At 45.5% G+C, this 71,289-nt stretch overlaps 2 protein-coding genes and 2 long non-coding RNA genes across 5 annotated transcripts in view; 2 read left to right on the top strand and 2 right to left on the bottom strand.

Moving 5' to 3' along the window:
• The window catches only part of MRPL4 (mitochondrial ribosomal protein L4), a 14,772-nt gene extending 6,630 nt beyond the window's left edge, over nt 1-8,142 (top strand). For both annotated transcript variants that reach the window (XM_083719710.1, XM_083719711.1), the window contains exons 6-9: nt 2,705-2,811; nt 4,950-5,059; nt 7,117-7,187; nt 7,882-8,142. In XM_083719710.1, the coding sequence (XP_083575836.1) occupies nt 2,705-2,811; nt 4,950-5,059; nt 7,117-7,187; nt 7,882-8,027 (434 nt within the window). In that variant the 3' untranslated portion in view covers nt 8,028-8,142. The remainder of the gene's footprint in view (nt 1-2,704; nt 2,812-4,949; nt 5,060-7,116; nt 7,188-7,881) is intronic.
• A 5,383-nt stretch (nt 8,143-13,525) lies between these two features.
• Nucleotides 13,526-20,922, bottom strand: LOC310834480. The gene is made up of 2 exons (XR_014559253.1): nt 20,862-20,922; nt 13,526-14,264 (listed from the first exon to the last, which is right to left on the bottom strand). It is a non-coding gene; the product is annotated as an uncharacterized lncRNA (long non-coding RNA).
• Nucleotides 20,923-22,416: 1,494 nt separating this feature from the next.
• LOC310835002 (vascular cell adhesion protein 1-like) lies at nt 22,417-47,119 on the top strand. The gene is made up of 5 exons (XM_083719647.1): nt 22,417-22,612; nt 36,209-36,478; nt 37,834-38,124; nt 39,515-39,775; nt 46,213-47,119. The coding sequence occupies exons 1-5, from the start codon at nt 22,555-22,557 to the stop codon at nt 46,305-46,307; spliced, it is 975 nt and encodes a 324-aa protein (XP_083575773.1). The 5' UTR covers nt 22,417-22,554; the 3' UTR covers nt 46,308-47,119.
• A 13,689-nt stretch (nt 47,120-60,808) lies between these two features.
• LOC310835424 lies at nt 60,809-63,106 on the bottom strand. The gene is made up of 2 exons (XR_014559663.1): nt 62,585-63,106; nt 60,809-61,992 (listed from the first exon to the last, which is right to left on the bottom strand). It is a non-coding gene; the product is annotated as an uncharacterized lncRNA (long non-coding RNA).
• Nucleotides 63,107-71,289: the final 8,183 nt, after the last annotated feature.

The following is a 71,289-nucleotide window of genomic DNA, read 5'->3' as shown; positions in this document are numbered from 1 at the left end:
GGAAAGGTAAGGGACCAACTGCTTGATGAGGCGAAGGTGGAAAAACGTCGCCTTGGCTGTTGCTGTAATTTGCGCCTCCATGGAAAGGGAGGCGTCAAGGATTACACCCAAAGTCTTAATGGAAGGCAATGGCACTAATTGGGTCCCCGCAAGAGAAGGGAGTTGGTCCCTCATCCCCATGCCATCCCGACCCAGCCATAGGACTGCTGTCTTCGAAGGATTTAGTTTCTATCGGCTCCCACGAAACCGTCCAGCCACAGCTTCCAAGCGTCTGGTCACTGTGTCCAGGGCCGAGTCGGTGTGGCCATCCATCAGCAGATAGAGCTGAGTGTCATCAGCATATTGGTGACAGCCCAGCCCAAAGCTCCGGGCAAGGGGGCACATAAAGATGTTAAAAAGCATCGGGGAGAGGATTGTGCCCTGTGGCACTCTCCACACACCAAGGAGTGGCGCAACGACATTTCCCTCCCTAGTGCCACCCTCTGTCCCCGACCAGGGATAAAAGAGCACAGCCATTTATGGGCTATGCCCTGTATCCCCATGTTGGCGAGGCGGTGGTCCAGAAGAACATGATCGACCATGTCGAAGGCTGCTGAGAAATCTAAAAGGATCAGCAGTCCTGACCCGCCTCGATCCAGTTGTCTACGGAGATCATCTGTTAGAGCAACCAGAGCCGTCTCCGTCCCAAAACCAGGACGGAACCCGGACTGAAATGTATCTAAAGCCGATGTTTCCTCCAGAAACCTACCAAGCTGTTCAGCAACCGCTCTCTCAGTTACCTTACCCAGATATGGAAGATTTGAAACTGGGCGGTAATTGGATAGATTTAAAGGATCTAGTGAAGTTTTCTTTAAGAGCGGACACACCACTGCTTCCTTCAGCTCCCCTGGGAATGTCCCCGTGTCAAGGGACAAATTGATAATTTCAACCAGGGGGGGTCCGCGCAACATCTGGACATGCTCTAATCAGCCAAGACGGGCACGGATCAAGGAGGCAGGTGGTGGGCCTACCAACTTGGAGGAATCTATCCACATCAGTAGGGAGTATCCGATCAAAATGGTCCAACACTGGACCTGAAGTCAGTCGAGGGGCCTCCAGTTCAGTCACTGTATCTAAATTGGCAGGGAGCTCACGGCGGGGCAACAGGACTTTCTCCGCAAAAAAGCTCACGAATGCCTCACAGTTGTGGGTCGAATCTGGGCTTAAATTTGGTTGTCCTCCTAATTATTCTAAAAAGTTGTGCCAGGCGAGAGCTAGCGGATGCAATGGAAGCTGCTAAGTAAGATTTCTTAGCAGCTTTCATAGCTATCTCATAGGCTTTCATAAGTGTCCAAAAGATGTTCTTGAGGCTCCTTCACGAGTCCGTCGCCATATTCGCTCTAGCTGTCTGAGATCCCGCTTCATTTTCCGGAGCTCCTCAGTAAACCAAGGAGCCCGGTTTTGACGGGGTCGCAGAGGGTGCTTAGGCGCGATCTCATCGATGGCTGCCAAGAGCCAGTTATTCCAGTCCTCGACAAGGTCATCTAATGAGTCGTCAGGAGGAGCAGGGTCCTGCAAGGCCTGACGGAATCTATCAGGATCCATCAGCCTTTGGAGCGAGCCCAGATAGGCTCGCCACCCGAGCAGGGGAGGAGCGGGAAGTCAATCTTGGCTTTCAGAGTGTAGTGATCAGACCATGGCACTTCCACAGAGGGGAGCATGATCTCATCTATGCCAGCACCAAAGATCAGATCCAGCGTGTGGCCTGCTTGATGAGTGGGGCCCAAAAGAAACTGGGAGAGCCCTAGTGTTGCCATGGAAGTCACTAGGTCCAGAGCCTGTGAGGAGGGACCGGCATCGGCATGGACGTTGAAATCTCCCAAAACCAGTAGGCTTGGGAACTCCAAGGCCCAGCCCGCCACCACCTCCAGCAGATCTGACAGGGTGGCTGCAGGTGTGCTGGGTGGTCGGTACACCAGCCAGACAGCCAAGCTCTCCTTGGTGCCCCACACGAGACCAACAGATTCAATTCCGGAGATCGCCGGTGCTGGCAGAGTTCTGAAAGAGCAATCCTACCGGATTAACAATGCTACTCCTCCCCCCCGACCCACAGTCCGCGATTGATGGAGGACAGAGAGACCTGGGGGTGTTATCTCATGTAGGGAGACTACTTTGCCTTCCCGTACCCAGGTCTCTGTCACGCAAGCCAGGTCAATCCCCTGTGAAACAAAAAAGTCATGCATGTTGGCGGTTTTGTTACCTATGGACCTGGCATTGCACAGCACCAATGACGGAGGTGGGTAATCCCTGCTCACCCTACCCTCGTCCCTTGGGATGGGGTGTAGATTGGAAGGGAGTCGAGCATCATTGCATCTCAAAACCCTTCGCCGATAGTGATATCTAGCCCCACCGCCATTTCTCCCTAGCCCTTCAATAGTGGAAATCCCAGACCCTATACTAGCTTCCCCAATAGAGGGGTAACATCCCCTCACTAACAAGTCATCCCTGGACCAGGACTCCTGGGTCAAAATGGTATGGGGAAGAGGTGAAATTTTGATAGGGTAAGTATCCCTAGAAGATAAAACCCAACCAACTGCACCCCAAGCGGGGAGGGCAGTCCTCTGATGTTTCATTAACTGTCAATCCCCCTCTCCCTCTTGGATTGATTGGATGATGTGTTTATTCCCACTAACGTCCCATAGACTTCTCTGGCTCTTGCTTTTAGGTGGTGTTGCCTGTGGCCCTCGTGGTCCCACCAGCTACTACTACATGATCCCCATGAAAATGCGTGTCCTGGGACTCAAGGTGGCATTGACAACCAAACTGGCACAGGTATCACACAGCCACAATTCTTTGTGAATTCAAAGAGTTATTACCAGTGTAATATGCTGTGACTGGTCGAAGGGTTGGCTCATGGTTATTTTTTTAAGGTCTGGAACTGGACTCCGTAGTTATGTTTGTATATCTCTGTCTAGCAGTAGTCATATTACTTAGTATTTATATAGTACTTACAGGGTTTCCAAACAACATCATCATAGTATATCCTACAGCAGTTCTGTAACATAGGGAATCTGAAGAACCCATTAGGTCTGTCCACCTGTTGCAGTGAGGGTGCAGGTTGCTTGCAGTCCTTTGCAGACGCAATTGGGGTCACAGTAACGCATTTTTTTTGCACAGAATAATAACAGTCATGAATATGAACAGTTGGGTTGCAAGGATTTCTAACTAGGGAACAAATCAGGTTTGTAAAAGCACTTCATTAACCTGTGGGGGTAATAAAAATAATAATAATAATAATAATAGTAATAAATTTTATTTATATCCCGCCCTCCCCAGCCGAAGCTGTGCTCAGGGCGGCTAACAACAATCAAAATAGTCCAACATTCTAAAAACATTCATTATAAAATTAATTAAAATCAAATTATTGATACATATTGATCCCTGATAGTAGTGAGGCTAATGAAAGTGAATGATTTGTTACTTTGGAAATAGAGAAATATTGTGCTTTTTACCCTCTATGTGCCTTTCTCCTAACATAACAGAACAAGCAGGTTCTGACTAGACACTAAGAAGATCAAAATAATTTAAATAGCATTTCTGAGGTCATTTTAAGCCCTACTACCTTAATTGCATTGGTCCCCCCCTTATTTTTTCATTCATTCCAACAAGTAGAATTAACTAAATTATGTAAAAAAATAAAAACATCAATTTTTGGGACCCATCACAACCCTGCAATGGCAGCTCTCACCTTGTTATGGTTGAGGAATACCTGGAGCATGAAGTTGGGAAAGACTGGCACAAATATATATATATATTTAAAATAGTGTTGCCATGTTATATTTGGCCCTACCTGTTTACATGTGGCTAAAGAAACCCCTGGCTATATGTGGAATGCTCTCTGCTTAATGCACATTTATTTTAATTAGTCCATAATCACAGAGGAGATGTGTGGAAATTTGATTATTTTATTCAGAATCCTTCCAAAAAGCATCCCATGTGCTGGCAAGAAAATATGATGGTCTGTGGAGAAAAGCAGTTGTGGAGTATAGCAGTGTTTAAAAACCAGTGACCTGGCCAACAGCACTAGATTCTGGTATTCCTGGTTCTGGCAGCCTCTCCCCACATTGCCCATGTGAAGCCTGCATGCTGTGCTCTTGCCCTTTTTGTGTGCTCCCATTTCCAGCAGTGACAAGCTGCTGTGGCTTCCCTCCCTGCCAGTGATTCACTGTCAGCCTTCTGTCTCCATGCTTGCTCTTGTGAGCTGCTGCTGAGAACTTCAGCCTGAGTTTGGGTTTTTTGTCTTTTTAAATAGAACCCTTCCCCTTGCCGCTGCTTTTACTGACAAACAAAAATGCCTGTAGGCTAAGGCACCACTGCTCATCTGCTGCAGCAGTAAAATTCTCTCTCCCCTAAAAAGGGCTGCCTGAGTTGGCAGCTGTTATTGTTGCTGCTTTGAAGTTGTTGCTAATGTTTTATACAGAGTGGTCAATGTGCACGTAGCCTTACTGACTAGCGTAAGCAGAAATGACAGATCCCTGCAACTGAGGTTTCATGTAATTGGGCTTTGTTCTAGTTCAGAATGAATAATTTGAAGGGTTAAGCCAAAGGATTTGAGGAAAGCTTTATTTCTGCTGTCTTTTCCTTGAGTCAGACCACTGGTCCATCAAGTTGCTTTTGTCTACTCAAAGTGGCAGTAGCTCTGCACAACTCAGTCAGTGTTTCTTCCAGCTCTGACATCCTTTTAACAGGGTGGGGAAGGGGGTGTGAACCTGCAGCCTTCTGCATGCAAGGCATGTGCTCTGTCACTGAGCTACGAACACTTGTTTGGGATTTTCAGGAAGGGCTTTTGTGACACCTCACAGGTGCCCTGGAAGAGAGCTGCAGACATAAGAAAGACCCTGGGAGAAGTAGCTTAGCAGGCAGGCTTCTCTTCATTTCCTTCGGCTCTTTTCTTCTCTCTTTGCCTGCAGGATAATCTGCGTGTTGTAGACTCTCTAGATATGCCAACTTCTGACCCACAGTATCTGATGGACCTGGCTTGCTGCAGACACTGGGGAGAATCAGTGCTGATTGTCGATGTGTGAGTTTGGCTTCTTCAGGTTCTGTTTGGGGGGTGGCTGAAGATACAGCCTGTCATTGGGGTCAGAGCTTTGGAGACACTCGTGTCTGGTTTTGGAGGATGTTGGTTTGACCAAAGGTTGCTGCTGTCTTGAGCCACGGGAACACTTTCAGAAATGGCCCAAGTGTTTGTGACAACTTTTATCCAGGCCATTGGTTTTCAAACTGAGGAACCCTAGAGTTCGGCAGAACCTTATTCAGGGGTCCAGAATAAAAAGATCAGTAGTGTCCCAACAAGTTGCTTTGAAGTACCCACCACTACTGATCTCTTGAACTGTGCAGTCACATTCAGTGTTTGGTTCACGCAGGGTGAAGGTAAGATCCATCAGGCCCGGCCCCTGGGAACCTGCTTTGTTCTCTGAAGCATGCCTTGGGCTGCTCCGTGGTGCATTCCAGTGACCGTGAGGTTGAGATGGAGAAGGTTTCCAACCAAGGTGGAAGATGGTTTTTTGGTCATGTAAAACAAGAAAAATAGCATTAGCTTCAGTCATGTGACTGGGTACTGGAGCTTTATGGATTTAGGTAGCTTTTATGTGTCAGAATGTGTCTCTACATAAAATGGCTCAAGTTTCAACCACGTCCCTTGTGATTTCATCCAAGTTTGAAATGCCCTTCATCATAAATGTTGCACGCTTGTTTAGGTATGCAAGAACATATCTCTTGTAAAGGTTGGAAATTAGACACTTTGATTGTTGTTGTAGTTGTTTAGTTGTATCCGACTTTTCATGACCCATGGACCTGAGCACCCCTGTCTTCCACTGCCTCTTGCAGTTTGGTCAAACTCATGTTAGGCACTTTTTTATTTGGGCACAATTACCTTGAGTGGGACGCTGGTGGCGTTGTGGTCTAAACCACAGAGCCTAGGGCTTGCCGATTGGAAGGTCAGCGGTTCGAATCCCCGCGACGGGGTGAGCTCACGTTGCTCGGTCCCTGCTTCTGCCAACCAAGCAGTTCAAAAGCATGTCAAAGTGCAAGTAGATAAATTGGTACAGCTCCAGCAGGAAGGTAAACGGTGTTTCCTTGCACTGCTCTGGTTCGCCAGAAGCGGCTTAGTCATGCTGGCCACATGACCCGGAAGGTGCAAGATGAGTGCCGCAACCCCAGAGTCGTTTGCAACGACCTAACGGTCGGGGTCCCTTTACCTTTACCTTAAACTGCTGTGTTAACAGTAGAGGGCCCTGAAACCTGAAGCCCTCATTGAAGTCCATTTGTTGGGCTTGTTTTTCATTGTGCCTCTGGGTTGGATACAGAGTATTCTTCTTTTTTTATAATAAGTTTTTATTGTTAAAATAGTTCATCATTAATATACATATATTACAGATATACAAGCATACAAAGATACATTTCATACAATCCTTAAAAGTGTTCAAACATACTTACACTCAATCCCACAAATAATTCCTATACAGAGTATTCTTCTGACCAAAATTCATGCAAACCACTTTCATATTGAAACAGCAGAGAGACTTGAATGCCTTTAGCAGCCTTTCCCAAGCTGGTGCCCTCCAGATGATGTTGGACTCCCAACTCCCACCAGCCCCAGGCAGCCTAAGCATAGTCAGGGATGATGGGAATTGGAGTCCATAATATCCAGAGGGCAGCCGTTTGGCAAAGGTTGCCTTACAGACTGACTTAAAGACTTAACAGATTTATTGTCTGCAAAGTGCGCTTTAGCCTGCAACAGCTATAAGACATTAATTTCTTAAGGCACTATAGCAATATTTTCTATTTTGTGGCAACACAATTTCATGGCAAACATTTTGGAACAGTTGTAATCTTGGTGAGGCTTCCGAATCTTCAAGCCCCTTTTGCTAATCAAGTTTTTGAGCAATGAGCCTCTAGTGCAGACTCCAGCAGGGACAGGAGATAGGTACGGAGGGAGGCAAATGAGGACCCCCCCTCCCGGTCACTGCATACCGCCCAGCCAAAATGTAAAGGACAATGACTAGTATTTTGTACCCAACAAATCCTGGACCTGAACCTGCAAAACATATATAATTTTCCCTTTCTGGCTTCCAGCAATGACTTACCTGAGAACATCAAAGCTGCAACGAGAGGCCTTAAAACCATCACAGTCCTGCCAGCCGTAGGTGAGTGGGGTTGGGGGGAGTGGGCAGGGCCTTCTGCAGAATGACTCACTGCACACTTAGTCTGGGTGGAGTAGGATGCTTAGGCAGTTGCAGGCAAGCATCCCACCCAGTATCTAATTCTTCATACAGCACAGCAGTTTCAGTGCACAAAACATATCTATCCATATCTGTCTATTGGTGTTATTTACTTCAGCCTTTACTGCTTATGACTATTGGCCTTACACTGTAGTTTTAACAAGAAACAAAGTATAGTAAAGTGCGTGCACACACAGGACAAAGGCATATTCTTAAGCAAGTTCTTAAGGTAATTGGTCAGCTTTATAGTTAACAGTCTGAGGATATTTACTATGACTTGTGCTAACAATGACAGTGAATAATGTCATTCTGCATGCAGCCAATATATCCATATCTGACCGTAGAGCACCAATGCCTGCATAACAAGGCCAGTCCCTATAAGGGGCTCAAATGCAATCAATAAAAAGAAAAACACTCCAGGCTGTCCACCTGGAGATGCTGGGGATGGAACCTCGGATCTTCTGGATGGAAGGCAGGTACTATGACATTTCCCCTTCCTGTCTCCTGCATCCCAGCTAGTCGTCTTGTCATGTCTTGCCATTGCTCCCCTTCCTTCCGCTCTTTGGGGCCAGGTCTCATTACAGATACAGCCTGACTCCTGTGTCTTTTTTCCTCACAGGTCTCAATGTGCACAGTATGCTGAAGTACGAGACCCTTGTGCTGACCCTGGAGACAATTGCCTTCCTGGAAGAGAAGCTGCTCTGGCATGACTCGCGATACAGGCTGCTCTACCCTTTGCAGTTGCCCTATAGCGACTTCCCATAACCTTTATGGCGAAGGTGGACTGAAGAGCTGTGAGCTGGACACCTCTCACTCCTTGCATCCTTGGAAGAGTTTTCCCCCACCTAACATGAACATTAAAGCTAACTTGTCTTCCCAAGTTGCAGCCTGCCTTTATCTTGAGACATAGTTCCTCTTTCAAAAATCTTTAATTTTTTTTAAAACAGTTGATTTTTGGTGCTTACTGTTGAATTTGCACAAGTGAGGAAAGAAAAAAGCCATAATGCTTTTGTGCTATATGTATGGTGAACTTCAGAAGGGGGGGGGATGGAAAAAGAGCCCTGCTGGATCAGACCAAGGGCTCTCCTAGTCAGCATCGTTTCCATATTAATAATTACAGCATATACAAAAACATAATAAAAGATTAAACTTTTAAAACCTCCCAATACAGTCAAACTTTGGTTGTCAAACGTAATCCATTCTGGAAGTCCATTAGGCTTCTGAAATGTTTGACAACCGAGGCGCAGCTTCTGACTGGTTGCAGGAGCTTCCTGCACTCAAGCGGAAGCCATGTTGGACATTCGGCTAACAGAAAAAGTTCAAAAATTGGAACACTTCTGGGTTTTCGGCGTTGGGAGCTGAAATGTTCCAAAACGGAGGCATTTGGGAACTTAGGTTTGACTCTACAGGGCTGCCTTCAGATGTCTTCTAAAGGTTATATAGTTATTCATCTCCTTGACATCTGATGGGAGGGCATTCCACAGGGTGGGTGTCACTACCAAGAAGGCCTTCTTCCTGGTTCCCTGTAGCTTCACGTCTGTGAGGGAACTGCCAGAAGGCCCTCAGTGCTGCATCTCAGTGTCTGGGCTTAATGACACAGTGCTGCATCTCAGTGTGTGGGCTTAATGACACAGTGCTGCATCTCAGTGTGTGGGGGTGGAAACGCTCCTTCAGGTATACAGGGCCGAGGCCGTTTAGGGCTTTAATGGTCATTACCAACACTTTGAATTGTGCTTGGAAACGTACTGGGAGTGTAGATCATACAAGATCACCTGTCTACCTGCTGCTTTCTGGATTAGTTTGTAGCTCCATGTGGAGCGCATTGCCGTAGTCCAGACATGTCCAATACGTTGATCGTGATCGATGAGTCGATTGTGCAATGGATTTTCATCAATCGGGACCCAAGCCTTGGCGTGCCTCCGCCTCACCCATGGTCACCAGGTGCCCTTGGCACACGCTAGGCCACGGGCAGAGTGACTCCGCAGGCGGCATGGGCGTTTGAGGCTCTGCTTAGCCAGGCTTGCTCACTGCGGTGCTGCCGCAGCAAGCATTCTGGCTGGCACTTGCACTGCCTCTGCCTTGTGGCTGCCTCAAGCACCCCACTCCGGCCGCTGGCTTTGCCCGATGCCCAGTCAGCTGGCCAGCCTGGAAAGGTACAAGGCACCTGCCTCTACCCCCTGCAAGCCGCAGCCATGGGGCAGGGAGGCAAAGATGAGGCGCGTGGGCTCTGCATGGGCTGCAGCTGCGGACGTGCCCGGTTAGCCCCTCCTGCTGGTTCCCATGGAAAGAAAATGCCCTCTCCCTTCTAGTTCTGCTGGGTGCTGAACATTCCTCACCTTTCCAGCTCCAGCCTAGCTGTGTTTACACGTAAGTAAGCCGCTGCCCCCCTCTCCACAGAGCTCTTCTTCCAGTAAAGGGGGAATTGGACATTGCGGAGCATGTTGGCTTCCCGTGTGCACCAAGGGCCCTGGAAGGGGGCTGGTGTGGGGGTAATAATTTGTTATTTTTATCATCATTATTATTACAGTTGTACCTCAGGTTAAGAACTTAATTCGTTCCAGAGGTCCGTACTTAACCTGAAACTGTTCTTAACCTGAAGCACCACTTTAGCTAATGGGGCCTCCTGCTGCCGCCGCGCCGCTGGATCACAATTTCTGTTCTCATCCTGAAGCAAAGTTCTTAACCTGAAGCACTATTTCTGGGTTAGCGGAGTATGTAACCTGAGGTACCACTGTATTTATATCCCGCCCATCTGGCTGGGTTTCCCCAGCCAAATATATGTTTAAGCTGTAGAATGACAATGGGAGAGTGTGGTGGATCGCTGCCAGTTTTTGATATTGGATAGTAGATTGCAGCCTAATGCAAGTTGGACATGCCTGCAGTAGTCTAAGCAGGAGATGACCAGGGCACATACCACTCTGGCAAGACAGTGCACAGACATGTCTCAGCCTGTTTACCAGATGGAGCTGGTAGACAGCTGCCCTGGACATAGAATTAATTTGTGCCTCCATGGACAGCTTTAGGGGCACAGTTACTCCATTGAGGACCAGGGAGTCGTACCCCCCCCACCTGCCTGCCCTCTGTCCCCCCAGAAACAATACTACTGTCTTGTTGAAATTAAACTTGAATCCATTAGCTGCTATCCTCCAACCGCCTCCAGACACACAGGACACTCGCTGCCTTCACTGCTTCTGATTTAAAAGGAGGTAGAGCTGGGTATCATCTGCATATTGGTGAACACCCAGCCCAAATCCCCTGATGATCTCTCCCAGCGGCTTCATATAGATGTTGAAAAGCATGGGGGAGAGGACAGAACAGTGAGGCACCCCACAAGTGAGAGCCCAGGGGTCTGAACACTCACCCCTTCCCCCACTTTCTGAACATGGCCTAAAAGAAAGGAGTGGGACCATTATATAACAGTGCCCCCAACTCCCACCCCCCCTAGACAGTCCAGAAGGATACCATGGTCAATGATATCAAAAGCCGTTGAGAACGCTGCAAACCTGCAAGTGAATGTTCCAGTTTGTGAATGTTTTTGGAAGCAGCTTGCACTTGAGTGCAGGAAGCTCCTGCAGCCAATCGGAAGCCGCATCTTGGTTTTCAAATGGTTTCGGGAGTCGAACAGATTTCTGGAATGGATTAAGTTCGAGAACCAAGGTACCACTGTATTTTCTAATATTGTTGCATATTTTAATTACTTTATACCCTACCCTTCCCGCTTGTTCCCAGATACATGTTTTACTGTTGTTTTTAATTCAAATCCTTCTTGCGTTTTTACATGCTTGCAATAGCACTTTAGATATTCTAGAAAACGTTTCCAATCCTTAAAATCTGCTTCTTCTTGATTTCTAATTTCATAGTAAAATTTGCCCATTCAACATATTCTGTGAATTTTAACTGCCACTCTTCTTCTGGGTGGGTAATAATCTAATTAACAACAACAACACTTTAAAAGCAATATGACCACTGCTGCTGCTACTGCCACACTTTAAAAGCAATATTACAGTGAGGGGGGGGGAGTATTTGATCCCCTGCTAAATTTGCCCGATTGCCCACTGACGAAGAAATGACCAGTCAATAATTTTAATGGTAGGTTTATTGTAGCTGTGAGAGAGAATAACAACAGGAAAACCGTCAGAAACCCAGAGGACAAAAGTCAGAGATTGATGTGCATTATAATGAGTGAAATAAGTATTTGATCCCCTATCACCCAACCAGATGCCTGGCTGCCTGGTATCGTCACTGTATGTAACGAGCTGAGATTAGAAGCACCTGCTGTAAGGGAAAGGTCTTGCCTGTAATCCCAGCTCGTTACAGTACCTGTACAAAAGACACCTGTCGACAGAAGCAATCAGTCCTGCAGATTCCAAAGTGGCCACCATGACCAAGACCAAAGAGCTGTCCAAGGATGTCAGGGACAAGATTGTAGACCTGCACAAGGCTGGACTGGGCTACAAGACCATTGCCAAGCAGCATGGTGAGAAGGTGACAACTGTTGGTGCAATAATTTGCAAACGGAAGAATCACAAAATAATTGTCAACCTCCCTCGGTCTGGGGCTCCATGAAAGATCTCATTTCATTGGCATCTATGAATTGCAAGTTAAATTTTGACAGCACAAAGTGAACCTCCATTTTTTTCACCTTGTCTGTTTTTTGCCAATTAATTGAGCCGTTCCATTTTTTCAATTTATTTTACCAATGTGGCTTTAAATTTATTGAAAAATATTACTGCTTGTGGCTGAAGTTCAGGGCTCTCCACCAGAGACTTCTTGTTTTCTTCTTGCACCTCTGCCGCTCGATCCCATCTCACCCCCCCTCCTTTTTTGGTGGGGGAGACACAAGAACCCGCAATTTAGCGCTGCTGAAGCTCCACGCCCAAATTTTCTCTTTGGGCTTCTTTCTGTAGGCACAGCGTCCTTGTGCGCACCCCAAAAGTCTCTTGATGGCAGAGTCTTTCTTGGAGGCTAAGACTCTTACTTCCTCGCCATCTTGCAATCACCCCGGAAGCTTAACACTTTTAACATTTCCAACCAACTATATCAGGGGTGTCAACTTTTTATACCTACTGCCCACTGATGCATCTTTCTTGATGGTAAAATTTCCTTACCGCCCCCCAGTGCTCGATGGAAGGATTCAGCTTGTGCCGTAGAGCCCCCTCCCGCCCACCTAGAATCCTGAAACGCCCACTAGTGGGCAGGAGGGACCAGGTGGACAACCCCTGAACGATACCAAGGTACGAGTTACACTCATTGCCTCACTTGATTTTGCTTCTGCAGTTTTGTCTGGGCAACAGCACAGAAAGTTAATGCACTTTTACACTTTGGCTTCCTTAGTATCAAACTAAGCAGCAAAACAGGAACAGCCTCATGAAAAGGAAGCCCGTTAATCTTGGGGTTTGTGGTTTTGAACTACAGTTGCTGTTTCCTCTTCACAAGATCATTTACCGCACACAACATCTGCATGCTAAGCAGAGGTGCTGGGCAGCTGCCAAGGCTTTTTCAACCCAATAGGATCCTTTTTTAATTGCACAGGTGGGGAGAGAGCCTCATTTCCACACGGGCAAACTTCCTGTTGAAATTAGCCTTTTAGGCCACCAGTGTTTTATGTTTTTGTTTTTGTGTGCCACTCTTCTTGCGCTAGAGTGGAAGAGTGCTTGCCCCCACGGCAATAATGCAGTATACATTGGGGGAGCTTTACAGAACAATTAATAAAGCAGATGGGATATTATTGCATTGATAACAGGTTTCAGAATATAATTGAAAAAAGAAAAAAACCCACCAATCTGGAGAAGCCTCTGGTCCTTTGTCTCTTGCCAACACTCTTTGTTTCAGTTCTTCTGAGAAAGTTCAGACACAGGGACCTGACTTGCACATTTTGGAGTGAAGATAGATGCAAATAATTCAACCAGCTTCTTTAAAATATCCTCTTCTCATATATATATATATATATATATATATATATATATATATATATATATGCAGGTTTTGGTGTCCTCGGGTGTCCTCTCTGCCCAGAACATTGGAGGCTAGACACCACACCCCCTCTACAGTATTTTTATAGGAACTCAAACATTGAGATCCCGCTCTGTTCCAGTAACAAGAAGCCGAAAGCACCAGCCTGAAGATGACGAGTGAGACCTCGTCGAAACGTCGCCTAGACACCCCAACTTTTACACGGGAAGACACCCGAGGACACCAAAACCTGCATTCCTGTACCCGTGAAAATCTACGAAAGCATATATATATATATATATATATATATATATATATATAATATTTGATTGAGTTTTCCAATTTAATAATCCACTAAGAACCACATTAAAACATTCCAAATTACAATACAATAAAAAAGCCAAATATATTGCCAAATTATATATCTTTGGGCGACTTCCCATGCTCTGAATTTCACGGAGTGCTAATCATCTAATATCACATTGCATTTCTTAATTAGTCAATAAACCATTCCAATGTTAATCCTTCATTTAATTTTCATTTATGTTTACAACCACTGGTCTGTTCAAACTTTCATCTTCATAATTCTGTGTGAAATATTTTCCCCTGATATTATCCACATTCCAGCATTTTTGGTTTCTACCAATAGGAGCAAAAACAAAGTAACTCCAATCCATAATTGTTTCCTTCCTTCCACCGAGGGAACAGCAGCAGTGTTCTTTCAAACCCCCTTGCATTCAAACAACATCCCCTTCTCCTTTAGCATATATTTAACTCCCTTGTTGTCCAAAGGCACTACTGCCTTCCCTAACGGGTTTCCTGCTTCCAATGTAGTTAAATATTTTTCTTGTTATTCAGCTGGTGGAAAGTTCCTTGAAATTATTTTGCTTTGTTGCTCTGATGACCTGATTGCATTTATTTTGCTAGACCTTGTGTCCCTTTTTGTTCTCTTTTGGGCAAGACTTCCATTTTCCGAATTAAGTCTTCTTACCTCTAGAAGTTTCCTTGACTCTGTTAACAATGCTGGCATCCTCTTGGACTTAGTGGTACCTGTTGTGACGTGGGGTTTGTGATTTCAGCTCTCTTGACATAATATGCTGGAGACAGTTCTCTAGTAACACTTCTTTATTAAAGCAAACAAGACTGAGACTTGAGGAGGGGAGAGCTACATTTATAGGGACAGGGAACTAGCTAGAAAGGATACATTTTGGAGGGAACAATATCAGGCAATCACAGTCCTGCCTTTTGGAGGCAACCAATAAGACAGAGGATCCAAATACAGCAGCTTAAATGAACCAATAGTAGCTGTACCCTCTGGAACCAAAAGGCAGTTACTTTACCGTAATGCAAATACAGACAATAATAATACAGATATAAAATCCTTTGACTCAATACACAACACCCCTCCCCCCCAGTGAGCACAGCAGACGTAATCTCTCAGGTACTGTGGGGTCCTACAACTTCTACTTGATCTCCTGACAACAGGTGTTGCCGGTTCTGGATTGGGTGTCACCTGTGGTAGGGGGGCTGCTATAGGGGTTTCGTCAGGAACAGATGGAGTCCCAGACATCTCAGGGTCTCCTACCTGTACCTCGTCATCCTGAGGACTAGCAGACCCTGGTTCATTTGCTGAAGCCCCTGGTGATTGCACCTCTGGGCCATTTTCACTCTGGTCTTGCAGCTCTGCGTCGTTAGCCAGGGATGAATTATCAGACTCTTCCCTGCTGAGCGCCCGGCGCCTCAGCTGATCTATATGTCTCTTCCAAACTTGCCCATTTTCCAAGGTCACATAATAGGACACAGGTCCACTAGCCCGGGTGACCACACCAGCCACCCACCGCGAACCTCGTGAATAGTTCCTCACCCAGACCAGATCTTCAGGGGCAAAATACCTTGTTGTGTCATTCTCAGCCTGGGAGTTTGCTCTTGAATTACGGTTTGGCATTTTATCCGGGTGGACATAATCCAGCACCATTACCAATCTTCTACCCAAGAGCAGCTCAGCTGGCGACTTGCCCGTTGCAGTACACGGCGTCACATGCTGCAAAAATAACATTCGCGCGATGCGAGCTGACCAGTTACCCTCCATTAAGCTCGCAATGGATTCTTTGGCTGTTCTTACCATGCGCTCCGCCTGCCCATTGGAGGATGGGTGAAAGGGCGCGGATGTGACCCCTCTTATGAAGTTATCAGCCAAGAATGCCTTGAATTCTTGGGATACAAAAGCTGCCCCATTATCTGATACAATGGTCTCAGGTAACCCGTGGGTTGCAAACAGCTGCCTCAACACCTTGATTACGGCAGCTGATGCCATGCTAGGGACCATCGCCACTTCTAACCATTTGGAATATGCATCGACGATAACCAAAAAGACCTTCCCCTGGAATGGCCCAGCAAAATCTAAGTGCAGCCGGCTCCAGGGAGATCTGGACTGCTCCCACCAGTGAACTGGTGCTCTGGCCACTTCTGGACGCACCTCTTGGCATGCCTTGCACGTTCGTACCCATTGTTCTATGTTTTGGTCCATTCCAGGCCACCACACATAACATCGGGCTAGCGACTTCTTCCTGACCATTCCCGGGTGTCCTATGTGAAGCGTCTCAAGAACCCTGTTTCTCAGTGGTGCTGGGATGATCACCCTATCTCCCCACAGGAGACAACCCTTATGCATGGATAACTCGTGCTGCCTTGTCGCATAAGGCCTGAATTTGTCTTCATGCGGACCACCTGGCCACCCCCTCCCCACCCAAGTGAGCACACGGGAGAGAACAGCATCTTTCCTCGTTTTCTCAGCAATATCAGTAGCCGTTACAGGAGCCCCCGGAAGTGTTTCGAGCATCATTATGTGCTCCGCTGGAGCAGGATCCTCATTGCTCCCGCCAGGAAGGGGCAATCGACTCAGCGCATCAGCGTGGCACAACCGTTTCCCCGGCACATGGGTCAAGGTGTACTGGAACCCGTTCAGGAATATAGACCAACGCAACATTCTGGGGGAGAGAATTTGTGGCGTTTGTTTGTTCGGGTTGAACAACCCCAACAGTGGTTTGTGATCCGTTTCAATGGAGAAATGACGACCGTACACATAATCATGGAACTTTTTGATTCCTGCCACAATTGCAAGCGCCTCTTTGTCAATTTGAGCATAGTTGCGCTCCGTGGGTGACAACGTACGGGAATAGAAAGAGATGGGCTTTTCCGACCCATCCGGTTCCCTATGACTCAGCACCGCCCCCAGGCCGTATTGAGAGGCATCACATGCCAGGACCAGCGGCTTTGATTCATCATAATGAGCCAGGACGCTCTTGCTACTCAGCATTCCTCACAAGGAGTCAAAAGCCTTCTGCTGCTCCTGCCCCCATCGCCACACATTCTTTTTCTGCAACAGTCTATGTAATGGTTCAGCTACTGAAGCTTTCTGGGGTAAGAATGATAAAAGTTAATAAGTCCCAGGAATGACTGCAACTCCATCTTGTTCTGTGGTCGTGGTGCCTCGATGATGGCCTTAACCTTAGCATCTGTGGGGTGGATGCCTGATGCATCAATTTTAAACCCCAAGAATTCCACAGTTGGCACCCCAAAACTGCATTTTTCCTTTTTTAGTTGCAATCCCACCTCCTTGAACTTGAGCAACACTGCACAGACACGTGCAACCAGTTCCTGTGGGTCTTTTCCAGCAATCAAAACGTCATCAAAAAATGGCAAGACCCCCGGCAGACCTCGTAACAGGCGTTCCATGAGCCCTTGAAAAATCCCTGGGGCCACACAAACTCCAAATTGTAATCTGTTAACTCTGAACGCCCCTTTATGTGTGACAATAGTCTGTGCTTCCGCTGATTGTGGGGTTACGGGCAGCTGTTGGTAAGCTTGTGCCAGGTCAATTTTGGCGAACACCTTGCCCCCAGCCAGTTTAGCCAACAGATGTGATACGACTGGAATGGGGTATGAGTTTCCCCTGAGTGCCTTATTGATAGTACATTTGTAATCAGTACAGATCCTGACTTCCCTATTTGCTTTAAGGGGCGTGACGATTGGAGTCTCCCACTTAGCGGAGTCCACGGGTGAGAGAACTCCCTGCTTGACCAATTTATCCAGCTCTGCTTCGATCTTGGGTTGCAGTGCAAATGGCACTCACCTTGGTTTGAGTCGGATTGGGGCCAGCCCAGGGTCCAATTCGAAGTCAACTGGGGGCCCTTTATAACAACCCAGTGTTCCATTAAAGAGACCAGCAAATTCTTTGCATAATGCCTCGCTCATCTCAGGGCAGGTTTGGATTGAATTAAGCCCTGATATACTCAGTCCCAGGGCGGGAAACCAGTCAGTGCCCAGGAGACTGGGGCGACTGTCCTTCGCAATCACCAGTTTGAGTACCGCCTGTTTGTCCCGGAACTGTACTCTCACGGCACACATTCCCATGACATGGATGCGGCCCGCTGAGTATGACTGCAAAGTTGCCGGGAAGGGCTCCAGAGGGGGCAACGTACCCCTGGGGAAGAATGTCCTCGCGGTCTGGTCCGACACGATACTGAATCCAGATCCGGAGTCCACCTCCATGTCGCACAGCTGACTCTCAATCTTCACCTTGATGTGTGCCTTGCCTTGCGCTGGAAACTGCACGACCCTCCCGTTGATCTCCGTTACGTAGTGGCAGTCCTTTAGAACATGGTTCGCTGTGGGCGATCTGCGATGCTCCAGTCTAGGTGCTCCTGTCACTCCCAATGCCGCCGATCTACAGACCCTGGCGATGTGACCTGTCTTTCCGCACGTCCGGCACATAGCATCCCGGAAACGACAACTCTTCCGCTCATGGTTTCCGCCACAACCAGGGCACCTGCCTCGGTGATCTTTGTGCACTGTGCAGGCCTGACGCACTGACTCGACCCCACGGACTGGGCTCTGGCTCGGAGTAGCCTCTAGCTCGTCCATGGCATGCGCAGCTTCTATCTGTGGCTTAGGGGCCCTGCGACTGGCATCAAGCTCCTCTCTTTCATAATTCTCTGTGGCGGTGGCCTCCTTCAAGGCTGAAGCAAGGGTAGGACTTCCGGGTCGGCGCCATCGCCGAATGGCGGGCTCCCTCCGAGCTCCGGAGGGAGCCGGCTTGGCAGGGGCTGGGTCCTACCGCACCGGCGATGCGGGGACCCTTAAAAACCACGGCCAGATTGAGGCCGTGGACATGGAGACTCGGCTGGCACCGTTAGCGCCCTCCCGACTCGTGAAGGAGCCTTTTTAAAGGCTACGGATCGGGTGCCGGGGAGAAGCGTGGTGCTTTGAGTTCTCTGCTATCCCTGCCGAGCGCAGCCGCATGCCATCCGGCGGAGAGCGCTGACTTCTTCTATTGAAAATTCGGCTCTAAAGAAGAACCCGTGAGTAATTGGAATATGGACTAAAAAAAAAGGGGATAAATTTTTAAAATTCGGAGCGAACGGGGGAGGTGGAAAAAAGGAAGTCAGCCTACCCCTAAATTGTAGAAGAGCCAAAACAAAGGACTGGACAACTAAGATCGAGTGTAACCTTATCTTGCCGAATCAGCAACTTCGCGAGGGAAAATTATAAGATTGAGCTGGAGGAGAAAAGTGGAATTGTTTTAAAAAAAGCAACCCCCCCGGAATCCCTGGAGCGATTCGTGAAACTGCCTGGAGAAAAGTGATGGAGGTTTTGACAGCTGTCAAAGAGCTGTCAAAAAGGAAGATTAAAATAGAGACTTTGTTATGAGGACTTTGCCGGTTATATTTGTTACAAATTGAATACAAACTGTTTTAAATATCGGTCAACAAGCTACTTGGTCTGGTGGATGTGATTCTGGAAGGGAACTTTGTTACTGCAATCCACCTAGAGGAGCCGATACATTGCATGTGTTTTTCACAGGAAATGTGAACAGTTGAATGGAACTTTCAATCTCCTGGGAAACTGCAGGAATGGAACACTATTTTGTCTACAGAGGTCTACACACTACAGGAAACAATGGAACTATTTGTTGGAAAATGAAAGGAACATGATGTAATGCTTTGCTTCAAGAATAACAAACCTCTGCAGAGACACTAGAAACTTTTGGAAAAAGAACATTTCTGTGGGGGAACAGAGAAATAAAAAGGAGGAGAATGATTGATAAGAACAAGGAAACAACAAGAACTGGACAGAACTGGGGGAACATTTGGGATATTCAGGTTTGACAAGCTTATGGATACAAAATTGGAGTTTTTACTCCTGGATATAAAAACCTGGATAGAAGAAATGGGCCCTTATTTGATAGACTCCTTCTACGATTGGACATCCGTAATTAAAGACTGGCAAAGAACCGGAGGGATATAGTGTAATGTGGGAACTCCAGGAAGATATTAGAAGTGGAGGGATAGGTGAAACGCAAAGGGGAAAGAGGGGAGGGAAAATTGGAATCCAAAGGCTGTAAAATTATTATTTACATTTATCTTATTTTCATCTGTACTATGTTCGAAAGGGGGAAACCCGTGGAAGGGTATAGATCGATCTTAGGGGACGAGAATTTGGATAAATTGGGTTATTGACGAAGAGTGTAATTTGGGGATAAGAATTTGTTGAATTTAATTGCTTATTTGGAAGATTTGGAACACAAGAGGGGGTAGGGAGGGGAAGTCCTAGTTATTGGCAATAGATTGGATTTAATTTGCTTTGATTTGTTCTAATTTGGAAAACCTTAATAAAAATTATTATTATAAAAAAAAAAAAAAGGCTGAAGCAAGGGTAACCTCTTCTTTAGCCACGATGCGTCTTCTGGCTTTCTTGCTGCTCAGACCACCGACAAACCGATCCAGGAGAGTCTCTTCCAGATCTTGGTAGTCGCAGTGCTGAGCGAGCTTCCGCAGTTCAGCTAGAAATGCAGATACAGACTCCCCAGCACGCTGATGCCTCTTATGAAACTCCATCCGCCGGGCCATCTTGGTCTCAGTAGGCGCTAAATGGCTTGTTAGGCAGGCAAGAATATCTTTGAGAGATGTCTCACTTAGCTTCGCTGGGGCAAGCAATGCCTTGGCCAGCTTGAAGGTCTCAGGGCCACAGTAGCTCAGGAATGTGGCCCTTCTTTTGCTGGCATCGGTGATCCCTTGAGCCTCCACGAAGAACTCAAAGCGTTCGACGTAGTCTTCCCATGTGTGGGGCTCTGATGGCTGGAAGGGCTCCAATACCCTTGGACTCTCCATTGTCCTGTGGGCAGGGTCGTCTTCTCAGCTGGCCAGTGAGTCTTGTTTTAGCTTCAATCCGGACTCTGAGGCAGGGCTGCGTTTAACCGCTCCTCAGCATTCCAGATCCCACCTTCGTCGCCAGTTGTTGTGACGTGGGGTTTGTGATTTCAGCTCTCTTGACATATTATGCTGGAGACAGTTCTCTAGTAACACTTCTTTATTAAAGCAACAAGACTGAAGACTGAGGAGGGGAGAGCTACATTTATAGGGACAGGGAACTAAGTAGAAAAGATACATTTTGGAGGGAACAATATCAGGCAATCACAGTCCTGCCTTTTGGAGGCAACCAATAAGACAGAGGATCCAAATACAGCAGCTTAAATGAACCAATAGTAGCTGTACCCTCTGGAACCAAAAGGCAGTTACTTTACCCTAATGCAAATACAGACAATAATAATACAGATATAAAATCCTTTGACTCAATACACAACAGTACCTTTCCTGAGATTTCCTCTCTCCTCCTTTCACCCACTCCACCCTGACCCAGCATTCTGGAGAGATTTGAGCCTCTTGACCCTTAAAGTTTTTTTATTTTGAAGCCCAATGCAACTTTGTTGGATTTCTATGGGAGATCTGTGTGCTTGTGTGTGATTTCAACAGCACTGCCCAGAGCAAACTTTTATTTCTGACGTTTTGCTGAATTCTTTCCCTCTAATGGAAACTGTTTCAGAAACAAAGTTCAGATATATTTTCCTGGGTTCCTGCTCAGATGGCATACAACTGCTGCTGTTTATGGGAAAGCTGCTGTAAGGTGATAGATTTTATTATCAGGGATCCCCAGAGACTTCTGAGTAATTGAAATAAAAGTTTCATTTACCCTTCTGCCAAATGGCCTTTCCCCACCTGGGTGTGCCAAGGAATATTGTGCAGAATTTAGAATCTGAGAATATCAGCTTTGGGGTTTGGGAACTTTCTGGTTCAGATGAAAACAGGTGTAGATGTTTTATGTGCCACCTGGCTGAATACAGCTCATCCACCATGCATTGTGACCTGGCAGCTGACCCAACTCCCTACTCCCATTTTTCCAGTTCTAGGAAGGCAGCAAAACGAGGAGGCCCATTGAGTCCTTGTAGGCCTGCCTTGTAGGCTAGCACATGGGCTCACAAGCAGTCCAGCATCCTCTTCTCACTGTGACCAGCCTGATGCCTCTCAGAAGTCTAGAAGCATGATGGCAACACTATCCTCCCCACTCCAGATTCCCATCAGCAGTTGCCCTACAAACGCATGAAAAAGATCAAGCAGATGTGACTTGGGTTTAATATATTGTAAGTTTTCACACTTCCTGTGGGTTTTGATTAGTTTGTTCCTGTAGTATAGAGTGAGAAGTAGTGACGTTTGAACTGGAAGTCCTTTCTCCATGGCCTGACCCTGATGTTGTCATTGCAAAACCACTTCCATGCAGCTAGAGGACTGTTGGGCAGTGGGAGCACATTTGGAAACAGTGTGGAAGCTGTTTGTAGTACGATGATCTGACTTCCGCTTGCCTAGGTCACTGCTGCAGTGAAGGACCCCATCTCACGGACATGCTTTGCAAGTTTATTTGAGCTGACAGGCTGAAATTAGAAAAACAGAAGTGTGTGTATGTGTGGCTACAGAGGTGAGGAAAATGTAATTCTCAATATGCACACATGCCTTGTCAAAACTGCATCTGGTAGGATCACATCTTCTGAGCGATTTTCAAAGCAGGGATGGGGGAGCCTGTGGTCCTCCAGATGTCACCGGACTGCTGATCTCATCATTGTTGACCACTGGCCGTCTTGCCTGGGGCTGATGGGAGATAGAGTCTAACAACAGCAGCAGTAGTTGGCGGGCCAGAGCTCCCCCAGACCTGTTCTGAAACTTAGGGAACTATCTTGGCCGTTGAACGCTTATCCCTTCACTCAGTTTTATATTCCTCAGAGCTATTTCCTCAGAGCCATATTTTTGTTTCGAAGGGAGGAAGTGCTTGGGTGGGGCGGTGAGTCAGCCGGTTAAAGGATATGCATGTTTCCTGAACCAAAACGTTAAATAAAACTTTAGACAAAAGCGTGGCTAAGCTTAGACTTCCCTGGACTGTTCTGGCTCCATATAGCTAGCTGGAAAACCATCAAACTCCCAATGGTCATCTTTTCTGCCTTGTCCTGGTGAAGATGATACCTGTCTTGCCTCTGAACTTTGCTGTGCTTCTCATCTTCTGGTTGCCTGTGGGTGAGTCATCCTGAAAACTCTTTACATTCCAGAGCCAAGGAGAACTGCCTGGTTTGTGTCCCCTTGGTGGAGGAATCTGGAAACTGGCTTCACCTAAAGGTGCTTCCCGATGGGGCCTTAATTTGCAAACAGATTATTGTGATATTTGCCAGTGAGTTGTTGCAGCAGTTTTTTAAAGTGTATTGTCGTTTCCATAGAAAGGGTAAATCCAGATTAAATTGTGTGTGTGTGCTATGGGCTGGCATTTTGAGGATGAGAATGTTGTGTGGGTACTGCATGTCTAAGACACACTGTTCCCACGCTAAATGTCTTTCTAAAAGCCTCCTAAGATCCCCAAATACAAATGGGGGAATGGAAAATGTCTTGTGTGATGGATGAGGTGTCAGAAGTGTTGGTGGCAAAGAAAAAAAATAGGTATAAAAGGAAAAATCTTGGATGCCAAGATACAATCTCATTTATACTAGGTCAGGGGTCTGCAACCCGTGGCTCTTTTACACCTTTGCCGCGGCTCCGGGGCGGATACTAGCGAGGGGAGGAGGCGCATTGTGCTCCCCGACACTCCCCACTGTGGCGGGCGCTGTACTGGCTGTGACGTCGCATGGGGCGGTGCGTGCGTTAGTCACGCACTGTCCTGATGTCACCTTCCCGCCCACCTGCCCGCTACATTGTAAGGGGCATGTATGCTGGTCACTGCATTGAAAGGGGGCATGTACGCTCGTCACTGTTTTGAAGGGGAGTGAAGAGCACACACACACACACAAAGGTAACTTGTTAATTTATTTCTATGAGGAGGAGTAATTCTGAGGGGTCAAACAAAGAAATAATAAAAAGTGACAAAAAAGTTATTTTTATAATGACGAGTTTTGCTGCTCCCAGTTTTTTTTTTCCTTTGGAAACAGGTCCAAGTGGCTCTTTTTGTCTTAAAGGTTGCAGACCCCTGTACTAAGTCTAATCTGAGAAAAACAAACTCATTCCGAAAAGAAACATGAGCTCTGGGTGAGTGCCTGGAACCCCTGGAAACTCACACCCCCTCGGAGGCCAGGGTGGCAGGCTGCAGAATTATTATGGGAGTAAGGAGACAGTTCCTGGTTCCTGGAGAGACCCTTGGTTTAGTTTTCTTGGAAGGAAGAGGACTGGAAATTGATGACTTTTCTGTGACAGGAGACAGGATTCACCACTGAGCAAGACAAGCCAGCTGCTGTGTCTTTTTTATATCCAGTTTCAAGACTCCTGCCTTTTGACTATTTCAGACAATAAGCTTTCCCTCCAACATACTGCCCCTCACCTAACACCCCAGAGGCATATTAGGGGGAACTGCTTTTCAAAAATATGTATATTAGGCAAAATTACATTAAAAATATTTATAGTATTTTTGTAGTATTGTATGATGTTATTGTACATGTCTAATATATCTAACTGTGAAGATATTCACACAAAAATACTGCTGAATTATCATGAGGTCTTTATTGTTAATATTGCAAACCGATTTGGAAACTTGGAAAACTGAACTTAAGGTTCGAAAAATGAAAAACTGATGGATACATACTTCAATCACGAGGTGTGGGAGAGATTTGCATTCTTAGCCTTAGGCTGAGCCACTGGAACAGGTCCAGTCCTCTTTTCTACTTCATTGGCTGCCTATTTGTGTCTGGACTCTGTTAAATCTTTTTTTATAGCCATAAATTATCTAACATAAATTATCTAAATTATCTAAAGGAAACATGAGAACTGTAGTGAGGGGAAGGGGACTAGGAATCTCTACCAGATAAAAGTCCCTACTGTTGCACATCACCCAAATCTCTGGTGGTGCAAGATTCCAGAGGTTCCAGGTGCTGACCTAGGGTTCATGTTTTGTTTTGTAATGAGGCTTTGTGTCATCTGTTTGCTATATGGTTAATTTACATATATATGCGATCTGAAACTATGATGGTGGGGCTCACAGCATCAACACTCCAATAGAGCATTCTCTCATGGCCATAGCTTTGGATTCCAACAGAAATCAGGCATGGCTCTGTCTCTCCCAGCTGCCTAGCCTGCAGCTTCCAGCTTCTGGTTTCTAGCTCACATAACTCAAATTCCCAACTCAGGACTTCTGGTGAAGCAAGACGGCAAGCCCCTCTGAGGACCACCAGCACCAACTGCGATGGGGGGGGGGGACCAAGGTGCCCAATGCGACAACCAGGGAGGCTGCATGGAGCCCCATGGAAAAAACACAGCACGGGTTCCCCGTATTATTATTTCTTCAAAAAACTGTAATGGCATCCATGTAGGAGGCCTGAACCTTTGAAAGCCACTCCTGGGACTCCTGCCTTAGCCCTAATCCAGGGACCTGAAATCCAGACTCTGCGGGCCCCGCAGTGAAATTAAAACTGCTTGTGAGTCAAAATTACAGCAAATACATTTTTTAATTATATACATGAACCACTTTTTTATGAGTACCATTAGTTTCCATTTTTTATTCCTTTCACACATTTTCTATGATTACTTATATTTTGTATTTTTACCCTTTCTAATTTTTTTTTAAATTTTCTCAGATGGGTTGGCAGGGAATAATAATATAGCAGGCACAACCAACTCCCAAGAGACTGAGATCTACTCACAGAAGAATCTTGATAAATAAGAGAATTGGATAGGAATTTATATCCTCAGACATTACAAAGAAAAGAGGAGTAGTTTTCTATATTAAACCCAAACTGGACCCAAAACAACTATTTAAGGACGATAGAGGAAGAATGATGGTACTGTAGTATAAATAACAATACAAGGTGAAAAAATTGTTTTAGTTGGAATATATGTACTGAATGAGAATAAATCAGAATTTTATATTTAGATTATTTGGAAAATAATTTGTTGGAATACATGGACCAGAAAATAATATTAATGGGAGATACAAATGGAGTAGTCTCCCTGGAAATGCATAAAATATTAAGAAAATCAGATTCAAAGGAAGGGAGACTACACACAACCTTCTTCAAAATGGTGGAGAATTTCAATTTACCAGATACTTGGAGTTTTAAACACCCACTGGATAGAGAATATACATTTTTTCAAATGTATATCTAGCAGAAGGATAGACTCGGTATGGCTATCTAAAGCATTATCAATAACAGTAAAAATAAAGTAGAAATACAAGCAAGAACACTCCTGGATCACAATTTGATAATTCTTGAACTAAAAAGGGGAGGGGAATACCCCATTTAGATAGAGATTGAATGAGGACTTATTAGATAATCAGGATATAAGACAAAAAACAGAAAAAGCCCTGAAAGATTATTTTGAAGTAAACTTAGATCAATACACTGATAGGAGGATTTTCAGGATATGGGAGAAGAATAAAAACCTATTTGAGCAAAAAACACCCTTGTGGCTTTTCCCTTTGGAAGCAATATCTCTGAAAAAAGTGAATATGAGAAGCAATTGGTCGACTTATAAAAAGAGCTGCTAACCGAAATAGACAACCAGTTAAAATTAAAAGACTTTGAAGAGATAAAGAAAGCTGTAACTGATTAGTTACAGTATTATGCAGTATGCAGATGATACCCAGCTCTACCTCTCTTTTAAATCAGAACCAGTGAGGGCGGTGAAGGTCCTGTGTGAGTGTCTGGAAGCGGTTGGAGGATGGATGGCGGCTAACAGATTGAGGTTGAATCCTGACAAGACAGAAGTACTGTTTTGGGGGGACAGGAGGCGGGCAGGTGTGGAGGATTCCCTGGTCCTGAATGGGGTAACTGTGCCCCTGAAGGACCAGGTGCGCAGCCTGGGAGTCATTTTGGACTCACAGCTGTCCATGGAGGCACAGGTCAAATCTGTATCCAGGGCAGCTGTTTACCAGCTCCATCTGGTACGTAGGCTGAGACCCTATCTGCCTGCAGACTGTCTTGCCAGAGTGGTACATGCTCTATTTATCTCCCGCTTGGACTACTGCAAGGCGCTCTTTTTTTTATTATAAAATATTTATTAAAATTTTTAAATACAAATGCAAAAATAATAAACAATATAACATATATCATAACATAGTTTCATAACTTCTTTGGACTCCCTCACGTCTCCCGCTCCCACTTACATCAGTATAGATTTTTACCAGCAATTTATCATCTTGTTTTCGTTCTTATGTCCCACTCCAAATATAATAAATCTCCAAAAGTTTTATATTTTCCTCAATCTCACTTATCATCCTAATTCCATCTAATTTAAAGGTAAAGGTAAAGGTACCCCTGCCCGTACGGGCCAGTCTTGACAGACTCTGGGGTTGTGCGCCCATCTCACTCAAGAGGCCAGGGGCCAGCGCTGTCTGGAGACACTTCCGGGTCACGTGGCCAGCGTGACATCGCTGCTCTGGCGAGCCAGAGCCGCACACGGAAACGCCGTTTACCTTCCCGCTGGTAAGCGGTCCCTATTTATCTACTTGCACCCGGAGGTGCTTTCGAACTGCCAGGTTGGCAGGCGCTGGGACCGAGCAGCGGGAGCGCACCCCGCCGCAGGGATTCGAACCGCCGACCTTTCGATCGGCAAGTCCTAGGCGCTGAGGCTTTAACCCACAGCGCCACCTGCGTCCCTTTCCATCTAATTTAGTGGTGCTCAATTATTTATGATCTAGCATCCTTCTTAACATTCAACCAAATTACAATATTTTTGTAAATAAATCTTAAATTTCTTCCAGTCTTCTTCAACCTTCTCCTCTCCCAGGTCTCGGATTCTACCGGTCATCTCAGCCAGTTCCATGTAGTCTATCAGTTGCATCTGCCATTCTTCCAGTGTGGGTAGATCTTGAGTCTTCCAATGCTTGGCGATGAGTATCCTTGCTGCCGTTGTTGCATACAGGAAAAAAGTTCTGTCCTTCTTTATCACCCTCTGGCCGACAATACCCAGGAGGAAGGCCTCTGGTTTCTTAGGGAAGGTATACTTAAATACCTTTTTCAACTCATTATATATCATTTCCCAGAAAGCCTTCACTCTAGGGCACATCCACCAGAGGTGAAAGAAAGTTCCTTCATTTCCTTTACATTTCCAGCATTTGTTATCAGACAAATGGTATATTTTGGCAAGTTTAACTGGGGTCATGTACCATCTATATATCATTTTCATTACATTTTCCTTCAAAGCATTACATGCAGTGAAGTTCAACCCAGTGGTCCACAAACTTTCCCTGTCCTCAAACATAATATTATGCCCAATATCCTGTGCCCACTTTATCATAGCCGATTTAACCATTTCATCTTGTGTATTCCATTTTAACAGCAAGTTATACATTCTTGAAAGTACCTTAGTATTAGGTTCTAACAGTTCTGTTTCCAATTTCGATTTCTCCACCTGGAATCCTAACTTTTTGTCATTTTTAAAAACTTCTTTAATCTGAGCGTAATGTAACCAGTCTCACACTTTATCCTTCATTTTCTCCAAACTCTGCAATTTCCAGTTGTCTCCATCTTTTTCTAGTATTTTCCAATATTTTGGCCATTTGGCCTCCATATTGGGTCTTTTTCAGGCCTTAGCTTCCAGAGGTGAAAGCCACCTTGGAGTTTTGTTTTCCAATAAGTCTTTATATTTTGTCCAGACATTAAACACTGCTTTTCTGACAATATGGTTCTTAAAGGCCTTATTGATCTTAACCTTGTCATACCATAAGTATGCATGCCAACCAAAAGCATTGTTAAAACCTTCCAGATCCAGTACATCAGTGTCTTCAAGAAGTAGCCAATCTTTTAGCCAGCAGAAAGCTGCGGCCTCATAATACAACTTTAGGTCTGGCAGGGCAAAGCCCCCTCTTTCTTTTGCATCAGTTAATATCTTAAACTTGATTCTGGGCTTTTTGCCCTGCCAGACAAACTTAGAGATGTCTCTCTGCCACTTCCGGAAGCACTCCGTCTTGTCCACAATCTGTAGTGTTTGGAACAAAAACAACATTTTTGGCAATACATTCATCTTGATAGCAGCAATTCAGCCTAACAAAGAAAGTTTCAATTTTGTCCAACTATCTAAGTCTCTCTTGATTTCTGACCAACATTTTTCATAGTTGTCCTTAAATAGACTCAGATTTTTTGCTGTTATGTTTACCCCTAGGTACTTTACTTTTTTAACCACAGTTAGTTCTGTCTCTCTCTGAAACCGTTCTGACTCTGTATCTGTCAATTTTTTCCCCAATACCTTGGTTTTCTGTTTGTTTAATTTAAATCCCGCCAGCCGACCAAAGTCTTGAATCAATTGTAATACTCTTTTCGTACTAGATTCTGGCTCCTGCAGGGTCAAAACTAGGTCATCTGCAAAAGCTTTAAGTTTATATTGTTTCGCTCCGACCTGAATTCCTTCCACCAACCGGTCCTCTCTAATCATATTCAAGAGCACCTCCAGAACTGAAATAAATAGCAAAGGGGAAATAGGGCAGCCTTGATGTGTTCCTTTTTCGATTTTAAACTCTTCTGTAACCACATTGTTGACTATCAATTTAGCCTTTTGTTCTGAATATATTGCATCAATCCCATTCTCAAAACCCCGTCCCACTCCCATTTCTTTTAAATTTCCCTTCATAAATTTCCAGGAGATATTGTCAAAGGCCTTCTCCGCATCTATAAAAATTAACACTGCTTTTGTATTTATATCTGTTTGCAAAAGTTCCAAAATGTCAATAATGTTCCTTGTATTAGCAAACAGGTGTCTACCTGGGAGAAAGCCTGCCTGGTCCTTGTGGATTACTTCATTTAAAACTTTTTTAAGTCTACTTGCCAAAATGTCTGCAAATATTTTGTAATCCACATTTAAGAGAGAGATGGGACGATAGTTCTTAAGTTGTGTCTTTTCAGCTTCCGATTTTGGTATCAATGTGATAAAGGCTTCCTTCCACGATTCCGGCGCCCTCTTCCCTTCCATAATTTCATTGCTAACCTCCATCAATGGTTGTATCAAATAGTCTTTTAATGTCTTATAATACTTGGAGGTCAGCCCATCTGGCCCTGGAGATTTGCCCAATTGCATGTTCTGAATGGCTTGTTCAATCTCTTGTGTTATTTTGCAATTCAGGATTGATCGATTTTCTTGTGACAATTTTGGTAGCCCATTTTTTTCCAGAAATTGTTTAATCTCAACCTCATCTTGCGGCCCTTGAGTGTATAATTTTTTGAAATATCTCTGGAAGCACTTTCTAATATCCACAGGGTTCTGAATGTTTCTTCCTTCAATCTCTAAATTTGTAACTGTATTTAGTTTTTGTCTCCTCTTCAACTGCCAAGCTAGCAGTTTTCCACATTCATTCGCCGATTCAAAAGTTTTTTGTTTCATTAATTTAATCTTCCACTCTATTTCCTGGTTTATCAATTTAGAATATTGTGCTTGATGAAGTTTAATTTCTCTCAGAGTCGGCTGTGACTTCGGATTTGATCTTAACTTCTTCTCTAATTCTTTAATTTTCTCCAAGATTTTGTCTTTCCTCTCATTTTGTGTCCTTTTCTTTACATCATTCTGTTGTATCAAGAACCCCCTCATCACAGCCTTGCTTGCGTCCCAGATGATTCTTTTTTCCACCGTAGTGTTCAAATTTATCTCAAAATAGTCTTTCAAAACCTTTTGGGCCTTCTTAGTGATCTCCTGATCTCTAAACAAATTGTCATTCATCTTCCATCTAAAGGAGCCGGTTGGTAATAGTGTCATATCCATCTTTACTGCATTATGGTCGGAGCAGGTCTTTGGGCAGATTTCCACCTTTCTGACCTTGGGTGCCAGACCTCTAGATATCCATATTTGGTCGATTCTTGTCCAGGTCAGTTGGGCTTCAGAGAAAAATGTTCCCTCTCTTCCCAAGGGGTTCTTTGTCCTCCAAATGTCAATCAGGTCCATATTGTCTGTCATTTCAAAAAAAGTCTTTGGTAGTCTGCCGTCTTTTGTGACATTTTGGCTTTGTGACTTATCCATGTTAGTTGATACGACCCCGTTCATATCTCCCATCATGATGATGTTGTTGAAGTCCAGATAATCCAGCATGATCTCGTGCAACTTCTTGTAAAATTCCGATTTCCCCTCATTTGGTGCATAGATTCCTAATATCAAAAGCTTCTCTCCTTGATGTTGTATCTCAATAGCCAAAATTCTTCCATGTTTGTCTTTAAATAAGAATTTAGGTGACAGGCTCTCTTTTGCATATATCACCACACCTCTCTTCTTCACTCTGTCCGAAGATATAAATTCCTGGCCAAGTCTTTTGTTTATTAACACTTTTCTGTGGAGCCTAGTCACATGTGTTTCTTGCAAGCAGATAATGTCCAATTGTTCTTTTTTTAATATATGAAATATTTTCCTCCTTTTTTCCGGAATGTTACAGCCATTTATGTTCCAGCTCAAGAGCTGCAGAGACATCCTGAAGAAATCTGGTTATTTTTCCAAGGGTGGTATCTTATTTGCTGGATCTTCAGGTTCCAAGGGTGCCGGTACCGCCGGTGCTCCAGGCCCAAAAGGTGATTCAATTCCTTTTTGAAGGTCCTCTCCGTACGTAGTCAAAAATTTGTCTCTGTCTTCCAATGTTCTGATTTTAACCTTCTTCCCTCTGAAGGTAAAGGATAGTCCTTGGGGAAATTCCCACCTAAAGATAATTGAGTTGCTCCTAAGCAGTCTGACCAATTCCAAATAAGCAGATCTAAGATCCAACAGTTGTTTAGGAATATCTTTGTAAATTTCAATTCTTTTATCCAAAATGTCCAGTGACTTTTCGTAATGTAGACCCAAAATCTTATCCCTTTCCTCCTTTGATCTCAAAGTTATCAAACAGTCTCTGGGCTTCTCTTTCTTTACAAGTCTTCCAAGCCTGAAAGCTGACTCAATTTTAAAGTCCTTTTCCTCTAAATTCCAGAACTTGGAAAATTCTTTAGTCAAAAACTCAGCTAGATTGCCTTCTTCCACTTCTGGTATCGACCTTATCCTTAAATTACTCTCCCGGTTCCGCAGCTCTATCATAGAGAGATAGGTCTGGTGTTCACCTACTTGTTTGCAGAGTGGTCTTACCTCTTGTTCTAAATTTTCAAGTTTTTGGCTAGTGTCCTCAGCCAATTTCCGATTTTCTACTGTGGCCCCCGTCAACTGCCCAATTGCCTGTGCGTTCTGTGATACTTGTCCAGTTAGTCTATTTAAACATTCTGTGTTTTGATCAATCTTAGCTGTTTGTTCATCAGCTTTCTTGCCCAGAGATTCCACTCTCTTATCCAGAGATTCCAATTTTTCATAAATTTTCTCTAAAATGGAAGCAGTTGCTCCTGAGGCCATATCTTCCAATTGTGACTGCTCAGTTTCTCCCTCCCCTGCCCGTGGCAGAGAAGCAGCTTCTTCCTCTGAAGGCAAAGTAGGTACAGATGATCTACGTGTCTGCGAGGCTGAGGTTAAAGTTGTTAAGGTTGTTTGTCTAGTTCTTCCCCTCTTTCTTGCACCACTCATTCCAGAGTTATCTAAAAGTCAAGGTCAAGCTGAGTTGTTCCCATGAGAAAACAACGGCCCAGAGGGAAAATAAAAGTCAAACAGGAGGTCGGGAAAAAGAAAGTAGAATGATGTCACTGCTGTAAATCCCAAATCCTCTAGGGGGAGCTTAAAATGTCTTTAGGGAAGAATCCAGTTCTGATAAATTTACTAAAATCAAATTTAATGTCCAAGAACCTTCAATAGCAGGTTTTAAGCAGAGTTAGTGTTAACATGCACATTGTTTCAGACAGTGCATGCTGGTGTTTCAAATGATGTTTCAAAGTAACAGGTCCAAACCCCCTCAGATTGTTGCAAGTTCTAATGCAAAGTAGCCAGATCTGCAAAACTGACAGCTCAGTTGTTCAGGCAGCTCCAGCCCCTGGGTTTCTCATTCAAATTGTAGTTCCAATAGAAGAAAGGTGTCACAATGTAAATGAAAGGCAGTAAATCAAATGCTTAAAGTCCTTGTTTTGTTTAAGAAAAAGTTCAATGGGTGCTCAGATCAGTTAGGCTAAAAGTTCTTTCTACGCCTCCACTCCTCCAGCTCTTTGCTTTGAAGTTCAGTAACAGCGGAAGACGGACTTCCTGTTTTACGTCGCTCCGCTTTCAGCCAAATTCAGTAATTTTAGACTCAAATTTTATAAAGTCCTTCTTTACTCACGGGTTGTTGCTTTTCCGAATCAGAAGTTTCCAGGAAAAGAGGTCAGCGCTCACCGGCAGCAGCAGCGCGGCTTCACTCCGCAGATTGTGAAATGACTCACAGCGCCGCTACCCCCTCCACGTTCCGGAGCCCCTTACGGGGTTCCTTCAGCGTTTCGGGGGCCGCTTCTGGCGCCCGCCGAGTCCCAAGACCACAGGCTTTTGCTGCCTGTGGGTTTCCAGAGTGGGTCTCCGCTTCGCCGTAGCGGACGACCCGATTTCCACGGAGCTTCTCCTCACTGAGAGAAGAGGACCGCCATTGCCGTTTGCGCCGCCTCCGGAAGTCTACTGCAAGGTGCTCTATGTGGGGCTACCTTTGAAGGTGACTCGGAAACTACAACTAATCCAGAATGCGGCAGCTAGACTGGTGACTGGGGGCGGCCGCCGAGACCATATAACACCGGTCTTGAAAGACCTACATTGGCTCCCAGTACGTTTCCGAGCACAATTCAAAGTGTTGGTGCTGACCTTTAAAGCCCTAAACGGCCTCGGTCCAGTATACCTGAAGGAGCGTCTCCCCCCCCATCATTCTGCCCGGACGCTGAGGTCCAGCGCCAAGGGCCTTCTGGCGGTTCCCTCACTGCGAGAAGCAAAGCTACAGGGAACCAGGCAGAGGGCCTTCTCGGTAGTGGCGCCCGCCCTGTGGAACGCCCTCCCATCAGATGTCAAAGCGATAAACATCTACCTGACATTCAGAAGACATCTGAAGGCAGCCCTATTCAGGGAAGTTTTTAAGATGTGACATTTTAGTGTATCTTTCATCTTTGTTGGAAGCCACCCAGAGTGGCTGGGGAGACCCAGCCAGATGGGCGGGGTACAAATAATAAATTATTATTATTATTATTATTATTATTATTATTATTATTATCAACATTCAACATTCAAGGAGGTGGGGTTGCAACTAAAAAAGGAAAAATGCAGTTTTGGGGTGCCAACTGTGGATTTCTTGGGGTTTAAAATTGATGCATCAGGCATCCACCCCACAGATGCTAAGGTTAAGGCCATCATCAAGGCACCACGACCACAGAACAAGACGGAGTTGCAGTCATTCCTGGGACTTATTAACTTTTACCATTCGTTCTTACCCCAGAAAGCTTTGGTAGCTGAATCATTACATAGACTGTTGCAGAAAAAGAATGTGTGGCGATGGGGGCAGGGGCAGCAGAAGGCTTTTGACTCCTTGCGAGGAATGCTGAGTAGCAGGAGCGTCCTTGCTCATTATGATGAGTCGAAGCCACTGGTCCTGGCATGTGATGCCTCTCAATACGGCCTGGGGGCGGTGCTGAGTCACAGGGAACCGGATGAGTCGGAAAAGCCAATCTCTTTCTATTCCCATACGTTGTCGCCCACGGAGCGCAACTATGCTCAAATTGACAAAGAGGCGCTTGCAATTGTGGCAGAAATCAGAAAGTTCCATGATTATGTGTACGGTCGCCATTTCTCCATTGAAACGGACCACAAACCACTGTTAGGGTTGTTCAACCCGAGCAAACAAACGCCACAAATTCTCTCCCCCAGAATGTTGCGTTGGTTTACATTCCTTGACCCATGTGCCGGGGAAACGGTTGTGCCACGCTGATGCGCTGAGTCGATTGCCCCTTCCTGGCGGGAGCAATGAGGATCCTGCTCCAGCGGAGCACATAATGATGCTGGAAACACTTCCGGGGGCTCCTGTAACGGCTACTGATATAGCTGAGAAAACGAGGAAAGATGCTGTTCTCTCCCGTGTGCTCACTTGGGTGGGGAGGGGGTGGCCAGGTGGTCCGCATGAAGACAAATTCAGGCCTTATGCGACAAGGCAGCACGAGTTGTCCATGCATAAGGGTTGTCTCCTGTGGGGAGATAGGGTGATCATCCCAGCACCACTGAGAAACAGGGTTCTTGAGACGCTTCACATGGGACACCCGGGAATGGTCAGGATGAAGTCGCTAGCCCGATGTTATGTGTGGTGGCCTGGAATGGACCAGAACATAGAACAATGGGTACGAACATGCAAGGCATGCCAAGAGGTGCGTCCAGAAGTGGCCAGAGCACCAGTTCACTGGTGGGAGCAGTCCAGATCTCCCTGGAGCCGGCTGCACTTAGATTTTGCTGGGCCATTCCAGGGGAAGGTCTTTTTGGTTATCGTCGATGCATATTCCAAATGGTTAGAAGTGGCGATGGTCCCTAGCATGGCATCAGCTGCCGTAATCAAGGTGTTGAGGCAGCTGTTTGCAACCCACGGGTTACCTGAGACCATTGTATCAGATAATGGGGCAGCTTTTGTATCCCAAGAATTCAGGGCATTCTTGGCTGATAACTTCATAAGAGGGGTCACATCCGTGCCCTTTCACCCATCCTCCAATGGGCAGGCGGAGCGCATGGTAAGAACAGCCAAAGAATCCATTGCGCGCTTAATGGAGGGTGACTGGTCAGCTCGCATCGCGCGGATGTTATTTTTGCAGCATGCGACGCCGTGTACTGCGACGGGCAAGTCGCCAGCTGAGCTGCTCTTGGGTAGAAGACTGGTAACGGTGCTGGATTATGTCCACCCGGATAAAATGCCAAACCGTAATTCAAGAGCAACCCCCCCAGGCTGAGACTGACACAACAAGGTATCTCGCCCCTGAAGATCTGGTCTGGGTGAGGAACTATTCACGAGGTTCGCGGTGGGTGGCTGGTGTGGTCACCCGGGCTAGTGGACCTGTGTCCTATTATGTGACCTTGGAAAATGGGCAAGTTTGGAAGAGACATATAGATCAGCTGAGGCGCCGGGCGCTCAGCAGAGAGGAGTCTGTTAATTCATCCCTGGCTAACGACGCAGAGCTGCAAGACCAGAGTGAAAATGGCCCAGAGGGGCAGTCACCAGGGGCTTCAGCAAATGAACCAGGGTCTGCTAGTCCTCAGGATGACGAGGTACAGGTAGGAGACCCTGAGATATCTGGGACTCCATCTGTTCCGGACGAAACCCCTGTAGCAGCCCCCCTACCACAGGTGACACCCAATCCAGAACCGGCAACACCTGTTGTCAGGAGATCAAGTAGAAGTTGTAGGACCCCACAGTACCTGAGAGATTACGTCTGCTGTGCTCACTGGGGGGGAGGGGTGTTGTGTATTGAGTCAAAGGATTTTATATCTGTATTATTATTGTCTGTATTTGCATTACGGTAAAGTAACTGCCTTTTGGTTCCAGAGGGTACAGCTACTATTGGTTCATTTAAGCTGCTGTATTTGGATCCTCTGTCTTATTGGTTGCCTCCAAAAGGCAGGACTGTGATTGCCTGATATTGTTCCCTCCAAAATGTATCCTTTCTAGTTTGTTCCCTGTCCCTATAAATGTAGCTCTCCCCTCCTCAAGTCTCAGTCTTGTTTGCTTTAATAAAGAAGTGTTACTAGAGAACTGTCTCCAGCATATTATGTCAAGAGAGCTGAAATCACAAACCCCACGTCACAACACTCCCCATATCTTTTCTTTCTTTCTTACAGTGCACTTCCTTGACACTTGCAATGTGACTATCCACCCTGAGGCACCTGCTGTGGAATTTGGAGGTTCTGTGAATCTGAACTGTACAACTACGTGTGCTAACTACACCCGTTTGGACTGGGAGGTGTCTGTTGAAGGAGGAATGCAGAAGGGCGATGGGTGGATTTCTCTAAACATCACCAATGTGTCTGAATGGGAACTTCAACCTATATGCATAGTCCAAAGAAAAGGCTTTGATTCCTTAAACACCAATGTGGTCATCTATGTTTACCGTGAGTATGCACAAAATTTCACGGTGGGGAGGCATCTGGAGGTTATGTAATTTAGCCTCCTTCCTCACACACATAATGTCAAGGGGGCAAAATAGGTCCCATGTTTCCATGTCATCCCACTACCCTAAAACAAAATTGCAGAGTACACATGTTATTAGACATGGTATGCTGCATAACATGGCTGTGAGGCCTGAGGAAAGAGGGAGGAAAACCCAAGACCCGCCCAAGACATTTTGGTGATTGGGGCACATGATCTTAGCGGCTCCTCTGCTCTACAAAAATCATGCTGCATGTAGTATTAGTAGCAACACCAATCTTACAACAAAACACCTTCTGGGAGCACTTTAACATAACTTAAGCGCAGCAGCAAAGCATATGCTACCACTGCCTGGGGTGGAGCGTGGAGGGAGCTTGCTGCATCTTTTCTCACAAAGTGGAGCGTGGGGGGGGGCATACTTGTGCCCAGCCAAGAAGAGGGGTGTCAAATCCACTCCTGGGTCAGGTCTGATCGGTGTTGGGCCATCACAATGAGGGAGCCTGCCATGGGGGGGGGGCTGCCTGGTCGTGCCCCCTCCATGCTGTGCCACTGCTTCAGGATGCTCAGGACTTCATGTCTGCCATTACAACCATGGGGCTGTCACAATATAACATCAGCCCAACGCACATCGTAGGTCACACTCTGGATCTTGTCTTTTCGACTGGGCAGGAAGAGGGTGATCTGAAAGATGCTTTTAGCCTCTTCCCCCCTCTGTAGAGGCAGGGGACCCACTTTCAGAGGTTGTGGGATCCATGTAGTTTCCAGACAGCTCTGGAGGATTTTCTGCCTGATATGACTGGCGTTCCTGTCAAAGCCTTGGCTAACCTCTGGAACAAGAGGATGGCTTGGGCTGAACTTTTGAGTAGTGGTTTCCTATAAAGAAAATATTTTATTGAAAACAAACTGAACTTTCAAAAGAAGCCTTTGATACTTGTGTTTATATCCTTCTATTGTACATAAATTATCTTTTGTAAACTTCCTTTGAATGTCTTTGCCCTGAAAATCAGTATATAAGAGCAGTCAGTCAGTCAATCAATCAATCAATCAATCAATCAATCAACCAATCAACCAACCAACCAACCAATAGGAGCTCATCCTTGTCCACCATTATTTGATTAGGTTAGGATGCTCAGTTGTCATGCAGAGTTTTCCCTCCCATTGCCCTGAAATTGTTGTCTATATTTATTTTAAACGACTGGGATGGTTAACATTTCCAGCTTCAGAAAGCCAGGAGCTGTAGATTTCCTAGGCCTCTTTACTAGTTAGTCCTCACTTACAATTTCAGATGGTGGCCATTCATATCTTTATTTCCCCCCAGAGTTCTCAACCCCAGTCCTCAACCTTACTTCCAAGATTGTGGCTAATCACTGGGAGAAAATTGTATGCAGCATCCCGAGTTTGAAAGTGAGAGGTTCCAGCTCCCCATCTAATGTCAGCATCTTCCTGAAAAAGGGCAGTAATATCCTGAAGTGGGAGCGCAGCATCTCTGTGGAGTACAGCTTTTTGGCTAAGCCTCAGGAGGATGGGGATGAAATTCTCTGCAAAGCTAACCTCCAGGTGGGCTCAGAAGTACTGCAAAAAAGTGCAAACAGAACCTTGAAGATTGTGGGTAAGTTCTATTTGCTATGCATCTGATTGGTTTTGCCACGTGTTCAGGGCTAGGAGGGCTAGTTTGGAAGTAATTTATGCACACATGTATCTAATGATTTGTTCTAGCCTAGAGGGCTTAGGATATTTCTGTAGCTGAGTATTTTATTTATTTACGTGTTAAAACACATTTATATGCCACCCAATTTACAACCAGCTGAAATACAAATTCATTTAAGCCAGTCCATTAAACAATAAATAATAAAGCCCCCACCACTAACTATTGTTCCCCATTAAATCTTATTGGGCCCCTAAGACCAGTGTAAATAAACAAGTATTCTAGAAATGATGGAAGCACATTGGTGTTGGTGCTTCAAGGGCATGTTATTGCATAGGGTTGGCCAGGGGCGTGGCCAGGGTTTTTGTGGGGGGGGGGGAAGAACCTCAGCTACCTATGTATTACTATTGTTCTTTATTGATTTAGGGGAGGCAGCTGCCCCTCCCTGCCCCCCCCAGCTATGCCCATGGAGTTGGGCAGTGTTTTTTTTTGGGGGGGGGGGGAATAGGTGCCAGTACTCACCATGAAGTTGTAGTGGTTAAAAAGTGTGGCACTTAGTGTAACAACAACAAAAAAGGTGCTGGTACTGCATAACCCTTTGGAGGGAAATGCACTATTGGATGGGAGCCCAAACTGAGAAGGCTGTTTCCATGGTGACTTCAAGAAGGGCATCTGCAGGCTGTGGTATAACCAGGCAGGATTGGGCAACTGACTGAGGTAGGCGGAGACCTCCAGGTATCCCACCTGGGGGGAGGTGAAGCCAAGCCTGTGCTAATGGTGCCACATAGGGTCCAGGGGCGCCCCCCCCCATTTAGTGTGGGGAGCGGTCATTCCTTTTTGGGTGCAATGTACTTGGGATTGGGGAGTGTTTGGTCTCCATCGTAGCGTGGCAAGGCTTGGCTTCTGGTGCTGTGACTGGAATAGCATCTGTCTATGGCTCTCAAGGGTCTCTCACAGCTGTTTTAGGTTTATGATTTATTTGTTTACCTATTTATATCACACTTTTTATGATGAGCCTTCTGAAAGCAGCTTACAAAGATCACTCAAAACAATGACAGTAATTTAAAAACTATTTCACTACAGCAATCTAACTATATTTACTAAATCTAAGCAGCAGTGCTAACAGAATACAGTAAAACCCGTCATAGTGCTTTATTTAAAAATAAATTAAAGCATAATCAGAACAAGCATAAAACATTTTTTTATTTTTCAAAGAACACTTTAGTGCAGCTGTTTAATTAAAAGAGGACTGGAATAGAAAAGTGTTCATAGTAAAGCAAGGACCATTTGTATATCGTTTGCAGGTGGCTGATGGCTCCTGCAACTCACCAACCATTTTTTTTTCTTATTGCAGCCAGTCCATACAATGTGAATATCTCAACAAATTTCACGGTGTACAAAACTGGTGCAGCCCTTGTGGTGAAGTGCCATGCAGAAGGAAATCCCTTTCCAGAGTTTTCATGGGATCTCCCCTCCCAGACTGGCGTGGAGTACTCAGATAACAATAAGACCATCACAATCCCTTCAGCGCAAAAATACCACAATGGGACTTACCGATGTCTAGTACATAATGTCTATGGCAATGGCTCAACAGAGATTGACATTCTGTATGAAGGTAGGTTGCATATGACTTTCTTTCCAGTCTCTCCCTTCCCCCAGTGTAGCACTTTCTCGACGTCCTTCCTCATGCAAGGGTGCTTCCAGGACGGGACTTAATTTGCAAATGGGTCATTGAAATGTCACAAATGGGCCATTGATACCAGTCGTTGTTGCTTTTTTAACTCATTTAATTTCCCCCAGAATGGGTAAACTCAGATTAAATGAGGGAAGGATATGAGCTGCTATTGTGATGCCAATGAAAACTGTGCAGACTCTGGTGAAAACTTGTACAGGATGAGAACCATCCATCCTAAAATACACACCCATCTCAAGTTATTGGTTTCTCAGGAGACTAGGAATTGAAATTTCACCATACAGTGGTACCTTGGGTTACGAACTTAATTCGTTCTGGAAGTCTGTTCTTAACCCGAAGCGTTATTGACCTGAAGCGTGCATTCCCTACATAGGCCTCCCACGGCCCCGGAAGCGGATTGCGTTCGTATCCCGGGGCAAAGTTCGCAACTCGGGACACCTACTTCCGGGTTTATGGAGTTCGTAACCCGAAGCGTTTGTAAGCAGGACTGTTCGTAACCCGAGGTACCACTGTATATGATCCTGAAAGAGAATTTGAAGTCATGATGCGTGGAGAACTATTTGGGGGATCTGACAGGAGATCAATTCAGATTTGATAAGACTAAGAAAATTTCAAAGGTGAGGGGCTGCACTTCATTACTCCTCCACAGTTGAGGCTGATATAAATGGAAAGAAAGGGGGAACCTTTGCAAGGAATGTTCAAGTACCAAACTGGAAGTTAAGGATAATTTTCCATAAAAGAAAATACATTCAGCTGAAGACGTGTTGTTTAAACAGCTTCATGTGGAAGCATCCTAATGCCATCTCTTCAGGTGCATCACTCTGAGGTGGCGTGAGGCAGTGCAGAATCTGTGCATTGCTGCCCTGTGGGCCTACCCTCCAACATTCCTCAGGTGAAAATAGGGACATTTCCCACTCCTCCCCAACTGACCGGACTTGACCCCCCATTTCCTGTCAGAAGAAAGGCAAGGGCCACCACTGCTACACCAACAGGACACAGCACACAGGCCCTTCACCGTCCTGAGAAAACACCTTAATCCCAATTTTGTTTTATTTTATTTTATTTTATTCCTTGCTAGATTTACAAAAAGAAAAACACACAGCCATAAATACATTTTAGAAAGGGGCAAAATTAGATGGAGATGCACAAAGCATTTTTTTAAAAATCCAGACCAGTTGTGTTCTGCTCCCCCCTTTCTCCCCCTCCCAGGAGGGCAGGGCTCTGCCTGCCCCTCAGAGCCTGCACGTCCCACAGGGCTGGGCCTGGGCCTTGGCGGGGGCAGCCTCTCCTCCTCCTCGCCTGCTCTCCAGCAGCTGCTATGAGTTGCCCAAAGGAGGAGGCCGGCAGCGATGGGCATGGAGAGGCAACGGGATACTCCCTCGCAGCTGCCACTGCCACCATCGTCATCACTGGAGACAAGCTCCTCCTCCTCCTCCTCAAGCTTGGTGCTGGTGGGGGTAATAGGGACATTCCAGGACATTCCGGGATCAAAACAAAAGCCGGGATGGTAATTCCAGGACTGCCTCCATAAAATTGGGACTCTTGGAGTTTATGCGTGTGAGGAATTGTTGGGAGCTTCTCCATGAAGCATCTTCAGGCCCTGCACTAACTTTGCCCTCCCAGTGGGTCCTTTGATCTCCTGGGCACAAAGGCACATGAAGCCTGACTACTAGCTGGTCCTATGATTCCTGGGCACATGGGCCCTACTTTTAGGTGGTTCTGGGAGACTTCAACATCCATGCCAAGGCAGTTGGCTCTGGGGCGGCTCAGGACCTCATGGCAGCCATGACAACCATGGGGCTGTCCCACCATGTCACTGGCCCAACGCCCATGGCAGGCCACACTCTGGACCTTGTTTTCTCGACTGGGCAGGAAGATGGTGATGGGGAGGGGACATCAACATCAGTCCCCTGTCATGTTCAGATCACTTCCTGTTGAGATTTAGGATGCCAGCACCTTTTCCTTCTGCAGAGGTGGGGGACCTATTAGGAAGATCCGCCCTTGGAGGCTGATGGATCCAGTGGGATTCCCAGTGGCTCTGGGGGTTTTCCGGCTGATATGACTGGTGCCCCTGTCAAAGCCCTGGCTGACCTCTGGAACACCCGAATGGCTGGGGCTATTGACACAAACTCCCCTGAGCATCCTCTCCCACTTCCTGGAGCCCAACTGGTCTCCTGGTACACTCCAGAGCTTAGGGCGAGGAAACAAGCTGGAAGACGACTTGAACACAAATGGAGGGAAGATCCAAATGAATGCAACCAAACACTGGTAAGGGCTCATTATGAAGCCTACCTAGTGGCAGTGAAGGCAGCAAAGAAGGCATACTTTGCTGCCTCCATTGCATCCTCATTATGTCATTTGGCAGAGCTTTTCCAGGCTGACCCAAAGGAGGTAATAGAACTGACGGTAACATTTTGAAGATAAAATTGCACGTTTTATCCACCAAGACCTTGACTCTGCTGTGATAGCAGATGAATCTCAAGGGGTGTCCAGAGCACAGTCTAGTCTTGTTGTGCTGGATGAGTTTCAGTTGGTAAGGCTTGAGGATGTGGCCAAGGTGCTTGGATCAGTCAGGGCGACCACTTGCGCTCTGGACCTGTAGCCTTATTGGAGTTCACCGATTGGGTCTGCGTTGCTCCGAGACAGGAGGAAGGAAGTCAAATGACACCAAGGTGGATTCAAAGAAAGTTTATTCTGCTCTCCAGATAGCAGAAGGCACTTGTGTGATCAAGTCCACAACTAGTGCAAAGAAATGACAAGTTTCATGCAGTATATATATCCTCCAGGCACCCTCTCCCTCCTCCCCTCGGAGCCCAACCACGTCAGCCTATGTACGTAGAACGATGGGGGTGGAGACTGGACTGAGGCCATTTAGGGCTTTAAAGGTCAGCATCAACACTTTGAATTGTGCTCAGAAACGTACTGGGAGCCAATGTAGGTCTTTCAGGACCGGTGTTATGTGGTCTCAGCGGCCGCTCCCAGTCACCAGTCTAGCTGTAGCATCCTGGATTAGTTGTAGTTTCCGGGTCACCTTCAAAGGTAGCCCCACATAGAGCGCCTTGCAGTAGTCCAAGCGGGAGATAAATAGAGCATGCACCACTCTGGCGAGGCAGTCTGCGCGCAGGTAGGGTCTCAGCCTACGTACCAGATGGAGCTGGTAAACAGCTGCCCTGGACACATAATTGACCTGTGCCTCCATGGACAGCTGTGAGTCCAAAATGACTCCCAGGCTGTGCACCTGGTCCTTCAGGGGCACAGTTACCCCATTCAGGACCAGGGAGCCCTCCATACTCACCCGCCCCCTGTCCCCCCAAAACAGTACTTCTGTCTTGTCAGGATTCAATCTCTTTATTTTTTTTTATAAATAAATTTTATTAATTTTCATCCAGTTATACATTTTAACCTGCCTGTTTTGAACTTCCTTCAGCGTCTCTGATAGTCATCCATTTTTATATCTTTAATACACAGTCCCTTTTTTCATATTGCCATTATTCTTCCTTACTCCCATTATTTTTAATAAACAATACTTATTTGTTTTTTTACAGTGCCTCTTGAAATCCCACTAACGTTGTGTTTATGCCACATATGTTTTTCAGATAATCCACCAATTTTCCCCAGTCCTCGATGAACTTTTGGTCTTTAGTATATCTAATTTTCCCAGTTAATTTATCCAGTTCCGCATAGTCTGTCAATTTTAGTCTCCATTCTTCTATTGTCGGTATCTCCTCTTGTTTCCACTTCTGGGCCAACAGGATTCTGGCTGCCGTTACAGCATATTGGAAAAGTTTAAAGTCCTTTCTTCTTATGTCCTTTCCTACCATCCCTAAAAGAAAAGCTTCTGGTTTTTTCACAAAGGTATATCTTAACATTTTTTTTCATCTCATTGTATATCATTTCCCAGAAACTTTTTACTTTTTTACATTCCCACCACTGATGAAAGAACGTCCCTTCTTTATCTTTGCATTTCCAACATTTGTTATCCACCTTATACATCTTTGCTAGTTTTACAGGAGTCATATACCATCTATAAAACATTTTCATTACATTCTCTTTCAGCGACGTACATGCCGTAAATTTTATATTCTCTTTCCACAATTTTTCCCATTCCTCAAATTGAATATTATACCCAAAATCCTTTGCCCACTGTATCATTACTGATTTAACCTCTTCATCCTTAGTGTGCCACTCCAGCAATATCTTATACATTTTTGACAGAGTTTTATATTCATTGTTTATTATGTCTTTTTGGAAAGTTGATTCCTTTTCTACATAACCTTTTTCCTTCAAATCTTTTTTAATTATTTCGTTTACCTGGCGATAATACAGCCAATCATGTATATGCTCTTTAACTTGTTCATATGGCTTCAGTCTCCATTTCCCTCCTTCATTAGTCACCAGTTCACCGTATGTACCCCATTTTTTTCTCATATTAATTTTCTTAACACTGATTACCTCCAACAGGGACAGCCAGTGCGGGACTTTTGGTTCCAATATATTTTTATATCTTTCCCACACCTCTATTAATGAACCCCTGAAGATGTGGTTTCCAAATCCTTTGTGAACCCTCTTTTTTTCACACCAAAGATACGCGTGCCATCCAAATCTGTTATCAAAGCCTTCAAGATCCAATAATTCATTATTTTCTAGCTTTATCCATTCTTTTACCCAGCATAAACATGCTGCCTCATAGTACAATCTCATATCTGGCAGGGCGAAGCCAGCTCTTTCTTTAACATCTGTTAATAACTTAAATTTTATTCTAGGCTTCTTTCCCTGCCAGATATCTCAATCCATTAGCCGCCATCCATCCTCTTGCCTCAGTAATGGAACCAACAAACTGAAGCTCAATCCAGATAAGACTGAGGCACTGTTAGTGAGTGGCTCCCTAGACCGGATGCTGGGAGGTCGCCTGCTCTTGATGGGGTTACACTTCCTCTGAAGAAGTGGGTACATAACTTGGGGGTATTCCTGGATCCTTTGCTGTCACTTGAGGCTCTGGGGGCCTCAGGGGCCCGGAGTGCCTTTCATCAGCTTCGGCTGGTGGCCCAGTTACGCCCCCTGTCTGGACAGGCAGGAATAGCCTAACTACTGTTGTCTATGTTCTGGTAACCTCAAGGTTGGATTACTGCAATGTGTTATACACAGGGCTGCTTCTGAAGACAGTTCGGAAACTTCAGCTAGTGCAGAATTGAACAGCTAGGCTGCTCACCAGAGCAAGATGGTTTGAGTACCGTATATTACACTCATTCTGGTCCAACTGCACCAGCTACCAATTAGTTTCCAGGCCCAATTCAAAGTGCTAGTTTTGACCTATAAAGCCTTAAATGGCTCAGGACTGTAATAGCTCAAGGACAACCTCTTTAAATATGAACCCACCTGGACCCTGCGATCATCTTCTAAGGCCCTTCTTCATGTGCCTCCTCCTTGAGAGGTCTGGAGGCTGGCAACACAAGAACTGGCCTTCTATGCAGTGGCCCCCTGTCTGTGGAATCCTCTCCCCAGGGAAGTTCGCCTGGTGCCTTCATTATACACCTTTAGTCTTCAAGCAAAAATGTTCCTTTTTAACCAGGCCTTTGGTTGATTTGATTGACATCCTATGCTCTTTTAAAATGTGTTTTTTGGGGGACGGGTATTGGGTTGTTGTTTTTATTTTGATTATATATTTTGTGGTTTTATATCTTGATTTTATTCTGTGAACTGCCCTGAGACCTCCCCCCAGGTATAGTGTGGTATATCATTTCTAATAATAATAATAATAATAATAATAATAATAATAATAATAGACATGCTGAGATTGGGCTGGAAGGAGAGAACCCCCAGGAAGTAAAACTACCTTGCTGTTTTTGAAGATGTTGACAAACTTTAATTCATTAGTGATTTGTTCTGCCTACATGAGCTAGACAAGTTATGCTACACCAGCATAGGAAAGGAGTTACTCTTTCAGATATTTGGGGCAGAAGTCATTTAAGGCTTTATACACTAAGGTCAGCTGCCTGAATTGGCAACCACTGCCACTGTTTTCAACAGGAGATCTGAAATGTGAGGCACTGTATGGCTCTTGCATACTTCCTACATCCTGTTGGTTTCAGTTAGGCTCATGCAAAATTTCTCCATGGCTGGTTGTGCTCCAGGGTCCATCTGTTGCAGCAGCCTGTTTTCCAGTGCACAAGACCTTCTTGCTGCTTGTCCCCCACTTACTGAGCGCTTCTTCCTCTGCAGCCCAATTCCATCCTGGAATCAGAATGGTAGAGTTGGAAGGGACGTTGAGAGTCATCCAGCTCAAACCCCTGCAATGCAGAAATCTGGATTCAGGCACCCATTACATCCATCACCTAATGTGCTGTCTTCTATTATTGCAGAGGCACCTCGCAGCTGGGTTGCAGTCTGGGTGATCATGTCGGTGTTGGTCTTGGGCATCTTGGGCATCATTGGCTACTGCCTAAAAAGAAGATGATCATTGGGGAAGAAAGCTCAAAGTCTCAAAGAGACTGTTTTGGCACAATGGAGACGGCTAAAAGATCCATTTCTTAGCAAGCCCCCACAGAAGCAACCAAGAGAGGGAATAATTTACTGTGATTCAGGACATGACAGCACTCGGCAGAACTGGATGATAGCCTGAAAGCACATGAATTCCATTAATCTGCTACTAGCTGTAGACAAAATCAGGGACTGCTGCTGTGAAGAGCGATGGTGGAGCTAGCCGCTCGGGCAGCCGGAGCAGCGCACATGCCGTGCACCAGGGGGTGGAGCATTCCACCCAGGGGGTGTGATCCGCACAACAGATCACCACTGGGGGGATTTTGTCACCCCTCCCCCAGGGAGAGCCGCCCTCACTGCCCCCCCTTCCCACACCCCTGGTGAACAGCCAAGTTCCTTTAGAGCAGCTGGAGTGGATCTTAGAGCTCTGGCAGAGAAAACATATAGAATATGGTATCAGACATGGAATTCAGCTAGAAAAGAATCTTTGTATTAATCATAGGTGAGGGGATCAAGTTTTCAGCCCTTAAGGATGTGGAAAATGTCCATTGAAATCTCAGAAGCTTAGTCTGGTTTGATTAAAAATCCCAGCCGCTGTGGGGAGACCTTCCCTATGACTTGCAGCACCAGAATAAATTATGCAAAATAAGGTAAATTTTCCTTCCCCCCCCCCATTTATGCATTTATACAGGTTGCTGAATGTAACTTTCCTTGGTGCAGATTTTGGGGTTCAGCAGCCCTTCTCTGCCCACCTTTCTCCCAATAAAATCATTTATTTGGTTAAACGTTTCCAACTGGTATATAGTGGTAAGCCTATGTCTGAGCCCAGATGCCTAGATGCTTGAGAAATGAATCCACAGACCTGAAGAGTGAGCACGGAATGACAAAGGCTTCGGTATGCCAGCCATACAATCTCCCTAAGGGGGATGCCTGCCATTGAGCTTGGCAACAGCAGGTTTTGCCTCTGAAGCATGTCTCAGAGGAGGAGCCACCAGACCCTGTAGGTAAGCAGAGGCTCACGATACCCTTCCCCATCTGGGAAAAGGGACACCCACGGAACCACTTTCTCTCAACTATCTAGAGACATAGGCTAATCTTGGTGCTTGGGGAAAAGAGTGTTTATGGCTTGCCATTTCCACTGTCTTTGAAAAAGGCTGCTGGGTAGCATCCCTCTCTGAGGTTAATGCAGGCAAAGCTCTAAAGCACAGGCTCCATGGGGGCCTGGAAACCTCTGGGATATTCCTGGCCTGTTCCTTGAATTTTAAGTGTTTGGCTTGTTTACAGAAAGACTACTGTTAAGTTGTGGGTGAACATATCAGACGACACAGCGATTCTTCAAACAGCTCTTGTTTATTCACAGGCCAGAACAGAACTGAACTGAAGGGTTCGGCCAGCCTGCTTATATAGAGCTCCACTAGAATGCATCAGTAACCATTTTCTGTAACTATCCAATCACTGAACGTCACTTTCAATCCCTTATTTGCATATGTGGACCTGAATGAAAACAGTCTACAGTATCCCCCTGCTGGCCTAGGGTGAGAACTTCAGTACATAACAACTACATTTGCTTGTAGAAAAACTACATTTCTTAATCTTTCCCTTTTGGAGTTGCCAGGGTTAAATATGGGGGCAGCTGCTCTATAGAAGTAAATCTGCTCTCATTGTCCAGCATTTTGGTGACAATGGCTGATGGGTTGTATTAGGTAGGTGTGGGAATATAATGAACTATATTTTATCACCCTACAGGCCCATGTGTGTGAGGTATCAGTCAAAAGGATTAGCTTACCACTTGCATTTAAAAGCACGGTGCTGAGCAGAATTTAAAGCTCATCTTGAACAGTTTAATTGAAAACATAGGCATCCCTGCTCCTCCTTAACAGTCACCCAGTTTATGGGGACAGGGGGAACGCTGCAGGAAAGGACCATGTCTGCATGTGTGCTGTGTGTTTCTTGCTTTCCTTCCCCTGGCAGTGACAAAATATTTCTGCTTCTGATCTTAATCTTGTTTTGCCCTCTCCAGCCCCACCCCCACGAGCACACTAATTTTGTGAAAGGCAGGTTGGGGCTGCCGTGTGGAGAGCAGTGGCTTGTGTTGCCATTCACACGTGTTCCCACTTACACAAGCGCCGAAAATGGTGCCAAAAGGGGTCTGGGCAGAATGGGGCAGAACGGGGAAATCTCCACTTCCAGGCCTGCAGTGCACGGGGCAGCCATGGAGGGACTGTGGATGGTCAAGGGAGCAAGGGACTGTGGGGGCCGGGGGCTGCACACAACGTGGGTGCATGGATGCCTGATGTCGACACATCCATGGCATGAGCTGACATCACACGCATTTTGAGAGGGGGCGTGATCAGCCCCCCCCCCCGGTCTCTGGAGACTGCCTCCTCGTTCCCAGCAGCAGTTCCGCTCTGGGTCAGGCCTGACCCGGGGCCAGAGTGGAGGAGAGGCGGCAGCGGCAGCACTGCGGCCAAGGCACTCCTCTCCTGCCCTGCCCTGAGAGGAGGAGGAGGAGAGGCAGCGGCAGCCGTGTTGCCACCCCACCTCTCTCCAGCACAGGGCTGCATGCATGGGAGTTGCCAGCTCCCTCAGGCCCAGCCGCAGCTGCGCTCCTGGGTCAGGCATGACCCGAGAGGCGGAGAGAAGGAGGAGAGTTGTGGCTGTGCTGCTGCCCCTCACCTCAACTGGGCCGTGCTGCGCAAGGATGCTGCCAAGGCAGCATTCTCACTGGGGTGTCCCACCCTCCTTGGCATGCGCGCCCCTGGTGCAAAAAGCTGTGGGTGCCAGGCCCCTTCACGGGGAATGGTGTGGTGGCTGGAGCACCCAGGCCCCCCCCCCTTGCACGCAGCGCCTAGGAACCGCTGGGTTAGTCTTTCAGGTGCCACAAGAGTCTTGGCTGTTTTAGCTTCCTTGGCTTTCTTGCGACTACCACCGGGGGGAGCCGTGGGGTTAAAAGAAAACTGCATGACTCTATTTGCTGTAATCTAGCCAAGTGTAATATTCAGTGCCTAGTGTGAAACCTGCCCCCCCCCCCGCCACCCCCGCCTTCTCCCTCTACCTTGCTTAGGGGCAGCTCTCCTACATAGACTGGAGAGAATTTTCCGTTGACTTGTGACAATTTTGTGTGAGGGGGTTTTCTTTAAACAAATTCTTTGGAAATGAGAAGCAGACCGCCAAGGGGGGGGGGGCCTGCCATGAGGCTGGGGGCACATGAGTTGCTGCCTCCGCCGGCTCCTCTGGGGCTGCCTCTTCATTGCTCACTGCCTTCAGTGGGATGGGGCTTCCCTCAGGCTGTGGGGGGAAGGAGGTGTGGCAGCTGGGGGTCGAAATGGGGGTGGACTGCAGAGGACGAGGAGGGGAAACTCCATTTTCTGTTTTGCTGCTAGTGGCAAAATAACTTGCGTTGACCTTGCAGACAGCATCTGTTTCATCCGTGTTTCACAACCTTTCTAAACCCATGCCTGCTTCTTTTAGCTATTCTAAAAATCCCACACCCTCTTTCCAACGTGTCTCTCCTAATTATTTGTTTAAATGTTCAAAAGATTGAACTATCCACAAGTCCCGGCTTAAGGCATGGAAAGGAAAATTAGGCCAACTCTCCCCATCCCCACTAACCCCCCTGGCCAATTACCCACGATTCCAAAACCTGGCAAGTCAAAGGCCTACACTGTCTAAAAGACTTCTACAAAACAACAAGCCCATACCAACACAAGAAATACAAGACAAAGTAGGGGACATCCAAATACCTTGGCTAACACATCATCAACTACACGCCTTCTGAAACAATCCAGTGGCAAAATCAGCAGCCACCTTCGAAAACCTTCTCCTGGCAGCAGAGGGGGACAGCAAAAGGATCATTCCATCTAGCAAGCCCAAATACCTCCCCTGCGAGAATGATCGCCTTAGCAGAAGGCTGAAGTCCGCTCAGTAATTTCCAAAAAACTGTCCAGGGCTGGTTGGACAAAGGAACGGCGTGAGACACCAGTTGGGGAAGCCCCAGGGGAAGAAAGCGCCGAGCCCAGGGACTGGAGTGGCCCGAGGGAGAGGACTGGGAGAGGAGGTGGCATCAAGGGGCAGGGGCCTGGCCTCGGGTGTCCCCAGGACTCTCGTTCTTTTGCCAGAGAAGAACGTGTTCGCAGCTTTTCCAACTCTACAATTCTATGATTGAACAGCTTATTATTGATTATTTAATGTCTACATTGCTGAATTTATTTAAAAATCTCTACGTGGTATACAAAAACTGAAGTGACAACAGGCACTTACCGTAGACAGAGTATTACAAAAATATGCTTCTTTTTAAAATGTCACATGAATACAAAGTTACTATTACAAAATTATTATAAATATATATTCTATGATTCCAACACCCCCAGCAATTTTTAAGTGACCCATTCTTACATACAAAATTTGAGACCTCAGGGAATTTCCATGGGATTTTCTCAGTTGACTAATTTCTCGGGAATTTTGTTGAAGTGAATGAAACACTCAGTTTCCCTTTCAGCAAAGAGCTGTCTTTCCCTCTCCAGCAAACAGAATTTCTCAACAAAGTGTTCCGAATCTCTTTGTGTCATATGTATCCCTTAAAAATTGCTCCCTGGATGTTTGTTTAAAGGGACAAAGAAATGACTTGTGGAAAATACTTAGCCAACCTGGGAAATTCTGTGGAAAGTTTGTGAGCCTTAAATAGTCTTTATCAAGGACATTGGCATCTACTTATATTCCGACAATTTCCCAGTGATAGTTGAAGATTGGCTCAAAACCAGGAAGAAATAATTGCTGCCCCCCCACCCCCCTTTTTGAATTTGCGAAGGCAGAGTTAAATATCAGTTCTGCATCAAACAAATATTTCCGGAACAGGAGACTGAGCTGGCTTATTTAGATACTGGATTTTCTCCCTACTAGAAAAAGCACAGTTCTCCTTTCCCCCACCCCCACCGGAAGCCTGCAAGACAACAGTCCATTCCTGCCTCATTTGCTAATGCTGTTCTGTGTTTATATTGAATTGCCCTTTGAAACTGAAATAACTATTTGATTTTTAAGAGAATTAGCTTGGATGTGGCAGAAGTCTCTTAGATTGCAACAAATATATCAGACCAGTGACTTAGGACACAATCCTGCACTTGAGATTCACCAGATATACTACCACAGTGACAGTTAGGCAGGAGGAACTTTTCAGATACACTGGTGCAAAACACCATTTTTTCATTTTCTGTTTGTGTGTGTTTTCCTCTCCCCTGCCAGATTGTCACAGATTGTACCATGCAGTTCCACCTTAGTGTTGTGTTTCCAGCTCTAGCGTGAGGTGAGCATAACCCTGCAAACAGATGCTCAAATTGGTAGCAGGAGCAACAGCATTTGTAGCCTTAGTAGTTTTCTTTCCTTAAAGGTAAAGGGACCCCTGATCATTAGGTCCAGTTGCAGATGACTCTGGGGTTGCGGCGCTCATCTCGCTTTATTGGCCAAGGGAGCCAGCATACAGCTTCCGGGTCATGTGGCCAGCATGACGAAGCCGCTTCTGGTGAACCAGAGCAGCGCATGGAAACGCTGTTTACCTTCCCACCAGAGCGGTACCTATTTATCTCCTTGCACTTTGATGTGCTTTCAAACTGCTAGGTTGGCAGGAGCAGGGACCGAGCAACGGGAGCTCACCCCATCGCGGGGATTTGAACCGCCGACCTTCTTTTTTCTTTTTTCTTTTTTCTTTATTTATTTATACAACAAGGAAAAAACACACAAAAAAACACAAATACCAAATTACACACAAATTACAAAAATAACCATAGACACATAATTTTCTTGGCAAACAATAAAACATCTATTGGTCTTAACACTAAAGACCCAACTTCCCGTCTGTTCCATATTTCAAATTCATATTGCTTATTGCCCATACACATTTTTTTCATAATTAAACTTATTCTCAATAAATCTAATTTCTTCTATCTACCTAGCAACTATTACTGAAGTTCCTTGAATGCTGCAACAGAATTTAAACTACTATATTTATTTTTCAGATATTCTTTGAAAACCTCCCATTTAGAAACAAATTCCTGTTTTGATTTATTCTTTATTTTTTCTGATAAACCATCTAATTCGGCATATTCTGTCAGCTTTTGGATCCAATCTTGTATAGAGGGGATTTCATTACTCTTCCATTTTGCTGCGATCAAAACTCTTGCTGCTGCCGTCGCATATAAAAAGATACCCTTCCTCTTTTGTGGAATATCCAAATCTGTTATTCCCAGGAGGTAGGCCTCTGGTTTTTTATTGAAAGAGATCTTTAGTATTTTTTGCAGTTCTGCATGTATACTCTCCCAGAATACCTGTATTTTCCTACATGTCCACCACATATGATAGAATGTTCCCGAGTCTCCGCATCTCCAACTTGACACATTTTTATACATTTTCGAAAGTTTCCATGGTGTTAGATACCATCGATGTTGCATTTTTTGAAAGTTCTCTCTAATCGTGTAACAGTTTGTGAATTTCCAATTGATCTTCCATAAATTTTCCCATTGGGCCATGGTTATTGTATGGCCAAAATCCTGGGACCACCTCACCATTGCCACTGTTACTTCCTCCTCCTTGACTGTCCAGTCAAGGAGGAGTCGGTAAGTTTTGGAAAGAGGTTTTCTTTTAGAATTTACAAGATCAGATTCGAATCGGGAAATATCTACTGAGAACCCCTTTTGTTTGTCAGATTTAAATTTTTCAAATAACTGATGGTATTGGAACCAGTCTGAAATGTGTTCTCTTATTTCCTCAATTTTTTAAAATTTTATTTGGTTATCTTCATTTTTTAGAAGTATTTTATATGTTGGCCAGCTTTCCTGAGTATTTTTCCATTTTACTGCTATGGCTTCTACTGGAGAAGTCCACCATGGGACTTTAGGCTCCATCAGGTCTTTATATTTTTCCCATACAGCAAAGAGTGACTTTCTTATTATATGGTTGGTAAAATTTTTATGAATTTTCACTTTTCCATATATTAGGTAGGCGTGCCGTCCCCAACGGTTGTGAAAACCTTCCAGGTCCAGGAGGTCCGGATCCTGCAAGGTGCACCAATCTTTTAGCCAGGTGAAACAGGCTGCCTCGTAATAAAGTTTTAGATCGGGTAGGGAAAAACCTCCTCTCTCTTTTATGTCTATTAAGATCAGGTGTTTAATCCTGGGTTTCTTCCCTTCCCACAGAAATTTGGAAATTTCTCTTTGCCATATCTTGAGACAACCTGCTTCACCCAGTATCGGAATCATTTGAAATAAAAAGATTAATTTTGGAAGCACATTCATGTTTATAATGGAAATCCTACCCAGAAATGTTAATTTTAGTTTACTCCAGGTTACCAAGTTTTTTCTAATCTCAAGTTTTGGTGTAATTATCCTGAAATAAGTTAATGTTCTTGGGGGTGATCCAAATACCCAAGTATTTCGCTTTTGAAGAGATTTTCAGGCCCAATATTTTTTCTAAGTCGTCCTTTTCTTCTGTAGTTACATTTTTAACAAGCATTTTTGTTTTTGTTATGTTCAGCTTAAAGCCTGCCACTTCTCCAAATTTTTAATCAGTTCCAGCACTCTTTTCAGACTTTCTTTAGGGTTTTCAGTCATAACAAGTAGATCGTCCGCGAAAGCTTTAATTTTATATGTTTTGTTTCCCAGAGTGATGCCTTTAACAAGCTGATCCCTTCTTATCTGATTGTTCAAGACTTCCATCACCAAGATAAATATCAGTGGAGACAGTGGTCAGCGTGGCCAGCATGACGAAGCCGCTTCTGGTGAACCAGAGCAGCGCATGGAAACGCTGTTTACCTTCCCAGCAGAGCGATACCTATTTATCTCCTTGCACTTTGACGTGCTTTCGAACTGCTAGGTTGGCAGGAGCAGGGACCGAGCAACGGGAGCTCACCCCGTCACGGGGATTTGAACCGCCGACCTTCTGATCGGCAAGCCCTTGGCTCTGTGGTTTAGACCACAGCGCCACCAGCGTCCCTTTCTTTCCTTAGAGGACGGCTAAACTGGCAGGACCACAATGCACCTCCCCTCTTCAAAAAGAACTGAGAGTTAAACCATTAAAAGACTAATGCAGTCACAAATGAACACAAATATGTATTACAATATACAAAGCCGTGGGGTTTGGCCAGATTTCCCTAGGGGGGCCCTCCATCACCACAATTCTGTGATTCGTTGCTCTTACAAAGAACATGACCCCAACTATCCAAATCCAGAAGGATCTTATGCTAAGCGCAAGCCCCCCGGGCCCAGCTAGTCCAGCACCCTCTTCTCACAGCGGCTGCCGATCAGATGCCCAGATGCAAGCAAGCAGTGGGGAAGGGAGGAGTGGGGCTGATGAGTTGCGGTGGGGTTAAGTGGGAAGGCTCCAAAGAAATTAAATTTTATAATATTTTACTGTATCTTGCTGCATTTGAAACCTTTTCATAAAAGCCTCTTCTACATCTAAGTATACCTACTGTTTAAGGTTAGGGTTTTGAACAGCAACACAGCACTCCCTGCCTGCGCCCGGGCACCTCGCCAGAGTGACCCCTGCCCATGTGCTCGCCAAAGAAGGAGGCAGACTCGGGCTGGCCGGAGCAAAGGACCGCTTCCCCCGTGTTTCCAAGCGAGACCCCCGCAGCATGCCAGTGCTGCTGCTGGGGTACCTGGGGGGCTGCCAAGGCAGGGCCAGTGTGCCCTGAAGCAGCGGGGAAGGCTGGGCTGGTGGGGTGGGCTCCCTCCGCTCCCGCCCGCCGCGTGCCTGCTCTTCCTGGGGCACACGCTAAGCCCCTGCAGGGTCCACAAACCCTTCCCCCTTGAAGCTGCCATTTGCATTTCAAGGAAGCCTTTGTTGGAACCAATGAGTGATGATTTTGTCAGGAGCATTGCGTCAGGGAGACAAAGAGGTAAACTCCACCCCCGCCACCAATTCCCAGTATCTCCCTAAAAAATCATGCAATTAATCTCACATCTAATTGGGCCCTGCTGATGAATCAGCGCCCACTTGTGTCATCAGGTACCCACTATGCACTCTGGCATCAGGGAAGGACCATCTGTCATACTAGGACCTTCCTGGAAAGACGTTTTATGGAGAGGTTTTTTCTTAAGGAGGCTAGTAAATTCTTAGAAACCCTGAAGCCTAATTCTCCCTCGCAAAGCACCTCCCCCAGCAAGAAATAAGATCCTGATCCAAACTAAAATGCTGTAATAGTTGACCACACAAAAGACTTTCTTTTGAAAATGGTAAAGCTGCTGTATCAGCCTGGAGTGAAAGAGCTTCCTCTGGAAAAATAATAATCTGTTTTTTAAAATGACCTCTCCCCTTCTCCCCAGCTGACCATGGAAAAGTGCTTAATTAATGACTGGGAGGAATACTCTGTTTCAGCTGTTAGAGCAAGAACAGCAGTTCAAAGTGGAATGAGCTTCTCCAGGACTAAAGGCTAGCCCCCCCCCCCCCCGATTCCTCTTTGTTCCTACTGTTATAAGAAAAACTGATCCTTTTCCCTTATGGGGTATCTAAGAGCCCACATAGAGTCCTTAAGTGGGTGCCTTATCAGAAGGAGAAAATAACAGAGGCCAACCAGAGAATAGGGAGAAGCTAGTAAGCCTGATCTTTATTAACTGTTGCAACAGGGTCCCCACTCCCCACACACAGGAGGGAGGAGGAACCCAGAACAATAGTGTGCAAGCCCTTATATAGACTTTTGACATTGCCTACCCTGGAAGACATTCCCAGAAGCGAGTGGCAGCTTCAGGGCTCCTCTGAGCAAGTGCCCGCCTAGGGGGCAAGTGTGTGCATGCCCAGGAAGTGCTTGCACACAAAGCCAGGGAAACAGGTGTGCTGGCAGACCCTGGGCCAAAGGTCCCTCGAGCCTGGATCCAGACGTCAGAGCTCCGACTCTCTTGTGCTGCCTGAGCAGTCAAGCTTTTCTGCTGTGGATAGAGTACACATACATATGAAGTCAGAAGCGGATTTAGGGGAGCATGACTGGTTCGCTCACACTGGGCATGGAGCCTTGAAGGTGCTGCGGGAGATTCCACAACTAGTATTTCAAATGGAGCACCAGAGGCAGGTGGGACGTCAAATTTTGGCATCACAAGGACACCACTGGAATTTGAGATGCTAAGGTCCACCACTACGTAATGAAATTTTATCCTGAGTACATGTAGGGGTTTTCTGTGGGAGTGGGGAGATTGTGAGGTCAGAAGGAAAGGAAATGTAGAAAAATAGAGACAATGGTAATTTCCTAAGTACCATTGGTAATTCGCGAAACAGTTCTTGATAATATAGACATCCTGGTATTGGTTAAGTCAATTAATATGTATAATCTGTTAAAAATTCTTGTCCTACACAGAATCATTGTGGGTAGTGATACTAAGCCCCAAGAAAACTTGGGTACTAAGGACTAAATTCCCCCTGATCAAAATGCCCCGGGAGTTTTGTATATTAACACAGTGAGCAGGTACTGAGAAAACATGGCGTCCGCCAATGACAATGACACTTCTCACTCATAGGCCTTGGATGTCTTGGGAGGTTGGAATGCTCCCCCAATGACTTTTGAATATTCGCTATGTCCAGGGCGGGATGTAAAGCAAATCACAAAACGGCGCCTCCAGCAACAGGAAAGAAGGGGGTGGGGAGTACATTAGGGACAAGAGGGGAATAAAGATCTTTATCAGGAACAAGGGGGGTGGGAGACCAGCAGCACCTCCTAATCACGGAAAGGCCACAGCAGGGGGCAGGGCTGTCCAGGAGGCAGCAGATCCAGCCTCTCAGCTCACACCACAGCAGGCGTTGCCACCATGGTGGTAGCAGCAGCAGGCGATGCATTCCTTGAAGGCCGGATCTGCTGCCCCTGCGGATCCTGCCACCCAAGATGGTCACTTCACCTTGTCCCCCCCCCTCTCTCTTTTTAATTAATTTTTATTAAGTACAAATTAGAAAACATACATATTTACAACAAAAGAAAATACAAAGGAAAAAGAAAATACATATAACCAAGGAAAAAAATTAGAGAATACTTTGCCTCTTTTAATATTTACAGTTATTTATACCTCTATAAAATGCTATTCACAATAAAGGAGTGAAATGAAAGATAAGATATCAGAGAAAAAAAGAACAAAGAAAAAATAAAGAAGTAAAAGAAAAGGATCATAGGTGAAAATTTTTAAAAGTAGATAAGTATTCACTATACATAGCCGTTTCCCATCTATATTTATATTCAATTGTCTTCACCTTGTCTCATGTGTTGGCTGGTCCTGGCCATTTCTGATGTCAGATTTGTGTCCATTCATTCTTCTGCATGGAGACTTGTCTCTGTCCTCAGAAGGGCATTGCTAGCAGATAATGGCATATATCACCTGATCAAATGTCAATGCACCCATGAGACCTGCCTTTTTTCAGTCTTTGAAAGTTGATCTGGCTATGGGATGGGGTGCAATTGGATGACTGCTCTTGCTGCACACTCCGTTCTAACCTGTTCTGAATTTGCCACATGCTCAGAGCTGCTGGTGTGTTGTGTGAACTAGCTGTTTAACAGAAGCACACGCAGGATAATTTCTGCATAGATTGTGGGCATGTCCTGTGGGTCACTTGGCCTTTCCCCTTACTTTGCTGCCTTCAATAACAATCTGACAATCTGCTTCCTGAGATAGTCACTTAATAATGTCTCATTATTATTATTTTAAATAGAACATTTATTTCCTTCCCATACGCTGTGGAAGCTTGAAGCTGTGCTGGTGTGCAAAGAGGCATGGAGGTCTTATTGTAATGCCTCTGAAACATATTTAATTAAAGTTGTTTGCAGGGCCAGGGTGCAGGTGGGGAAAACAAAAAAGGAAAGAAGGGTCCTCTGAGCTGATAACATGATTCTAAATTGGATTGTAACATGTGAGTCCAAAAGCTCAAGGGCAGCTGCAGTCCTAAGAGACAGAGGAAGAGAGGCTGGCCATTGGAAGAGCCTGGAGCAGTGGCTGCCATGGACCAAATGAGGAGGACATCATGGGGACAGAGCAAATCATAATCATAACCACAACCTTAATGACATAAACAGCTCCAAATCCACATGAAACTCTCGATTGGAAGAAATTTAAGGACTATCTGCAAAAACATTGCAAACTATTTGAATGTTAAAGTGATGCAGGATATAAAGTTAGTGTGGCATTAGTGACATAGTTGAAAGGAATATGTAAAGATGTTTTCTGAGTAAGAACTAAAGAAATATAGTAAAATTAATCAATGTTAAAATGATGGGGACTGGAAGATAAGTGGTTAGTAGCGGTAATGGTTAATTTAAAAGAAAATAAGCAATATTAAAATTAGTTAAAATAGAGGAAGGATTTGCTGAAAATAAATTAGAAATTGGAATACAGAAAGGGGAGGTGTGAGGAAGTCGGGAAAGTAAGCAACAAGAAATTAAGATTTGAATTTGTATATTTTTCTTTTTTATGTCTTATGTTGTTTTTTGTTTGTAATTGTGTTGTTTTGTTTTGTTTTGTCATGATAAAATTTGTTGAAACCTTAATAAAAATTCTTTTTTAAAAAAACACAAATCCACATGAAACTCTCCTGTGTATAAGCCCTGAAAGTAGCCGGCAAATGAAGAAGACGTTAGAGCTTTTTCAGCTGCCTGGTAAGAAAAAGCCAGTGTGTGTGTGTGAATTCCAAAGATATGGAAGATGCTTATTAATGAAACTAAGCTGCCTGCAAGACCAACACTGACTCTGTGACAGCTTCCTCCTTTTCAACTTGCATATTTGCAAATAAACAGAAATTACCCCCAAAAAACCACCCCCACCAAGCAAGACCCAAAACCCATAAAGACTGCCGTACTTTTTAATTATAAGGAAACAAATCCTGTAAAAGGCTGCTCCTGAAATCTCTAACATTTGGAGAAGTGGTTACCATAGAAATGTGTGACAGCACAAGGGCTGAGAGTCAGGAGGGGTTTTCCAGCCACTTTCCTGGTTTGTCTCCTTACAGAGAAAAAATGAACTCTTCTCCCATGCTGCAGCGCGAAGGTGTGTAGCAGCTCAAGGTCCGCTACTCAGCATTCCCCCCCCCCCCCCAAGTCTGGAAAAACTACACACACACCCCACTCTGCCAGTTGCTAGGAAGGGGAGAGAATTTTGATTCACGTGTCTGTCAAATTTGCACTTTTCAAAACAATTATGAAATGAAGCACAGCTTCTTCCTTTGAATTTTGCTATGCCATCCGAAAAATTTCACAAAAATATACCTATTAGGGGAAAGTGTGCATAAAAATGAACATATTTGTGAAAAGAATGCACAAAATGCATTATGCTAGGGGAAATTGCTGGCAAATGTGTACATTAGTGAAAACTACATATAGCAGATGTTTATTAGGATAACTTTGCACTAAAATGTTGTGAGTTAAAAACCCCCACCAATTGCTGTAAAACGTAGAGAGCTGAACTTAAGATGAGAAAAATGAGAATGTGAAAGAACTGGAGTTGAGCTCCTTCCATCCCTGCTGGCAACCCTCTTTCCTTATTACCTGTCCCCAGCAGATGCCTCGGGACTTCACTTCCATCCGACAAATCCATATTCTCAGTTAAAAGCGGAAATGTAACCTTCTTTACAAGGTAACTTCCTGCTGCCTCAAAACTCCCTTCAGCTGCCTACTTCCTCCTTGCGCAGAGAGTGAGAAAACACAGTGTCCACCCCCTGGATTTCCCCTGCGCTGCTCAAGAGAAAACATGATCTCTTCTGTACAAAGAAGGAAGCGCCTGGGCGAAGAGAAGGGCAGGAGGTGGGGCAGGAGACACAGGCCTCTCTGGAGCAGGCCCAGCATGGGGAGAGGAGGTCTCCTGGGCTCCATTCCGCAGATTCCTAAGCTGCAAAGCATCTGCACAAGAAAGAGGCCCTCAGCAGTGCTGCAAACACGTGGCCTGGATGGAGCCCAGCTGCCAGAAGGCTCCTGGGGAGAGCTGAGGCAATGATGGAAGCACCGTCTAGGCAGGCCGGCCAAGCCGAGCTCTGAGCTTGTTTCAGGCAAGAGATTAGTCGCTGAATGGGATGAATAGCATCACAGGCGGAAGCAATCTACAGACACCTCGAGTAACAAACTCTGCTCACCCAGAAGTAGTACCTTGAGTTGAGAACTTTGCCCCAGGATGAGAATGGAAATTATATGGTGGCGGCGCAGCAGCAGCAGCAGGAGGCCCCATTAGCGAAAGCGTGCCTCAGGTTAAGAACGGTTTCAGGTTAAGAACAGACCTCTGGAACGAATTAAGTTTGTAACCACTGTACGTATGGGCTTTTGATTTCACAGAAAGCAGTTGTAATGTAGCCAAGCAACTGAGCTACAATTTGCAACAAATAGCGGGGGGGGGGGGGGGAGTTTCAGTAGAGAAATGGTGCAGCAGCCAAAGGAAAGGTATTAAAATTCTTCCCCTCAATGAATGCTGTATCCTCAGTCTGGATCGGGGCAGCCTCCTGCCTCACAGCTGCTGTTGTTGTTTGTTTTTTTTAAAAAAAATGGAGAACAAAAAGCAAAAGATTTAAAGATATCCACAGAAGTGACCACAGGAGGAATGACCACTGGGAGTGGTGCAGAGAGAATAAACGCCATGTTGCACCAGTAGCAGCAAAACCGGATGTCTGCTCCTGTTCAGTAAGCGTTTAGGGCTCATGTGTTTAGGGCTCTTCTCCCACTGCCCCCCCCCCCCGGAAAACTGCTTTTTAGCACTCAGTCAGATCAAATGGCAATTCAGGTTTCATCTGGATTGACAGCTGCTCCCATTTAGCACTGACTAGCAGGCTTTCCCTGGGAAAGGAATGGGGCAAGGGGAAAACTTCTCACCTCATGTTCTCCAGGCATGGTTCAAGCGGAACTGTGGATTAGCTCTTATCTTAATTCATTTGAGCACAGTTTGCAGGGCAGTTAGATGGACACCAGATGTCAATCCACCATTTAATAAAAACAAAAACAGTAACAACAGAAACTATAATTTATATAGCACCATCTAAGAAGAGAGATGGCATATTCCTACACTGAGGGGCTTACTGTCTGGAACAGACAGGGAAACAGCAAGGAAAGTGTGTGTGTTGGGGTGAGAAATGGAGGCATGGAGAGGACAAGGAAGAATATGGGGTTGTTTCAACCACAAAACTTTGGCGATAGTATACAATTGCAGAGAAGGATCGAAGTTCTAAGGCTTCCCAGAAAACTTGGTTTTTGATAAGGGACTTAAAGCAAGTGAGGGAAGAGGAGACCTTTGGAAGGCTGTGGGAGATAGAACGGGATGAGTGAAGGATGGAAAATAAGTTTACGAAGATAAGGGGCTAAGTTTGTTCCCCTTTCTGTGAGATTCCTGCTCCCATCTTCTTTTGTTTAGATTGGATTGCCACAGCATCTTTAAAGGCTTATTCACTGCTATTGCTCTTAAGAAATAGCTGGGTTGTGGACGCATAATACATTTAAACCACACACCCCAATTCCTGGGAATTTTAGTTTACCCTATCACAGGGCTACAGCTCACAGCACCATTAACAAACTACAGTTCCTGGTGGGTGTGCTTTAAATGTATGTTGGTCTCAGGCTTTAGCAGATTATGGGCCTTTCCAGTATATGCAATTCCACTTTCAATACTATTTGTGCAGCCTGCAAAACTTTGGGGGTAGTCTTATTGCTTTGCTTCCAATCAGTGTGTTCCCCCCTTAACTTCCTGCTGAAATGCAATTCTGGGCTGCATCAATAGTATAGCATCTAGATCAAGGGAAGTAATAGTGCCACTGTATTCAGCTCTGGTCAGACCTCACCTGGAGTACTGTGTCCAGTTCTGGGCACCACAGTTCAAGAAGGACACTGACAAACTGGAACGTGTCCAGAGGAGGGCAACCAAAATGGTCAAAGGCCTGGAAACGATGCCTTCTGAGGAACGGCTAAGGGAGCTGGGCATGTTTAGCCTGGAGAAGAGGAGGTTAAGGGGTGATATGATAGCCATGTTCAAATATATAAAAGGATGTCACATAGAGGAGGGAGAAAGGTTGTTTTCTGCTGCTCCAGAGAAGCGGACACGGAGCAATGGATCCAAACTACAAGAAAGAAGATTCCACCTAAACATTATGAAGAACTTCCTGACAGTAAGAGCTGTTTGACAGTGGAATTTGCTGCCAAGGAGTGTGGTGGAGTCTCCTTCTTTGGAGGTCTTTAAGCAGAGGCTTGACAACCATATGTCAGGAGTGCTCTGATGGTGTTTCCTGCTTGGCAGGGGGTTGGACTCGATGGCCCTTGTGGTCTCTTCCAACTCTATGATTCTATGAAATCCTGTAGCCTTTTATACCACAAATGTTCAGAGGTGGCTGCTTTTTTTGTCGTGCGCTATACCTCAAGAGTGCCCAGATGGCAGCAATACAGTAGCACTGGGGGAGCATCTCAGAACTAACAGTGCAGAATGAAACTCCCACTAATGCACCATTCTTGCATCAGTGGCATGGAGCAGGATACCACATGCGAAATAAAATAACCCACTGGACTGGAGGGGCCCTGCCATATACATATGAGGTCAGAAAAGACCCCCTAGGCTCAGAATACCCAGTGGTGAGGTATCTGCATGTGCTCAAGGGCACTCTCTCCCATAGACGCTAGTAGTGAATTATTTCCAAAGAAAAATGTGTCCAGATGTGCTTAAGGCTCTGTGGGAGTCCCTGCCTTAGGTCTAGAAGACCTCCCCTTAATTTCATGTTTGTGGGTAACTGAGTAATGGAGGTGAAGGCACTCTGCAGTTGCTCAGAGGCACCTTCCCTCAATGAACTTTGCTTCAGCTGCTTGCGCTCGCTCTCTCTCTCTCTCTCTCTCTCTCTCTCCACACACTGTGGCTGGAACCGTGTGAGAGTTGATCACACAGGAACAGGAAGGAGAAGTGGTGCGTAGATGGCCCTCTCTTTGCAGCCAGCCAGGCGGAGGTAGGAGGGGAAAAGCCTGGGCTGCAGGACTCTCTTGAGCGCCCACATGATGTTTGGCTTCCTGCAAGGAGGAGGTGGCGGGCGCCTGCCTGCTCTGCTGGGTTCCCGCGTGTGGAGCAGCTGACAAAGAAGAAATCTTGCATCAGGCCTGTAGGGGCTGGAAAGCTGGGCATTGTTTTTTTCTTTTTCTTTTTTTGTAACCTAGTTTTTATTCATTTTCATCTATTTAAACTATTTAACACGGTGGCATATGACATGCAACAATTACATGAAATACAAAATAAAAATAAAAATAAAACAACAATAAACACATTTCACAATATATTAAAGTTTTGCCAAATGTATATACCAAATTTATTAGTTTTTATAGATGTGAAATGATGTGTAAGCGAAAGGTATTTTGTATCAATAACAATAATAATTGATAGGGATTTGTGGGAAGGGGAGAGGGGGAAGGCCTGTGTGATTTGACTGGCCAACAGCAGAGGGAGGCTCCCCTGAGGCAAGTACAGTTCCTTCTTGGTCATCTGGACTTTGCCTGCTGAGTCATCGCAGCCCCTGGCAGGGCCTTTTGTGCTCGACCAGCATGGAAGATGTCAAAGCTGATCTAGCAGTGAGTATTGTCAAAGTTCCTCAAGGACTACAATGGCATCTCCCTGGAGTCCTGTGTCCAGTTCTGAGTGCCACCATTCAAGGAGGATCTTGACAAGCTGGAGCATGTGCAGAGGGTGGCCAAGGTGAACAGGGGTCTGGAAACCAAGCTTTATGAGGAACGTTTGAACTAGCTGGGAAGGAAGAGACGCTGAACAAACTTGATTTTCCTGTTCCAGTAATTTTTAATATCAGCCTCAAACTCAGAAAGGGAGCCCCTGAAAGCTCCCTTATTGTTTTATCTCCATATCAGCAACCAGCTCCCCTTGCTAAATTTATGCAGAAGCAGAATCAAATGCCCCTAAAGGAATTGAAAGCATTTGCAGATGACCTGGTATTAACACTACAGGAGCCAGTCTCTAGTACTAAAAGAGTGTTAGAATTAATTTCTGACTTTGGTCGGGTGGCGGGATTTAAGCTGAACAAGCAAAAAACTAAGGTTCTAGCAAAAAATTTGACAACTACAGAAACAGATGAGTTCCTGAAAGAAACAGAACTAAATGTGGTTAAAAAAGTAAAATACCTAGGGGTGTATCTGACCTCCAAAAATTTGAATTTGTTTAAGGATAACTACGAGAAATGATGGTCAGAAATCAAAAGAGATTTGGAAACATGGTCAAGATTGAAACTTTCCTTGTTGGGCCGAATAGCAGCTATAAAGATGAATGTACTGCCGAAAATGTTATTTTTGTTTCAGGCCCTACAGATCGTGGACAAGGTGGAATGTTTTGGAAAGTGGCAGAAGGATATTTCCAAGTTTGTTTGGCAGGGCAAAAAGCCCCGAATAAAGTTTAAAATATTAACTGACGCGAAAGAAAGAGGGGGATTTGCCCTGCCAGACTTGAGGTTATATTATGAATCTGCAGCCTTTTGCTGGTTGAAAGACTGGATTTTACTGGAAAACACTGATGTCCTAGATCTGGAAGGGTTTGACAATGCTTTTGGGTGGCATGCGTATTTGTAGTATGACAAGGTTAAAGTGCACAAACTGTTTAAAAACCACATTGTCAGAAGAGCAATTTTGATGGTCTGGACAAAATATAAAGACTTATTGGAGAGTAAGACTCCGAGGTGGCTCTCACCGGTGGAGGCCAAGGCACGTAAGAGACTTAACATGGAGGCCAATTGGCCTAAATATGGGGAAATAATTGAAAAAATTGGAGACAATTGGAGGTTGCAGAGCTTGGAAAAGCTAAAAAACAAGGTGCGAGATTGGTTGCACTATGCACAAATTCAAGAGGTTTTTAAAGTGGACAAGAAGGTTGGATTCCAGGTGGAAAAATCGAAACTAGAGACAGAACTGTTAGAGCCAAAAAATAAACTACTTTCGAGAATGTATAATTTGCTGCTTAAATGGAATACTCAGGATGAGACAGTCAAATCCGCCATGATAAAGTGGGTGCAGGATTTGGGGCATAACATTATGTTTGAAGACTGGGAAAGGTTATGGAACACCGGAATGAAATTTACGGCATGTACTGCCTTGAAGGAAAACATTATGAAAATGATATACCGGTGGTACATGACCCCAGTCAAGCTTGCCAAAATATATCACCTGTCTGATAATAAATGTTGGAAATGTAAAGAGGCGGAAGGGACATTCTTTCACCTCTGGTGGACCTGCCCGAAAGTGAAGGCCTTTTGGGAAATGATTCATAATGAACTAAAAAAGGTACTTAGATTTACCTTACCTAAGAAACCGGAGGCCTTCCTCCTGGGCATGGTGGACCAGAGAGTGCTTAAGAAAGATAGAAGTTTTTTTATGTACGCCACTACAGCAGCAAGGATCCTGATCGCAAAGCATTGGAAGACACAAGATCTACCCACACTGGAGGAATGGCACACGCAGTTGATGGACTATATGGAACTGGCCAAAATGACTGGCAGAATCCGAGACTTGGGAGAAGAAACAATTGAGGAGGACTGGAAAAAATTTAAGGACTATTTGAAAAAACATTATAAGCTGTATGAATGTTAAAAAATGCACCTTTTAGGAAAATCTAGCTTCAGCAATGTTAAACTAAAGAAATGGAAATTAAGGTACAAGATGTCAGAGATAGAATAATGAAACAACTTTATTGTGTTTAAATGAAAATGTACATGATTTGGGTTATAACACATTTGAAATTGGGTAACATGATAAAATGAAGGATACAACAAGTATTGAAACAAGTTAACAAATTGCTGATGTTCTGTATTACAGAGAATGCAGGGTTGGGAGGATGCGGGGAAGTCCAGTAGATTTGGAAAAAAGAACATGAAAATTTGTAACCTTTCTATTTTATTCTTATAATCTGTTCTCTATTCTTTTTTCTGCACTTTATAAACTTAATAAAAAATATTATAAAAAAAAAGAATGATGGGGGTGGAGATGCTCTTTCAGGTATACTGGGTCAAGGCCGTTTAGGGCTTTAAAGGTAGAGTTTGCTGATTGTGTGCATTTATATATATATCTGTTTACTCTAGTATGTATACAGTGTTTGGGAGGCTGAGGAGATGTGCATAAGGATTAATGATGCATGAGTATTTTTCTAGTAAATCAAACAATTGGAATCCTGTGAATTAAACTGTAACAATCATAAATGGTAAAATAATAATAATAATAAAAAAATCAAATGCCCCTAAAGGAACTATGTCCGCTGCCTGACCCAGAGAGTAAATGTTGCTGAATATATTTGAATAGCAGCTGTTCTATAATCAAGAAGAACTGTGAGATTATTAAACTTCCATATTTATTTATTTTTAAACTCTTTTGGTCAGTTGAATAAAACACACACATTATAAAATACATGCAATGTGTAACTCAGACATAGATTCAGAGTATGAGAGAAGTGCCTCTACTGTCATCTGTGAAGTTTTTTTGCAGTTGTTGGGGGGGGCGGATTCTAGCATGCCCCATGGTAAAGTCCAGACACAGGCTGCCTACACACAGTGAGACCACGAACACGCCCAAATTAATACTATACAGTACAAGGAAAAAGTAAAGGACCCCTAGACGGTTAGGTTCAGTCAAAGGTGACTCTGGGGTTGCGGCGCTCATCTTGCTTCCAGGCCGAGGGAGCTGGCGTTTGCCCACAGACAGTTTTCTGGGTTATGTGGCCAGCAGAACTAAACTGCTTCTGGTGCAACGGGACACCATGACGGAAGCCAGAGCGCATGGAAACGCCATTTACCTTCCAACTGCAACGGTACCTATTTATCTACTTGCTCTGGCGTGCTTTTGAACTGCGAAGTTGGCAGGAGCAGGGACAGAGCAACGAGAGCTCACCCCGTCGCGGGGATTTGAACCACCAATCTTCCGATTGACAAGCCCAAGAGGCTCAGTGGTTTAGACCACAGTGCCACCTGCATCCCTAATACTATACAGTATTATTACTCTGTTCCCTTGATCATCAGGAGATGAGGGGGGTTACCCTTTTCTCCCTTGAAAAGTGGTGTTATAAGGGAAGCCCAACCCTTTAAATTAAGAAATGGTCGTGTTTTGATTATTTTGAGTGTTGAAGGGAAGATTGCAGGCCAACTAAGATAGAGGCGTTAACATGACAAAAGGTGTTGGTGTCCCATCTAAGAGGAATCTTGGGTCTGGGCACACAGAAGTGGCCAAGGTGATGGGGTGTGAGGTGACAGGAAAAGAGTGTGTTAAGGTGTGCAGGGAAGAAGAAGAAGAAGAAGAAGAAGAAGAAGAAGAAGAAGAAGAAGAAGAAGAAGAAGAGATCCATATTTTGGCTGGTGGAAGGGAGGCCAGGAGAGATGCCTTGGGCTCCAGTGCTGCATTGCTGTGGGGAGAAAGCCCCTCTTGAGATGACCATGTTGTAAGATCCATTTAAACAGGCGTAAATATGTGAATAAACCATATTCCTTTTAGCTATGATAGCCTCTGCCGCCTCTTGATTCTCAAAGGAGCACAGTCCCTGGGTGAGTGCCTGGAACCCCCTGGCAGAGAGGGGGGATGGCTCCCAACTTTTGTAACCGTACATAAAGCTGAAAAAGAAGGTTGGCTGTCCTACTTCCTTTTTCACCTCTCTGTGCTTTTCAAGATTCAGATGGTGATGATGATTTCGTTGCTGAGCTCATGGAAACGACTCAGAGCAACTTACTGGTTCTGAAATGACTGCAGCTTTCTCTTCTATCTTGGGGGAGGGAGGCTAATTAAGAGGAAGGGATAGAGAGAAGTGACCAGAGGGGGTGGCGCTTATGGCCCTCGCTCAAAATGCCAAATGAGCCCATGGACCTAAAAACGTTGATGACCTCTGCTCTGGAGTGAATATATATTTGAGCTGTTTCTAGCAGAAGCCAGCTGTGTAAAATTCTGGCTGAGTGTCCCTTCTGCCAGCCCTGAAGCCACTGCCCTTCCTCCCTCAGCCAGGACCAACCCAAGACATTTTGGTTCACCTCATTTTGGCACCCCCTCCCAGGCCAGGGAAGAAATGGGGAGTCAGGAACAAGGGGAGGGAATCAAATCCATCTCACCCAATGGTTGAAGGGGGATTTGAAGGCATCACCAGGGGCTTGGGGGAGGGGGAAGAGGCCCACTCGGATGAGTGCCAGAGGCGTCCTCTTCTAAAGTACATCGAGCAGGCCCAAAGTGATGTCGCACACTGTCCTGACGTCATGTGTGCGACATTGTGTGACGTTCTAACATTGCTCTGTGCCCAGCTCTGCGTTTGACCTCAACAATCGGCCCCTTCAAGAGAAAGATTGAGGGGCCCCAAAGAGCTTTAGCCCCTTGGACCCAGGGCAGGTGCAGAGCCCAGGAGATCTCAAAGGCCAGCCCCCACTTTTATGCCTTGGGGTGGCAGGAGACCAGCAACATCTTTTATTCCCCGAGAGGCCCCTGCAGAGGGGGATGAGGGGGTTCTGCTGAGGAAGCAGCAGATCTAGCCTCCAAGGAGCACGCCAAGGAGCAACACATTCCTTGCAGACCAGTTCTGCTGTCCCTGCGGATCCTGCTGCCCTCGTGGGTGGGGGGCAGCCCTGCCATCAGCTGTACAAAATCAGAGGGGCTTGAAAAAGTGCTCCAGGTCGTGTGGTGGAGTGGGAGGTAGGACTTTGTTTGTGAAGTGGCTGGTGGGACTTCCCATCCTTCCCATCGGGCCCCAGGGTGGAAGTGGACTCCCCTCCCTGCCTCAGAGGCTGCTTCCCTGGAATGTGGGGCCCTCCGCTCTTGGATGCTGCTCAGTGCCTGAGAGCTGCCTCATGACCTGCATCATGGATCCCAAAGGACAAAAATATTATTTGGTTTGTCCACTGCTGATCATGCAAGAAAATTTTATTTACAGCATCCTTTGCCCTCCAGTGCGGCTGGGGTTTGATGGTAGCCATGGTCCAAAACACCTAAACTCCTGGAGGGCACCAGCTTGGCAAAGGCTGCTGCAGCTGAGTCGTATCTGTCACTCAGGCCCCCAGAGATTATCCTAAATCACATGGAGGTGACTCCTTTGCTCTTGGCACTGATTATCAAATGAAGCCTGACCCTTCAATGCCATAAACAGTCTTTGAAACCTTGACCAGATTAGCGCTGATCTCATTGTGAATTCCCCTGAAATACTAGGCACGTTTTGCAACAACAGACCTGAAGCTTCTTTGTGGAGCAGACCAGAAGGTCAGAGTGCATCAGCCACATGGGATGGGCTTTCCTAATGGTCAGTGCTCATATCTTAATGAGGCGATGGGCTGTTTTCTCCTTCTCTCCTAATACAAAAAAATACGGGCTGTTGCCAGTATTCTGTGCCTTCTGCTAACATTTTCTTCTCTTTACATCTAAAGGGGCTGTTTGAAAAGTTGGCAACTTTTATTTTCAGAGGGAAGTTAGTGGAATATGATAAATAAGCAAAATACTTTAACCCTTTCCCTGTGACAGGCTGTTTTTTTTTTAAAAAAAATTAAATAAATGGAATGTAACTTGGCAGCTGCTGTCCTGACTGTCCTCCGAGGCTATTGGGTTGCATGATGCACAATGAGTGCTTGTATTTAAATGCAATAATAAAGCAGAAAATGTAGCACTACTTCCTCCTGTGGTGGTATAAATTTAGAAGGTGGGGAGGGAATTTGACATGATGAGAATTATGTAGCATCATATATACTTAAGGCTACAGTTGTATCGCTTTCTCCTATCCACGCTTACTTTGACTATGCCCCACTGAGTTTCAGGGGGATTCAATGGCATAGCGTGATGGGGGGCAGGAGGTGTGGCTCTGGGGGGGGGGTGAAAACCAGTTGCCCCCTGCATGCTCCTGGTGCGTGGTCGCCTGTCAGCGGCAGGGACTGGGTGAGTGTGGAGGGCTCCCTCTGAGGATGAAGAGCAGTCGGGCAGACGCTCCCCTGCTGGGCGGGGACAAGGCAGGGAGTGCGCTCTTCACCCTTGGTGCTGACCTAAATCTCCCCTGTTCCAAACTCTGCTAGGAGCAAGTCTACTATGCTGGTTGCTGAGGTGGGCTAAGCCTGGCAGAGGGGAAGCAAGCCTTTAAAATAGGGTTTGATGGAGTTAGGATCCAGGACAAATCCCCTCCTCTGGAGCACCCATTTTTCAGGGTTTATGCTGGCATAAGGCCCACCAATCTCAGCTCAGATGGGAGTTATGCTGGCATAGCCTGACTGCATCAAGAATTGGCAGCTGAACCAGGTATCTGGTGGATCCTAACTTGTTCATCCTGGCAGATCTTGGGTTTGGATGCCCCCTCAGGCAATCTATTCTGGGCTGAGCCAGGATACTGTGAGTGTGCTTCCAGTACAGCTCACAGTGGCAGAGAGACAGAGAACCCGCTTTGCGTGCAGCTTCTATCCCCAGCATTGCTAGGTAAAAGGATCTCCGCTAGAAGCAGGACTGAGAAAGGCCTCAGCATAGGACATTGGGGAGCAGCTGCCAGTCAGAACAGACCATAATTGGACTAGTGATTCAGTGTAAGGTAGCGGAGGCTGCTGATCCTATTAGGGCTGCTGTCCTGCCAGTTCCTTATGCCAGGACAGGAGCCATGTTTTCATAAACAGTGCCCTGAAGCAAGACTAGGAAACCTCAGGCAGGGGCCTGACTAGGTCCCTCCACCCTGCCCAAAACAAGACAGGGAGCTGCTGCTTCTTTTTAAAATTAAACAATTTCAACAAAACAAATTATCCATCAAAATAACCAATTGCATTTTTGCCCCTTTTTATTCCCCCTCATCCCTCCCTGATTTTTTTGCACATATTATTCTCTGCATGTTGAAAGTTGTACATATCATTACCTTATCTGTAATAGATTCTATTAATAAATTTGTGGATTCAAAACCTGCCAAGGAGTCCAAATAATTTTGCCGTTTTTTTAGATAGTTTGTAAAAAGTTCCCATTCTTCCTTGAAGTCACAATTGTCCTTCTCACATAATTTATATGTCAACTTTGCCAACTCCGCATAGCTCATCAG

This window comes from Podarcis gaigeae (genome assembly GCF_964106915.1).
Source record: "Podarcis gaigeae genome assembly, chromosome: 17".
Lineage (NCBI taxonomy): Eukaryota > Metazoa > Chordata > Lepidosauria > Squamata > Lacertidae > Podarcis > Podarcis gaigeae.
Note: the sequence above shows the minus strand (reverse complement) of the source record. Positions and strands in the feature narration are given on the sequence as shown.

Bases quoted from the DNA above. Each gene is read 5' to 3' on its own strand.
- LOC310835002 (XM_083719647.1), top strand. From the start codon at position 22,555: ATGATACCTGTCTTGCCTCTGAACTTTGCTGTGCTTCTCATCTTCTGG. The intron at 38,125-39,514 runs GTAAGTTCTATT...TTCTTATTGCAG, and splicing joins CAGAACCTTGAAGATTGTGG to CCAGTCCATACAATGTGAAT. The intron at 39,776-46,212 runs GTAGGTTGCATA...CTATTATTGCAG, and splicing joins GATTGACATTCTGTATGAAG to AGGCACCTCGCAGCTGGGTT.